The sequence below is a fragment of the Rhododendron vialii genome, chromosome 13a, assembly GCF_030253575.1.
Source record: "Rhododendron vialii isolate Sample 1 chromosome 13a, ASM3025357v1".
In the NCBI taxonomy this organism is placed as follows: Eukaryota; Viridiplantae; Streptophyta; class Magnoliopsida; order Ericales; family Ericaceae; genus Rhododendron; species Rhododendron vialii.
This window is the reverse complement of record NC_080569.1, coordinates 19362458-19433062: the sequence shown is the minus strand read 5'-3', so window position 1 is coordinate 19433062 and position 70605 is coordinate 19362458. Positions and strand designations below refer to the sequence as shown.

Here is a 70605-nt window from a genome sequence, read left to right as displayed (position 1 = left end):
TGATAATCTGCACATTCAAAAATTTGGAAATTTGAAATTTTCCTATTATTTCTCACTTAATTGGAGGATTGTAATGTGAAACGGAATCCCTTTAATTTTTCTTCAATAAGGTTTAATTTAGGAATCAAGAAGGATTGTGGTATTCATCCAAATCCCTTTAATTTAGGAATCAAACAAGCAATAAATATATATACACACACATATTCACACCTTAATAACAATAAGGGGTAACAAGGGTATTTCACACATTGAAAAGATGAAAACATAACTGTTCAAAATGATCGGGATGAATACTTATGTGGGATGAGATATGAGGATGGATATTTAAAAACTCCAAAAAAAAATTATTCTTCAGAATTGATCTGCAAACCAAAATTGAAGCAGACAAGATTCTGGAAATTGGAATATGCTATGATCAATGGAAGTGCCAAACAAGATCAAGCATATTTCCGGAAGGCGTGCTCTGGTATTCTGCCTATGAAGTATTTGCTGGCGTAAAAGAAAACTGAATATTGGTATGTACTGTATCTAGACCAAGAAGAAATAGCGGCTGCAGTAGATTGGTATTGTATTTCACAGGAGTAAATTGGACAATTGGCAGCTATATTAGCCATGGAAGACTGCAACTTTTCGAAAAGAGAGCTGGGACTATTTTTTATGGATGCACTTTGGTGCAATAAGTTTTTAATGGAGAATCTCATCCGGTCTTCAACTCTTTTAAGTGTTTATCTTCTATGGAAAAGATCAAGTTAATTGAATATTGATATGTATCTAAACCAAGGATATTTGTTACAAGAGGGATGAACAGTTTTTTTTTTTTTTTGTTTTTTTTTTAAAAACTGTCAAACTCCAACTGTTCATTTACATCTATCAAATATGGTCCAACAAGATTGTTACTATACTAATGTCTGGTCAATTTAAAAAATTTTGTGGATGATAAGCACATTGGGGTCTACCAATTAAACAATTGGGATTTACAAATGGACATTGATTTGTCCTATTTCTTAAACAAAATTAGGAATCTTCATATGCTAGAATCTTGATTTGTTAGGAAACTCAACCCCCACAAAAAATAAATATGTTATCTTATAATTGCCTATTAACCTATTATTATTAATGTGGTGAAGAGATTACAAACTTACTAGCCCCCCGGCCCCCCTCTCTGTGATTCTTAAATTCCCCTTCAAGGATATGTGTATCTGTTAAAGCTAATGAGAGGGTAGAGAGAGCTGAGGAGAGGGTAGGGAGACTATTCAGTATCACATTTGCATTGAGTTTAATCCGAGATTGAATTGCAAAGTCAATATTTCGGGCAGAGATAGAAGAAGTTGAGCCAATCTTGAGAAGATTTCAGCCAATCTTCAACATTGACAATAAAATGTCAGCAATATTTAGAATGAGCTTTAGAAATTAACAAAAACACACGCACACACAAGATTGCAGATAATGGGCCAAAAGTGTTGCCCATTGAGAACTGAGAAATGACACTTGTTCTGACGCCAAAAGGTAGTTATTCCTTTTCCTTTTATACTCCCTCCATACCAAAATATTTGTTCATTCCGCAAAACGAGAACTAAAAAATAATGCATTTTTAAAAAAAAAATTCTAAAAACTTTTTTCATAAATTAAAAGAACTCATCGATATCTAGTGAATTCTTGAAGCAAAAATTTAAATTTTTCTTGCAAAAATTGTATTATTTTTACATTTTCGTTTTGCGGACCGGACAAACATTATGAGACGGAGGGATTACTACTTTACTATTGGGATACAGTTGGTACAATGGTTCAGTTTATTCTTGTGCATGTTTGTTTGTGTACAAGAGTGAAGGAAGGGGAACACAACGTAATAAACAGTAAATGAGCACGTGGAAGGAGATGCTTAGCTTCTGCACACAATTACAAAATACAACTCCAAACCCAGGAAAGAAAAGGAAAAAAAAAAAAAAAAGGGTAAAAAAAGAACACATATTGTCAGCAAACAAACGAATACCCATGTTTATATATATACTGTCCAATCCAATCCAATCCAATCCTAAATTAAAAACCACTCAGAAACTCCACACTACTATACACAAGAGTATACACATGCATATCAATATCACTCTGCCCCAGACCTAAAAGCAAAGGGTTAAACACGTCTTTTTATTTTAAGGAGACACAAGCGGGGGGGGGGGGGGGGGGGGGGGGGGGGGGGGGGGTGTGGTGGCCCAAAAGGCCCCTTTGTTCTTGAAATCATATCCCTCACAGGCTGTTAAAGAGCAAATAATTGATGGGCATGCAATGCAGTGGGGGATATGGGGTGGTGGTCACAACACAAGCAAGCTTTTGTGACAGCCATAGGCAGCAGCAGAGCCACATGCCATCCCCAACTCTCCACATGCTCTCTGTCCCCCCCACACAACACACGACACAACACACTTCACTTCAAATTCCACACCAACTTTTATTCTCCTTATCAACCTCTAATATTAATTCAAATGCTCCCCACCCTAATGACCTGGTACTAATTGAATTGAAAACCTCACACCCTCACTAAATTAATATTGAAATGGCCCTATGTGTAATTAGAGGATCATCAGCTAATCAATTTTCTTTTTATATTTTCAAACCATCTCATATGATCTTTTGTCATTTGGACTAATACTTTCTCGATGCAACGCAGACGAATATATTCCTGCATCGCATAATGCTTTTTGCTTAGAGAGCGGGGGCTGCGGTTGGAAGCTGAGAAGTGGCAACTGCTAGGCATCGAAGGTGTCTCGGGCAGGTGGTCAAGTGATCGTTGGTGAGGCCGGTCGCCTGCATGAAGGAGTGGATCACGGTTGGGCCGACTAACCGGAAACCTCTCCTCACCATGTCTTTGCTTATGGACTCGGATTTCGAGGTCTTCACGGGCTTCTTGTGGCATGACTTGTATTGGGTGCTAATGGGCTTGTGATTCACAAATCCCCAGAGATACTTGTCAAATGATCTGAATTCCTTTCTGATCTGTTTATTACGTACAGAAAAGAACAATCAAAAACAGAATAGGTCTAAAACTATCAATTCGAATTTAGAACATTACTCCTAGTTAAGATGTGCATAATTTGGGCCACATGAGTAGTTGCAACTGTCTGCCAGTATTAAGGAGCAAAAAATATAGACAGAAAATACAGGAAAGGCAGCGGTGGACATTTTGCCTTGGCGATGGGAAACTGAATATCTCTTAAATTTAATTCAGTACCTCTAGAATTCGGTTCGCGTTGTCAACAACGCCTCGGATTAGGCTTATTTCAATGTCATAATCAGCACTGATGGAAGAAATCTTCTTTTCCGAAAACTTCGAAATAGTTTCTGCATCAAATCCTGAAAAGGCCACCCTGTGAAAAAGGAAAGCATTAACTTTAACATGTGACTCATGTGAGCCTCTTTTAGCTTTCAATTGTGAATTTGATGCTCATCAAGTTTGGTGAATGTAAACAAAATATACATCCCAACCTGAACCCTTGCCGTTTCTTCAAAACTGAAGTCCAATCTGATCCCACTTGGGCACCCGTCAATACTAGCAATTCAAATAGCAGGCTGCATATTTAGCGCAATCACGTCAGCCTCTTTGATAAATCCATGAGAGAGAGAGAGAGAGAGAGAGAGAGAGAGAGAGAGAGAGATGCTTACTTATCATCGTGGACAGGGACTCCCCATTCTTCGTCATGGTAGGCAACATATATTGGATCTGTAAAAGACAACACCACCGCACACCATTTTTTTCAGCACAAGATTCGAAATGAAATGTAAAAACGAAATAAAACAAAAAACAAAAAAAAAAAGGGTCCGTCTTCAGTAGAGAAATGCATTTCAGAGCATGGTAAAAAAATTTTCGAACCAAAAGACATTATTTGAAGAGAGATTCAAAAAAATGACCCCCAATGGTTGGCCAATTGTCAAGCCAAAAAATCCCTTTGACATTTCTCAAGCCAAATTTAACACAAGAAACGAAAAGGCTACTTTATTGTCACATGAGCATTTGTGACAAATCTCTAAGAAGCTATTTATGATTGAAATCTCTTAGAAACAATCCAAATGATCAACGGTCGTGATAGGTTAAAGGTAAAAAATGGTTTTAGCACGTCACAAATTTGCTAAAATTGGTACTGTTAATTAACAAGCTAAAGAATAGATTGGAAAAAATGGCCTATGCTATTGGAGACGCTCTCATGTAGGAGTAAGATGTTTCTGTGCCATACCTGAATTACTAGTGATAAAGCTGCATCTCTTTTCCTCATTTGCAGGAGCCGAAGAAGAATCAAGAGGCACCACCTTGCCTAATTGGTATTTACCAGAGTTTGTTCTTCCATAGTGAGCAATCTTCATCTTCCTCTGTACTTGCATAATCGCAACTTGTTCCCTCCTAGCCGCTGCGATGCTTCCCGGTGCCTCAACCATAAATGAGGAAGCATATTTCAATGAAGAGGAGGCCTCTGCGAGTGGCACAACTCCACCCCCAGTAATCCCACCGCCTCTCTTCGACTTCTTTGCCACCGATTTGGAAGAGCCCCTCGGTGTAAACTCCTTTTCACCACTGGAGTTGAATCCATTTGGGTCGTGATTTCCTCTCTTAACCACGGGCGATTGTAGCTTGGGAGAGACAGGTGGTGTGACTAATACTTTAGCATTAGGAGTAGGAGTATGAGTAGGAGTAGAAATAACCTTGTTCTTGTTGTTCTTAAATAGCGAATTGCGGCGTTGTAAGAGAGGGGGGAATGGGACGTTGCAAGTAGGTTGAAGGACTGAACGGCCATTCATATTGATGATATGATGATCAACGGCAGTGCCAGTGCTGCCTTGGAATTTAGACTTAGAGGAACACATTGTGGTTATTTCTTTGTTTTGGGAAATGGAGGAGACTACTGATCTCTTCTCTGTTTTGTGTTTGTTGGGAGGGAGGGAGGGAGGGAGGGAGAGGGACTAATTTTAATTAAGGAGATAGCTAGAGGAAGGGGAGGATTGAATTTAATAATGTTTAATGGGAGGGCAGTAGGCAGTAAGTAAGTGTTGTGATTGAAGAAGGTGGTGGTGGTGAAGGAGTACTTAAGAAGGATTGGGTGAGGCTGGCCTGAGGCTGAGGGGGGTTATTTATATTTAATTTAATTAATTAATTATTATTATAATGAAATTGAAAAGGAAGAAGTTGAGTAACATGGGGTGGGGTTCAAGTCTGCCATACATACGTACATACATATATACTGCCCTGCCCTGCCCTGCCCTTGTTGTGAAGGCCAGGCAGCAGCTAGCACTAACCTTTTGGTAACGTGACCACGAGGATGATACTGACAACCTCCTTACTTGCTGGGTCTGCTTTCGAATATTATCCTTTTATCTTTTTTTTCCTATCTATCTATTTATCTATCTATCTATCTATCTATGTGCATTATACAGTAATAACTACTGCATGCACAAACGTATGATTAGTTATATATGTGTACAAAATCAATCTCTATCCTCCACATGTTCCTCTCGATCTTCTTCTATATACAGTAATTCACTTTGAATATTCTTGTTAATTATTTTGATATGCCACTCTCCTGATTGACTTCTCTGTATAATTCACTTTTAGGGAGAAAAAAACCAAAAAAAAATACAAAACGTTATCAGTATGTACATTTCAATTGTGTAAACCGATTCGTGGGAGAATTTATGAGGAGAAAGTTCCTGAAGTGAAGTAGTACTTGATTAAATCCCTTTAGGTGTTTCAATTTTCTTTTTAACAAATTCATGGTCCAAGTAAAAGGCTAGAGTAAAAAGTTTAAGTACTGGTACTTAATTGTGAAGAAAAAGGTTAACTGGCCAATCAAACAAACAAACAAAAGAAAAAGAACAGGAAACTGTGGAGATGGTGGTGGTGGTGGTGGTGGTGCCACTGCCAGAACTTTGATGGACCCCACCTTCACCCAATTTTATTGTGTGCCCCTTTACTGCTCAAGGAGTGGAGGAGTCCATGCCAACGCCATCCCTCCTCCACCCTAAACCCCAAAGTTGGAGTGAGGAGGAAGGTTTTGGGGCCAGATAAAAATCTGCACTTCCCCTTTTGGGTTCTCTCTCTCTCTCTCTCTCTCTCTCTCTCTCTCTCTCTATATATATATATATATATATATATAATATATTATCTTTCTCTTTTTCTTTCTCTCACACTGTCACACACACAACTTTTGTAATATGCTCTGATCAAACAAGAGTGATTAGTTAGGATTCAATATTAGTTTTTGTTTAGTTGATGGAACTGAAATAGAAGTGTTCAAAACTCCTGTATCCATCGGAATCAGGGGGCATACTGTCCCTTCGAGTGGCAGCATTGTGCTGCCCTGTTGAGTGGGGCCTGCTCTGGTCTCACTCCGATTGATCGAAAATGTTCATTTTGTACATCTTGTCGAGTAGAATAAAAGTGCAAAAAATCAGCTTGATCGGATATTATTACGTGCCTGATTGAAACACATATAACTTGAAAAATAATGGGTTCCAGTGGATTTAAACTAGAATTTGGGATCCATTCTTGTAAAGATAAAGGTGTTTCAATCAGCCATTTTATGATATCTGATCAATCTGATTTTTTGCATAGCTATTATACTCGACGAGCTCTACAAAGTGAATGTTTTCGATCAATCGGAGTGAGACCGGAGCGGGCCCACCCGGCGGGCCAGCACGGTGATGCCCCTTAAAGGGACAGCACGCCCCCTGATTGCCCAATAAAAGTGAGAAGTTTTTCGGTTTAGCGAGAGTTTGCCCAGACGCAGACTCGGAGGTTATAAGAAAAAAATACTAGAAGTGAGAAGCTTTTGTGTCCCCTTTGTTTAATAGGTCATGTTGGCTTTTAATTAGAACTTGAATGCCCTCCCACAACCAACTGGCCTATTGTACATATACATATTCCCCTTTTCGCTAATAAGACCATCATCATATATCATATGGTATAGAATCAAACAAATGAACAGAACAGGACAGGGTGTAAAATCTGATCTGATTTTAAAAAAGCAGTTCGCCCACCACGGCCATGAGCAGAATCCATTCAATAATTCACTTATACGCGTTTGGGGATCTAATTGATTCTACTACTACACAATAGTAGTATTCCATTTCTGACAAACCACTCCTTCCTTATCTTTTTTTCTTTTCTTTTTTTCGATCTTGCTATTGTATAAGCACACTAAAAGACAAAGAAAACACATGTTTCTGTTTACTTTTTACACCCTTTAATACATATTCACACACTTACTATTGTCAATCCATTTGGCTGATTTTAGAATTTTCCTTCTTTTTTTTATACTCCTATATATGTAACAGAAGACAGAAGAAAGAAAATGAACAAACCACTCCTTCCTTCCTTAAAATTTTCTGCTATATTCTTCATTGGACATGATTGGTTTCTGAACCAAATGGTGGGTGGTGGGGACTGTTATTCCCGAATGAATGAAAGTCTGGGCTGGGAACTTAATTGGAGTCTAACTGTCTAGGGGTAATTGTTAATCCAATTTATTGTTTCATTAGGTCAGAGTTGGGAGCAGCATAAAGATTACCACCTAATCCCAAGTATTCTATCTGTGTTTTTCTTCTTCCTTTTATTTTTTTACTGTATTTTTTTTTTAATAATAACCAGGTATTTGAGCCAGTTAATCCGCACCTCTACTAATATTGTATTTGTCTTGTAGAAAATAACACTACCGTCCCCTCCTTGAGATTATCTAATTCCACATGCGACCTAATTGAAGATTGGGTTGCAAATAAATCAGGGGTAGGCCCACCCCAAGGGTAGCTCAAGTGGCAAAATGGATGAGCTATAAACCCAAACATCGATCCTGAGTGCGAAACTTGGCAACCTCTTGGGGCCAGGCTTCAAGAAAGAAATATTTTGTGAATCCCCTAATCCTGGCGTGGATGGCGCTTGCCCTTAAACGAACCGAAGAGGAAAATAATTAAGGTGCGTGTGAGCTGATCTGGAATCCCTTAGACCATCGAACCGAAAAAAAATCAGGGATAGGCCACACCAATGGCACTAATATAGTGTTGGCTTTACAACCTGGGATCGTCCAATTGATTGCAGTTCCTTTGTATATGTGTGGTCTTTTTTCTTTAATCGAAAGAAAGTGTAATTCATTCATAAGACGCCCAAATCCAAAATACTACAATACAATGATAAGAATCTAGTGAAAACAACCCAATAGCAAGAGATAGGCAAATAGCAACAACATAAGAGAACTTATTTGTTTCATCTAGAGAGAGACACGAGCCTAAAAATTCTCTCATACATACTCCAAAGCGTACACAAAATCAAGTTCGATAATTGTGTGTCAAACATAAAATTGATAAGGCTTAGGCTTTTTTTCTTTTTTTTACTATCCAAACACACGGAATGAGACAACAACTTCTAGTTATCACGTACTCACCATATATACAGCTTAGGGGTGATAAATTGAAACCAAACCCATGGTGAACTATGGATGAATGGCACGGGAAAAAAAGTTATATTAACTGTACTCCACTTTAGGGGTGAACTATGGATGAATTGCTCCAATTACATGATGTTTGAGCCCTCACTACAACCATACATGATACAATTTTATTTGGCATAAGAACGTGTATCGATCTCACATCACATGATTGTATAGTTGTAGAAAGCGTACCACAAGTTCAAGGCCACCGGATAATTACTGTATCTCTAGCCAATCTTTGAAAATGAAGTTTGACAGTGGAGGCCCTTGTAACACCAACATTAAGAGTTAAATGCCTTTCTCGATATAAAATTAGAATCAAACCTAAAATTAATAGCTAGGCATGAGGAGTGCAACTAGGCAACACCAACCGGTAAAACCATAGTGCTAAAATCTTGAATATTTACAAATCTTACTATACAAAATGATCATGAATCGGCAATGAACGTTCTTTTATTTGTGTTATGTGTTGAGTTAATTGCAGCTCCGAAACAGTACTAGTATAAGCGGAAGCAATATGTACTCAATTAATATGGACCGATGATCGAAAGTCCCTTTCTTTTGCCTAGAACATTTTTATATCACAAGAGAAACGAGCCCATGTGTTCCGCCAACATGTTTGCATCAATGAGGTAGGGGATTTCCAAGACAAAACTCAACCAAAGCACATGCTTTGTCTAACGACGATTTTCTTTTCTAACCAACTTGATCAGTACCCTGTGGGCACACGCCCCTAAAATTTTGGTTTTGTCGGGTGCACTCTTTTTGGACAAGCGCGGCGAAAAGCTCAATTCAGAGTCGCCACTTGGGTTTTTTTGTAGTATATGCCACCCAAGGAACTGAACTTGAAACGCTTACTACGTTTGTTTTGATTTTGAAAAGGCGTAGACTGGTTCGTCGTCACCTTTGATATCCGAGGTTCGGGAGCCAGGTTACGAGAGGGGAAGGGTTTTAAGGCACCCCTCTCTCTCAATCCAGAGATTGGTCTTTACTCGGGCATTTATAAAACATTTGCGCTTCTCTCTTATTAATCATTTTTAGCCAGTTAGGGCGGGAGAACAGTTTAAGGGGATTAAAACTGTAACATGTAGGCAGGATGTGATAAAGTGGCATGTTTGCTTATTGAAACAATTAGTATAGGATGAAAACAGACTCCTGTTGGAGCTTTAAACAGACTGGAAGACACTGTTCTGGAATGACCTGCGCAGGAAGAAATCAACATGTATTGATCAAGTCACTACATGCTGACTCCACCTGCGTACGCCACTATAGAACATGTGCATGCCAGTAAGCTCAAACCCACAATTCTTATTTTCAACCCTCTGGGCTCTGGAAATGACCAGTGCACACCCAGGACAAACCAAACAGTTTATATGGTAGTTTATATACAGTTAGTGACAATTTATAGGGCTACAAAGCTACCAAAAGAATAAGACATCCCATAAACAGTGTGGGAACAAAACAGAGGCCAAAGCCTAGTTACCCAATGCAAAGGCCAGCCACTGGTCTGGATATGACCTGCGTGCGCGGGTAAGCCACTGTAGCACGCAGGTTCAAGCCCTTTGACTAGTGTTTGGTTTTATATTTTCTAGGTTCGGAGACATATTTAGAAAGACCCCAGAGGTATTCCAAAGCAGCAAATATGAATATTACCTAAAAACTAGCAGTTTTAACAAAGGAAAACAGTAGACTGGTTATTAGCATCCTTGCAGTGAGGTTGTAGACACCCCAATTTGGACTTGTCGAATTTCCTTAATTTGTGGCCCTGAGGCTCCCCGATGATGAATATGGATCAAAACAAGCCATGTACCAATTGAGACGTTGCTCCTTAAAGGACTTAAAAAGGAAATGGTCAAAATCATTCCCAAGCGCTTGGAAGCAGTCCCAAGCGCTCCAAACTATTTTCCAAAAACCACTGGCCTGGCTCACTCTCGAGCGCTCGAGAGTGAAGTCCCAAGCGCTCGAGACCACTCCCGAGCGCTCGAGACCTCTCCCAGTGCCCAATGGGTGAAAAAGATTCTCACTATCCATGTAAGCCATCATTGCATTCCCCTTGAGCCGGCTGAGGTGAGTCAACACTCAACCTCAGTCAGAGAAGATATCAGCTGAAGATTTCTTTCTTTAAAAAAGGGTTTATTTCAAAATCATTTCATTTTCAAAACCATGGGTTATATGCTCTATATATATACCTGATTTTTCAGCCGAAGAAAGGGCTACGAAAGTTCTCTCTCTCTAAACCCCTCCTCTTTTCTCTCTCTTGTTCAAGGGAAAAAGCTTTCAAACTCAAACTTCTTTCCCAACTTCAAAGGTTTTTTTCAAAATCATCAAGGAAAAGGACAAGAAATCCAGAACACTCTTAGCTTCTGATCTCTTGTCTTTTTCACTCTACATACACCTTTCACAACCATCCAAGGAGCAAAGTGTCAAGCAAAGGTAGAAATATTTCTATCCTTGGTTCAAATCAAGAGGCTGTTCTCCCTTCTGAAGGGGGTCTCTCAGCCTATCCCAGTCCTTAATGCTGGGTGCATGGTTGGGAGACCTTAGTGAAAAAGCAAGAGCAAAGAGTCCACGAATAATGTTTTCCCAAAACCCCTACTGGAAACACTCTCGAGCGTTCAAGAGTGCTCCCGAGCGCTCGGGACTGTTTTCAGTCCCATGCATGGCATTTTGGTAAGCAGTAGGCTAGGGGTGAGGTGCACTTTTAAATAAAATGGTTTTATTCTGGCGTGCAGACACAGAAGATCATTTTTCCTAAAACAGAAATGTTTCTTACAAATCTCAAGTAAGAACAAAGTTTTCCTAAGTTAAAAATAAGATCTTCTCTTGTTAAAAACTTAGATAAGGGTGTTTGCATGATGAAGTGGTGCCATTTTCTATTTGAGAGTAAGCTGGCATGCAGCTCACTCCCAAACGCTCGAAGCCATTCCCGAGCGCTCGGGAGTGCATGCGTGCCATTGCATTCCATTTTCCCAGTTTTCTGTGTTTTCTGAGCTTCTGCATGCATAGATGTGTACATTTGCTCTTTTAAAATTGCAGATCTGTTCGCGCAATGGCAAGGATACATGATTTGAAAACTTGAGATCCTATCTCAGTTTTTCAAGTCCTCTGCTGAGCCAGTGGTCTGCTTAATAGTATTTCATTTTGCAGTCTTTACATTATGTTTCGTCAGTACTAACAGAATGTGCAGGTGGGGTTCAGACACTCCCAAGCGCTCGAGAGTGCTCTCGAGCGCTCGAGAGTGAAGCCAGTGAGCAGTGTTTCATTTCCTGTTATCTTGCTGTCTTTCATCACATAATCACCCCCCTATACACGTGCACCAGCATACACTGTTATTTGGCATCCTATTTGTGACTAACAAACTCTGCAGGATTTGGTCAGTAACACTCCCAAGCGCTCTCGAGTGCTCTCGAGCGCTCGAGAGTTGATCCAGTGGCAGTTTACATTGCTTTGCCATCATGCATGTGTCCATCATCATTTCATCACTCTTTGTACACAAGCACCAGCATACACCTTCTATTTGCTATACCTGTGGATACCTGCTACATGCTTAATGAAACAAAATCCCTTTGAAAAATCCCACAAATGTTTAGTAGAGACCGACATCGCGTCGGGCGAGGGGGGTGCCGTAAAATCCTTCCCCCTCGTAACATGGCTTCCGAACCCTCGAATGATCTCTGGTTTTCAATTCAAATCAATCAATTTTCAAATCAAAAACGGTTTCTCGAGTGGTGAACCATAAATCAGGGTGGCAACTCCTCAAAATTTTCAAATCGATTCGATGGAGCGGTATGTTTTTCGGGCCGCCCCGATCTCACCCAGGGCTGTGGTAGCCCACAGTGGCGACTCCGCTGGGGAAATGGTTTAATTAAACCTGTGAGCCAAGCTTGAAAAATGTTTGTGGGATTTTCAAATTGATTTTGTTTCATCGTCTATTTCTTGTGTATATATCTTGTGCAGCCCCGCTGTTGTGTTTCGGCAATCTTACCCGGCTTGCCGGTGATGGGGCATCCCGGAACGCTCAGCAACCCTCGACCGTGATGAGTCATCTCTACCGTTTGTACCATTATTGGGTGTACGCTTAATAGTGGGAGGTATACTTTGACTCTAGTCCGGGGAACCCATTTCAAGCCAAAACCGGCCTTTGTACATGTTTAGCAAGCCATAGAACATTCCAAATTAGGACAGGAGCCTACAGGGTAGGATTATGTGCTATATCCTATCTATGTGCTGCATTTCATCTCACGTCATCATGCTGTCAGCCACGGTTCTTGAGACTTGCTCGTGCGGTCTTTGGGAGGTTGCCGAGACCCGATGAAGAGTCACACACCCTTGTGCGTGTTATTAACCGTATGAGTCCTCAAGCGAAAACCTAAGGGAAACTAAGATTTTGTTAAGTCCTTGACTAGTGTTCGGTCGGAGAATTAACCAAAGGGAGGAATGACACGGAAACAGAACATCGTGATACCGACACCGCCCAGGCTAAAAGCAAATGTGCTACTTACGCCACTTCGGTTATCGTATCACGTTGTTCACCCCAAGTCATTCCAAACCGATGGTCAATTTCTTGATGAAATACTAGCCGAATACTTAACTTATTTTAGCGTCTTTTGGGGAACGACGCTTCCTAAATGAGGATACACCCTAAAAATCAGAGGATCAAGGCAACCTCTCATAACAGATATTCAATCATTTTTCAAAAATCAGAGTCGATGACGGTGATGGTGACGCACACATTTTCCAAAGAATTATGCACAAATCTCATAAAATGTAAGCAGGGACCACATCTGAGCACGGTTTTTGCTTTGCTATCAGTTCTGAGCAATTGGGCCAAGGAAGAAGAATATCATACCCTCCTGGACCAGACCCTTGGGACAGAGATTGGAACGGCTCCGACTTCAGGCAGACCCCGCCAGTGCATCGGATTTAAGGGTGGAAATGGACCTGCTAATCGGAAACCTCAACCCAAACGGAGACAATCTAATCCCAAACCTCAACCTTAACAGAGGCAATCCAAATCCTAACGAAGGCAATCCAAACCCAAATCCAAATCTGCATCCCAATCCTAATCCAAACCGGAACCGAACCAGGAAATCCCAAATGGAGAAATGGGGCAAGTCACGCAAGCTATTCAACGTCTGGGCGAACGTACCGACAACCAAATCGCCCAACTCATGATGATGATAAACGGGGTTGCCCGACGACTCCCAAATCCAAATCCAAACCCAAATCCAAACCCAAATCCAAATCCAAACCCTAATCCAAATCCGAACCTAATCCCAATTCCAAACCCAAACCCTAATCTAAACCTGAATCCCAACCCGGAGCAACTGATCCTCGAAGTGGAAGCCCCGCAGAACACCGAGATGGCAGCGGTCTTGGCAAAGATCACCCAGTTAGACCAGTCTGTTGCGAGAAACGAGAAGATTGCCTCGACAGGTTTTGACATCAACAAGCTTTGCCTTTTTCCCAATGTGAAGCTTCCGGAGAAGTTTAGACCAATCGACTTTGCTAAATTCGACGGGACTGGGGATCCGAAAGCGCATTTGACTGGGTACATCGAAGCACTGTCTATGTGGGGAGTAGAAAAGGACGCCATGGCCCAAATGTTCTCCCAGACCTTGGTGGGACATGCTCTTTACTGGTTCACTTCGTTGGATGAAAGGAAGAAACGCTCATGGGAAGACATATGTGCGGCTTTCGTGGCGCAATATGATTACAATATCCAACTGGAGATTACCACTCGGGAACTCGAATCTACAAAGATGGAAGCCAAGGAAGCCTTCGCAGACTTTGTGAAAAGGTGGAGATCTAAGGCAGCACAGATGAAGGATAGGCCGACCGATATAGATCAAATCCGGATGATTGTCCGGAATCTTCAGCCCAACCTTGCAAGGCATTTGGTGATGGCTCAGGCCTGCTCTGATTTTAAAACATTCTTCGACACAGGCTTAGTTGTCGAAGAAGCAGTTCAACTAGGAATCCTCGACAAACCTGAACCTCCTCCCAAAGCCAAGAAGGTCTACTCCGGTAACAGCAGCACGCTGTTCGGAAACTCCAACTACACCCAACTCCCAAACACCTCCTCAAACACGGCCCAAGCCGAACCCGTCAACCAGATTGTAACCCAAACCAGTCAACCTCGGTCCCAACCCCGTGTGTTCGCCCAATTTTCAGCACCTCTCTCTGCGGTGTTTGAAAAGTTGGTCGAAAGTGATCTCCTCAAGCTGCTTGCTCCCACCCCACTGCCACAAAAGCTCTCTGCCTCTCACAACCCCAACGCCTTCTGCGCCTATCACCAAAATCCTGGCCACCTAACCGACAACTGCTTCCACCTTTGCCACACCATTCAAGACCTCATAGACAACAAGACCCTTCATATACCTCACCAAAAGCCCAATACCGTCTCCAACCCACTCCCAAAACATTCAAACACCAGCACAAACCACATTTCCCTAAGCCACCCCTTCAACCCAAGCCTTCACATCATCCTTATCACCGAACCGAAGCCAATTGTCGAGATTCCGGTCGAGGATGCTATCTGTGCACTTGAAACAGTGGAGTGGAATTTTCAAAGAAGGTGGGAGGACCTGGCAAGTGATTTCCTTGTAGTCGAACAACGAGCCATTGTCAGCGGAGTGTGGCCCGTGTCAGTTAATGCTCAGCAAGTCGAAGAATTGGAACATGGTGAGTAGAGACAAAACTGGGATGAGATGATGGCTGATCCATTTGATGGATATTCCCTGTTTGCTCTATTCTTGGAGCCTGAAGCAGTCGAGGAATTTGACGAATGGGACCCAGAACCCGGTGGGTGGCTCTGGATAGACGATTCAGACCCTCTTGACGAAACATCTTTGGTGTACTTGTTTTGGGAGCAGGAAGAGGGACAAGGCCCTGATCTGATGAACCCCCGCTTATTCTCCGAACTCTCCACTTCAGCCATAATCAATATCGCCAGGGATTCTGACACCCTCGCCAGTACCTTGGATCATGTCTTCTGTCCGCAAGAGTACATTATTAATGAATTCTTCCCACAACCGGTTGTTGAGATCCCTGACGAACCCCATATCTGTGTGCTAGATCCTGAAGACCTTTGGGGTAGGGCTGAAATGGTGAACGTATGGGTCGATGGTGAAGAGCTAACCGTCAACAAGGCTATGTTGGATGAAGGCTCTCTGCAAGTCAACAACGGCAACAACGTCAACTTCTGGAACTCTTTGGAAGAAGAGAACATATGGGATACCCTGGAGATGGAACTCTTGAATGACACCCTGGAGAAGACAAAGCTCGACAAGGGAAAACGCAAGGCCAATGCCGATCTCTCCGATTTCTAGGAGGGTCTTTGGTGGGAGTCCGCCCCCAAGGCAGTCAGTAATCTTACCAGAAGCGGTAGGGTATACCAGCCCGCCAACCTCCAGCAAGGAAGCTCGTCCCAAGCAACACCACCTCAACAGAGTAACCCTCGCATCCCCGAGAACCCTGCCAACTCCACCCCTGTCTCGCCAGCTCCACAAAATAACTCCTCAAACTCTAATAACCTTCCACATCAACCTAACCCGCCCGCCCACCTTAATCCATTTGTCAGCTCAAACCCAAATGCCTCTCACCACCAAAACCCAAATACCAACACCGACCCCATCATCCAGCAACTTCATGAAACCCCTGCCCGCATGTCCATATGGGAAGTGTTGGCAGCTTCCCGCGTGCATCGCCGAAGGCTTGTCAACTCTCTCTCCAAGCTTGAGGTCCCTTTCGACATAGCCCCAGAAGCCCTCATCGCCCTCATAACCCCAAACCTTGCCCAACACACCTTGTCCTTCACCGAGAAAGACCTCCCGCCTGAAGGAACCGATCATAATAAGCCTCTCCACGTGACCATGAAATGCCTGGGAAAGTGGGTCCCCGCAATACTCATAGACAATGGTTAGGCCATCAACGTGTGCCCTCTCCGCACCGCTTACTGCCTGGGCCTCAAAAGCAAGGACTTTGCGCCATCGACTCTGGGTGTCCGTGCTTATGATAACACGCGGCGTGATGTCCTGGGAACAATCAACCTGGAACTGGCAACTGGGAAGTTCAAGACCACTGTGGAATTCTTTGTACTAGACATACCTGCATCGTTCAACCTCTTACTGGGGAGGCCATGGCTGCACCGTTCTGACGTTATGGGGGTACCCTCTACGCTGCATCAGAAACTCATCCTAGGATTGGATTCTGGGACTCTTATCGTCCACGAGGATTCCGGTATTCGTCCACACTCCGAAGATAATTCCCCGCTGCTGCAAATCATGCACGGAGAAGAAGACGTGGCCATGGGGGGGTTTACTGTCATGACCTCAAAGGTTTGCACCATTCGGGCTAAAGATGGTTTCTTGGTGAGTTCCGCGGCATTGGAAATCATGAAGCGAATGAATTACCTGCCGGGCATGGGCTTGGGGCTCTATGAACAAGGAGTCTCCGAGTTCCCTCATTTCCCCGGGAGCAATGAACGTTTTGGCCTGGGTTTCGAGTTCAAGAAGAGTGATCCAGAGAAAAGGTGGCGCAGCCGCGCCCGAGCTCATGCAGTCGGAAAGAAGCAGAAGGAAAAGGAAGCACCGTATCAAAGAGAACCCGAGCCTTTCATTGATCTCGAGACAAAAGTGAAATACCCTGGGTTTGAAATCTTCGCCAATGACACTTGGGAGGATAATGAAGAGGTAACTAAGATGGAAGAATTGTCTGAAGCACTGGATTGGCTTGAAGCCTTTGGTTTGGGTAGTCTCCAATCTCTGTTCAAAGGTGAAAAACCAGAGGGTATGATAGAAGACGCGGCTATGCTCATGCTGGGAGGAGAAGATGAATTGGAAGACCCTTCTAAGCTCATTGTGGACGCCATGGGCGCTTATGAAAACTGCACTTTCATTCCATTTGTAATGCGCACTCACGACACTAGCACCGAGTCCGAGTCTGAGTCTGATACTGACTCTTCGTCTAGTAGTGAGTCGGAGTTTGTGCCTATCGGCCCTCCTCGTCGTAGCTTTTACTTCGAGTTTGAGTCAACTGCTGTATTCCCTCCCTCCGAGGAGCCTATCAATGAAATGAACGACGCCTTTGCTTACTTGTCGGATTTTGAAATAAATTGTTTGGATCCCGACGATGAAGGAATAGATTTCGATGGGGACATCCCCAAGGAAATCCGTTCCCTCATCGAGTGTGAAAATGAAAGGCATGCTCAGCCTCTAAAAGAAGAAATAATCTCGATAAACTTGGGTGATGAGGAGAACCCTCGATTGGTTCAGGTCGGTTCCGGGCTGTCTCCGGATGAGCTTCAAGAGCTCACCGATTTACTAAAAGAATTTAAAGAAGTCTTTGCTTGGTCCCATGCAGAAATGCCCGGAATCGACCCAGAAATCGTCGAGCACAGGATCCCCCTCTATCCCGATGCAAAACTCGTTAAACAAAAGCTGAGAAGAATGCGGCCCGATTGGGTGTTAAAAATAAAAGAGGAACTAACGAAACAAATCGACGCTGGTTTTCTAATCGTAACTGAATACCCCACTTGGGTTGCAAACATCGTGCCTGTCCCCAAAAAGGATGGAAGAATCAGAGTGTGTGTCGATTTTAGAGATCTGAACAAAGCAAGCCCTAAAGATGACTTTCCATTGCCGCATATAGACATACTCGTTGATAACACTGCAGGGCATGCTTTACTATCCTTCATGGACGGTTTCTCGGGGTACAATCAGATTCTCTTGGCTCCGGAAGACAGGGAAAAGACTACATTCATCACCGAGTGGGGAACCTACTGTTATCGAGTTATGCCGTTTGGGTTGAAAAATGCCGGTCCTACGTATCAGAGGGGTGCTACGACACTGCTGCATGACATGATCCATAAGGAAGTCGAGGTGTACGTCGACGATATGATAGTGAAGGGGAAGGAGCGGAAAGATCACCTCTAAGCGCTGAGAAAGTTCCTCGAGAGAATTCAGAAATACAGGATGCGCCTTAATCCACAGAAGTGCACATTCGGAGTCACTGCTGGGAAAATGCTCGGGTTCATGATCACAACCCGAGGGATTGAGGTAGACCCTTCTAAAATCAAAGCCGTTCTTGAGATGGAGCCACCCCAATCAGAGAAGGAGGTCCGGTGTTTCTTGGGAAAAATTCAATTCATCAGTCGATTCATCGCCAAGTTGACTTTGACTTGTGAACCATTATTTCAACTACTCAAGAAAGATGTGAAGTTCGAGTGGAACGAGAAGTGTCAGAAAGCTTTCGAAGCGGTGCGAACTTATCTCCAGAACCCTCCGATCCTGATGCCGCCTACACCAGGAAAACCTTTGATCCTATACTTGTCCGTCACGCCCTCATCAATGGGGTGCATGCTGGCACAAGAAGGAGAAGATGGGGTTGAAAAGGCGATTTACTACTTGAGCAAGAAAATGGTAGGATGCGAGGAGCGATACACTTCATTGGAAAAGACATGTTGGGCGCTTGTATGGGCCACAAAGAAGTTGAGACACTACGCGCTCGCTTACTCGGTGATACTGATCTCTCGGATGGATCCTCTCAAGTATCTATTCGAGAAGCCAGCACTTACCGGTAAGTTAGCGGAATTCAAAATCAAGTACGTCACTCGCAAGTCAGTGAAAGGGAGAGCGGTGGCAGAGTTTTTGGTAGATCGTCCGATTGAAGGGCCAGAGCACACAAATTTTCAATTTCCGGATGAAGATGTGATGTCGACGGTCAATGAAACGTGGATGTTGTACTTCGATGGAGCCGCAAATCAGAAAGGATTCGGGATTGGCATACTGCTGGTCTCGCCTGAGGGGTCGCATATTCCCCTCGCATTCAAGTTGAACTTCGAAGTTACGAACAACGAAGCTGAGTACGAAGCATGTATTGTGGGAATGGAAGCCGCATTGGAGATTGGTGTTAAGGTGCTAGAAGTCGTCGGAGATTCCAACCTGGTTGTATCGCAAGCAAACGGAGAATGGAAGGTTAGAGACGAGAAAATGAAGCCGTATCATCAGCAGCTCGATGAACTTCTCCCGAATTTTCCAAAGGTAACCTTCACGCATGTACCGAGGATGAAGAACCGCTTCGCAGACGCCCTGGCCACTTTGGCATCCATGCTGGAACTTCCAATTGGGGTGAAGCTGAGGCCTGTCATGATTGAGCAGAGGGGAAAACATGTGTACGACTATGTCATGAACATCGACGAACCGGACGATGGACTCCCTTGGTTCTACGATATTTGAAATTTCGTCGAAAAGGGGGAGTTCCCTGTGGATTCAATTAAGAAAGATCGGATCGCACTGCAACGACTCGCATCTCGATACATCATCTGTGGAGGACAATTGTACCGGCGATCTCCTTGCGGAGTTCACAAGTTGTGTGTTCACGGTGACGACATGAAAGCAGTAACGGAAGAAGTTCACGAAGGAGTTTGTGGACCTCATATGAATGGGATGATGCTGGCTAAGAAGGTGTTAAGGCTAGGCTACTATTGGTCTACCATGGAGACAGATTTGCATCGAGCATGTACGCCGGTGCCACAAGTGCCAGACTCATGCCAACCTTATCCATGTCCCGCCCTCGGAGTTACACTCGATGGCAACGCCATGGCCATTCTCCGCCTGGGGCATTGATGTCATCGAAAAGATCACGCCTGCAGCTTCTAACGGTCACAGGTTCATCTTGGTGGCAGTCGATTACTTCACTAAATGGGTCGAAGCAGCTTCGTACAAAACTTTGACGACGGTTCAAGTGGCTCACTTCATCAGGCAAAACATCGTTTATCGGTATAGGGTCCCTCAAGCATTCGTATCTGATAACGGTGTTCATTTCAAGGAAAAAGTTCTGGAACTCTTTGAGGAATTCAAGATCCAAGTACATCATTCAACCACTTATCCGCCACAAACGAACGGGGCAGTCGAAGCAGCAAACAAGACTATTAAGACGATTCTTGAAAGGACTACTCAGTCAGCAAGAAATTGGCACGAACAGCTACCACTAGCTTTGTGGGGATACCGGACGTCTATCCGTACACCGACAAGGGCAACACCCTACTCTTTGGTGTACGGTATGGAAGCCGTTCTCCCTATCGAGCTAGAAGTGCCATATTTGAGGGTCATGGCGGAATGCGGAGTGGACGAAGCTGAATGGATCAGCGGAAGGTTCGAGGAACTCATGTTGTTTGAAGAAAGAAGGCTGCGCGCGCTATACCACATTCAGGGCTATCAGCGAAGAATCGCCCGGGCATTCAACAAAAAGGTGAAGTCAAGGGACCTACAAGAAGGGGACATGGTAGTCAAGGAAATCCGTGCGCCAATTTTCGACTTACGAGGGAAGTTCCGACCTAAATGGGCAGGGCCCTACATCATCAAGACCATCCTCTCTGGAGGAGCAGTTTCAATCGTCGACCTCGATGGCAACGAATTTGCGAATCTTGTCAATTTGGATCAACTCAAACGTTATTATCCCTGAGAGAGCTCGCTGGGCCGAAAACCGCAAGGGCGGATGGTTCCAGGCAAAAGTTAGAGCAAGCCTGCTAGGTTGAAAACCCGAGAGGGCGGCCTAGGCAAAAGTTAAGGCAAATAATCAAAGAAAAGCTCGCTAGACCGAAAACCCGAAAGGGCGGTACTAGGCAAAATTTAGAGCGCAAAAGGAGAGTGTCAATACCCGAGTGAACCCGTAGCCTGAACTACGTGCGGGCCTGATTCTCTTTTACGAGGGATACGTAGGCAATCTCATCCCGAGATTCGATCCTAATTCCTAAATATCAAAATCCGATCCCAAATCAAGTCCAAATTGACAAATCCAAAACGCTTTTCAGAGCCGCATGTGATCAAATGAAACGAAAGGGGGAAACCCTTAATCAGTCGATTTTATGCAGATTACTTCTTTATTACAAGCTGAGCATGAAAATGAAAAAGCACAAAATCAAAGCACACTTTTTATTTCAAAGTCTGGCAAAGTAAGCAGTCAACCCATCCTTGCTTTCACATCTCTCCTTAGCCATTTGCGGTACCTTCCGGTCGAAGCAATAGAAAACAGTTGGTCACTTGGCTCGGTCCTACGAGTCCCCCACGATCGAGTGTAACTCCGAAGGCCCGGAATGTTGAAGGGAGGGAGACGAAGCACTTCAGAACCTGGCTGCGGCACCTCCTGGCTAAGTCCAAGCTGACGGAGAACACGGAAAGGTGAGTAGAAGGAGAAGCCTGTCAAGCCAGCCACAAACACATGCGTCGAGCCCATGTTGCCAACGGTCATAGCAGGAAGCCTCAGCCAATGGCACCGCCAAGCAATGTCATCTTCCTCCGCAGAAGCAAGGAAATCAGCCCAATCATCTTCACTCCCATACATCACTTGAAAGGGACAGTTCCATCCACTTGCACGATACCACCAATCATTGGCTGGGGGTGTCAACAGACGTAATCTGTCGCAAAGCCACATCTGTCAAAAAGAGAGAAAACAAGTAAGGTGCCAGATAAAGCCTGAACCGAGTGTCGAGGTAAAATGAATGAGAGAAATAGAAAAAGGAGAGCTGAGTGAGGTCCGTAACCTGCAGCAACAACGGACTACCACCAAAAACCCTTGTGCGACCAGCATGAACAGCATCTAACCCCATCAAGGTTTCAGCAAGAACCAATGGCGCAACATCCTTGCGAGCCTCAATCTGAGCAGCAACCCCCACCAGTGAGGAATTGGGCTGACCAACGGACAGAACCAACAAGAAGGCCGCCAGGAGGCAAATGCAACAAGCCATCATCCTACGACCTTAGTTCTCGAAATCCGTCAAGTCTCCAGGTGGTCTGAATCTCTCGTACAACTGCACGATGTTAATGGCATTACCCCGAGTAAGAAACTCAGCGACGTTACCACTAACACCTACCTTTGCCTTCAGAATATTCTTCATGCTCTCCCTGATCATAGGAACAACCGGCTCAGCAGAGTCATGGCTTCCGAGATAAGCATGAAATTCCTTGACGATGGGGCATAGTTCTTGAGAACCAAAGCGAAAGACGTGCACCTCTGGATCCCAGAAGTGCGCCGCCGCATGCAGCAAGACGGGACGAATTGCAACCTCTCGGAGATGTCTTAGGGCGTAAAGCCGATGCCCTCGGAAGTTCAGCCAGTCGATGCCTTCAAGATTGTCCAACCAAGGGCGAAGTAAGGCTTGGTTTAGCATGGTGATGGAAAGAATGGATTTTTGAAGGGAAATGATGAAATGAAGTGTGAATGGCTTACCAAAGGAGAGCCTGGTATTTATAGAAGCTTAAAGTCTCATCAAGTTTATCATTTTCAAAATCTTTTCAAAATTCAAACTTTGGAAACTTGGAAAATATTAGAAAAACCACAAGTCAAGCTTTGGGAAGCCATTCTGTTCTGGGGAAACAGCTAATACGAAGCCATTCAGGCACATTGAAAACGTGCGAGCAGAAGAAAACAACAGAGGACAGCCAACAAGTGGCATTGGAAAACAGCAAGGGACAGTCCATGACAGCAGTCCCGAGCGCTCGGGAGTGAAGTCCCAAGCGCTCGAGACCACTCTCGAGCGCTCGAGAGTACTGCTGTTTTGCAGCAGATTCTAGTTTCCCCATTTTGGCTTCCATGCAACATTGAAACCCTGTTTCATCAAGTTTAACAGTTCCCAGCAATTGTCTAAGGGGTACAGCAGTTCTGTCCATGTGTTTTGTCGAGTATTCAAGTGTGTTACGTGAAAAATCATAAGTTTTCCAAAGTTTTCACTCATTGAGCATGTCGGAATCCGTATCAAAGGCATTTGGTCGAATCAAGCAACATGCTCGAGCCATGACGGGTCTCAATGACTGTTTGACGCACTCCAAAAACGTGTCAGCACTCTTAATTCAAGCTTTCATCATTCAATCATACCAAAATCATCATTTTAAATGCAAGTGTCGATTGTCAAAAACATTTTAGTAATTCTCCCGGTCCCCTCGAGTCACAACACTCATTGTCAACCGCGCAGCGCACTCGGTTATGATCAAAAGCCCTTAAATCTAAATTTCATGGTCGATCGCTCGAAAGTTTGTCGTTTGGTGTCGATGTCGAGTTTTATTCCTCACTTTGAGAGTATCGGTCAAAATTCGCGTACTCTTTACGTTCTTTCAAAGCTAGACGAACATATTTCATAAAATACAATTTTGTAACAGCAGTACGAATGAATAAAAGAATAAAGTGTGAATTCTCATAAATGAACACGGTGTGTACAATGAGTGAAGAAAGAAGTACAAAAACTGGGGCAAACACGCGCCCAAATCCTAACTACTGGGGCACGTAGGCCCGAACAAAACTGAGGCACGCAGGCCCAAAATCTACAACTACGCTGGCATATGGGCCTATGTACAAGGTAAAGCTAGCAAAGTAAAACACGAGGCTCAGACCCGTCGAATTCTCTTCTGTCGTGGTCCCTCAGACTTAGAACTCTCGGGCTCGTCATCACCGTTGTCGTCAGGAGAACCAGAAGCAGTACTCGAGCCCGACGTCCCTAGGACACGTGACTCGGAGGACTCCTCTGTCCCCTTCGGCTCCACGCGAGCTGGTCTCCGCTGAGACGCCTCCCGAGGCAAAACCTCGAATCGTCCCGCACCCGCAGCAGGCCGTGGCGCACGTCCTGCACCCCGACCTCGCGTGCTGGCAGGAACGGGAGGGCTCGTGGTGCCCTGCGGACGCGTCCTAGCTGAACGTCGTGGCTGCACCTGCATATCACAACATTTTCTCATTTTGTGCATATTCGAATGTAACTTTGCTCAAATCGAAATATAGAATATATGTGCATGTTATACCTGAGTGGCAACAGGAGAAGCAGTCACAGGGGCAGGTCTTGTCTGAAGGGCTCTCCCCTTAGCGCAGTCCTTCAAGAGGTGGCGCATCCCCACCATCAGCATCATGGCCTGCTCAGCCCACTCTCGCGGCACCTGCAGAATGATCCAAGATTCAGAATATGCAAACAGGGAATGGTCAATATACAAAGCAAGCAGAAATGTTGTTTATACCTGAGCAGGAAACCGCATCGGCGGCTGTGGGAGACGTGGCATGTCGATCACCTCTCGTGCGCCCGACGAACTCGTCACGCCTATAGTCCACTTCAGCGTCGGCAACGCCGGTGGTGCTGAAGTCTCCGCAGTCTCTGGAACCCTCGTGCTCCCCTCTCCCCTACCTCCAGTACCTGCACCTCGCCCACCAGCAGGAGCTCTAGCACCTCGTCCCCGACCCCGTGCAGAGCGACCACCGCGGCTCCGCGCTCCGCTCTCGTCCCTCCAAGCTCCCACTCCGGCTACCCGTCTCTCGAACTCCTCCTCCACCCCCAGGCTCCTCGCCAAGTACCAATCTGCATAAGCTGCATAGTCCAAGGAGCGTCGAAGGTGCCTCTCCAGATCCGTGTCCGGCACGGTGAACAGCTCAAGCTCAGCGCGAGTGTAGGACTCAGTCCTCTGCACGCGTGGAGGAAGCAGCCCAGGAACCACGAACGCTAGAAGACCAAGTGACTGTCGAGTCACTCGATCCCCCAGGTACCACTGCCAGCCCAGAGGGCACTCCAGTAGGACCCTGCTCCGTGTCATCTCCCGACTCCTCGGAAGGAAGTCAGCGTCCATCCCCGCCCACCTGTCCCAGCGAACCTGCAATTCAAATTTTGGATTCATTCATAAGTCTACTCGCCGAAAAATTTGATAAAAGAAAAGCAAGAAGTGTCGATCGTACCACAACCCTTGTCAGGTTATCCAGCCAGCGCCCGAAAGTCATCACCTCCCCTCGTCGCTCTTTCTCTCTCCGGTACGCCTTACCCCAGGCTAAGCCGCGTGGAAGTAAGTTCGGGTCCGTACAAGTATTCTCGGGTGGGAACATCCCGAGAACCTCGTAAGCCCAAAGCTGCAAGTTTCGTAATTCAAGTCGAATCAATCTCAAATGCATAATTCAAGTCGAAAAGCAGTCGAAAGCAATTCAAAAGCAATAATTCAAAGTTATACCTCAAACACCCGCTAGTACCCTCCAACTGTGTCTCCAACCCCGCGAGAAGCAGCTCCAAGGAGACAGTAGAACGTGCACAGAGCAGCACCTCCCCAGTCGAAGCGTCCCGCCTGTCCCAAGTCAACCAAGCTCGCTAGATAGCACAGGTGCACCCGACTACGCCTGTTCGGGAACAGAGAAGCCCCGAACAAGTATAGCAAGTATGCCCGGGCCATCTGGGCCGCCTCCTCGTCGGTTGCAGGCTCGTGGTCCCAATACTCCACGAACTGCCCGTAAGCTGCCATCCCCCCGCTGTGGCGTGGCACTTGCCCGAGGAACCACTTCAAAGCCGCGTCGTCCAGCACCAGACTCGAGTCGTAAGGGATCGGGTCTCCTCCAACCCTGAGCCCTGTGATCGCCGTGAAGTCGAGTGGCGTCACCGTCATCTCCCCGAACCGGAAGTGGAAGGTATTGGTGGTGTCCCACCACCTCTCCGCTAGCGCTGTAAGCACAGCTCGGTCCACCCTCACCACTGTCAGCAGCTGTACGAAGGGTCCGAACCCTGCTGCCTCCACCAGTGCTCGCACCCTCTCAGGCAAGGCCCTGAAGTGCGCCAGTGAGCTGGCTGAGCCCCCGTGGCCGTACACGTTCGTCGTGTGCTGTTTCAACAAAGCAAGAAATAGCATCAAATCTCCAGCAGGAAATAAAATTTGAAGTAATTTTCGAAATTCAAGAAAAGATAGTGATCGAAAACTCATCGTGGCCCACCCAGAGGAGACGTGTGAAGCTCGGCCTCGGAGAAGCATCTCCTCAGGGTAGTCAGTGTAGCCGGGGACGTAAGCCGTCATCCCCACAGGCTCAAAAAAGTGTAGTCGAGGAGCATACGTAGCCGGAGTGAACTTGGGCCGCTCCCCCGTCAGGTAGGCTCGCCGCTCCTCCAAGTAGGCTTTCGCCTAGTCTACCGCGGTAACCCGTACCTCAACCGCCACCTCGGCATCCACCCTATCCCCTCCCAACTCCTCCACCTCCGGTACAACCACCTCCGGAGTGCCCGAGCTCGCTCCGCTTAGCAAAGCCCCTAAAAGCAACGCTGAAGCCCGGTCCTCAGGCATACTAGCGTCCCTCAGCACCGCTGCAACCCCAGAGTCGAGACCAAACGCGTCCAAGATATCCCGAGGCTCCGCGTCCTCCAGGAAGTCCCCATCCGCGAAGGGAACAGGGCGTGAGGCCCCGATCCCGTTGTCCCCACTCCTCGGCTCTAACACCGTCGCTGTCCTCAGCACCGGCGTCTCGCTGAACTGTCCACCAACTACCTCCTCACCACCGCGGTCGGTTATCCCCCCGTCGCTCGCCCGCTCGGCAGCCGTAAACAACTCCTCCACGGTAGGAGTGAGAGGCCTGCCCGAACCCCTGCCTCCACTGCCCGAACGTCTGTCCCCGCTGCTGGAGCCCCCTACTGCCGCCACCTCTGCACCCTTTCCGGCCGCGACCGCCACTGAACTCCCTCCGGCGACCCCCTGGTCACCAGCAGCTGCCACCACCGTGGCACCAGCCGTGGCGTCCCCGCCGCTGGGCTCCGCCCCTGCGCCACCGCCATTCCCCCCAGCTGCCACCACCGTGGCACCAGCCGTGACCTCCTGACCGCTAGGCTCTGCCCCTTCGCCGCCGCCGACCACCCCGTCTTCATCCCCCCTCGCCATGCCAAGATCGAGAGAGAGAGGATCGTGAGTGAAAGAGAGAGAGAGGATCGCAAGATCGTGAGAGAGAGGATTGAGAGAGTCGAGAGAGTGAGAGCAGACGAGAGAGAGGGAGAGCAGTCGATCTGGTTCTCGAGCGCTTGAGAACCAGGGTTTTCACCCAAATCAAAAAAGAAAGATGAAAGGGCGGTGGACCCCAGCGATGGTCCCGAGCGCTCGACACCACTCCCGAGCGCTCGGGAGTGGGTCCAGAGCGCTTGACTCTTTTCGTCGCTGTGGGCATGCGTGCCCGTTTTCGGAATTTCCAGATTCCGAGACACGAGGCAAGGGGCCCGGGTCGAGGGAGCGCGAGCGGGGAAGCAAGCGCTCGCAAAATACAGAGTCGCCACTCGGGTTTGAAGGTCCGACACCCAAGGAACCGTAATTCGAAGCACTTGCCGCGCTAATTGATTTTGAAAAAGTTAAGGAACCAGTCCGTCATAACCATATCTGGGTTCGGGAGCCAGGTTACGAGAGGGGAAGGGTTTTATGGCACCCCTCTCGCCCAATCCGGAGATCGGTCTATACTTAGGCATTTGCGAAAGATGTTTGTTTGCGATTCTGTTGGATTAATCAATTTTTAGCCAATTAGGGCGGGGGAACAGTTAATCGGGGATTTAAAACTGTAACATGTTTGCAGGATGTGATGGATAACATGCATGAGCAGTTAGTATAGGATGAGAACAGATTGCTGTGAGAGTTTAAACAAACTAGGAGGCCCCTGTTTTGGAGTGACGTGCGCAGAAAGAAACCAGCATGCACTGAACAAGTCACTGCATGCTGTTTATTCCTACGCGCACAACTCCAAGACATGCGCGCGCCGGTGAGCTCAAACCCACAGCTCTTATTCTCAAACCATCTGGGCTCTGGAAGGACCAGTGCACACCCAGGACAAACCACGCAGTTCATATAGCAGCATAATATACAGTTTAAAGGCTGTAAAGCCTTACAAATTAATAAAACACCCCATAAACAGTGTGGGGACAAATTAAAGGCCTAAAACTAAGCTACCCGTGCAAGGCCACTCACTGGTCAGAGGCATACTATCGCGCGACAGAGCCAGTCTGGCGCGCGAGGATGCGCCCTGGCGCACTGTCGCGCGATGGAGTCACTCTGTCGCGCGATGGTGCGCCCTGGCGCACTGTCGTGCGATGGAGCCAGTCCGGCGCGCGATGGCGCGCCCTGGCGCAACCAGACCAGTGCTTGGTTTACACTTTTCTGGGTTCTCCAAAACAGCAGAAACTCATATTGAACTAAGACTAACAGTTTATACTAAGGAAAGCAGTAAACTGATTTTTATCATGCTTAACAGTGATATATAACATAATAAAGCACAAAACAGTAGGAACCAATCCCCACGCGGACCAGCGAGCACAGACTAGAACAGTCGCGCGCGTGAGTGGGTCCGTCGCGCGCTGATTCGTACCACGACAGTTTTTGAAACCTTGCCAGCTTTAGGACCAGAACTGGTATTGATTACCAGCCTTGGCCCTGCCAGCCCCCCTCAGAGATCAGAACAGAAAACAGAACAAAGGTAAGCTATACCTTCGGTTTTGAGTTTGAGAGGTGTTGAGCTTTGAGATTTGAGAATTGATTGAGTGGTTGGATGTTTGATAATGGAGGAGAAAGAGCAAGCTATGCTCTTGAGATTTTTTTTTAACCTTTGAAATTCTTGAACCATTTTAATGGAAGAAGAATGGGGGTATTTATAGGGAAGGATGGAGGTGAATCTGGTTGGTGAAAGGAGAGGAGTTCAGTCAGTCCACGAGGCCTGCTGAGGTTTGCTTGGTGGCTAAGCAACCCAGCTGATAAAGGTGATGGGGACAGCTTTGACCATTGCGCGATGGTTTGAGTCTGTCGCGCGATGAAGTGAGTCGGGCGCGCGATGGTGCGCCCTGGCGCACTGTCGCGCGATGGAGTGAGTGTGTCGCGCGATGGTGCGCCCTGGCGCGAGATGGTTGCGCCCTGGCGCGCATCAGCGGGGTTTTTGGTTTTTGAAGTGGCTTAGGCTAGGTTAGGTTCAAGGGTTTTGCAAACACTCAAAGCTCAAACACGCAATCATTCCCAGGGTGTTCTTGATCCATTTCATCATCGGGGAATCAAAAACCGTAAGTAAACTAATCTGGAAGCCCAGATTGGGGTGTCTACAGTCGCCATGCCATTTTTTTTGCTTTTCGTAAGCTCATGCATTTCACCTTGATTAATGATTATTGTCTATCAAGAATTTTTCCAAAATCAATCTCAGTCCTGTTTAAGTCCGAGTCGAGACAAAGCAATTGACGGTGGATTTTGTTTCGTGATCTATTCTGGATCATCCTCATTTGCCCAAAAAGTTCTGCTTAGAGGTCGATAAAAGTTTCCTAAATTCTACAATCGTCGATGTATTCGCAAGAAGTTTTACCCAACGCGTAATATTTCTTTCATCATTTTGTCCACCAAACAGAGTAGCGGATGGGCCCCATTTCTTGTTTCTATCATTATCAGAGCATTTGTCGATCTCTTTCTAGTGCGTGCATTACACGTGTTTGCATTTGCCCCAAAGAACTACGCTGATCTGATCCCTACAAACGGGGTACGTAGGCAGTTTGAAAAGACACGACCTCATGCATTGAGTGCTTGTATGCTTTTTATTTGCATTTAATTCGTAAATTGAGGATTCGATTTGGCTCGAATTGGGTTGTCTCAATCTTTGGGCGACACTCGCATCCAAACATGATGCCAAGTGCCGTCCAAAGAGGGGCAACTGTAGACACCCCAATTTGGACTTGTCGAATTTCCTTAATTTGTGGCCCTGAGGCTCCCCGATGATGAATATGGATCAAAACAAGCCATGTACCAATTGAGACGTTGCTCCTTAAAGGATTTAAAAAGGAAATGGTCAAAATCATTCCCAAGCGCTTGGAAGCAGTCCCAAGCGCTCCAAACTATTTTCCAAAAACCACTGGCCTGGCTCACTCTCGAGCGCTCGAGAGTGAAGTCCCAAGTGCTCGAGACCACTCCCGAGCGCTCGAGACCTCTCCCAGTGCCCAATGGGTGAGAAAGATTCCCACTATCCATGCAAGCCATCATTGCATTCCCCTTGAGCCGGTTGAGGTGAGTCAACACACGACCTCAGTCAGAGAAGTTATCAGCTGAAGATTTCTTTCTTTAAAAAAGGGTTTATTTCAAAATCATTTCATTTTCAAAACCATGGGTTATATGCTCTATATATATACCTGGTTTTTCAGCTGAAGAGAGGGCTACGAAAGTTCTCTCTCTCTAAACCCCTCCTCTTTTCTCTCTCTTGTTCAAGGGAAAAAGCTTTCAAACTCAAACTTCTTTCCCAACTTCAAAGGTTTTTTTCAAAATCATCAAGGAAAAGGGCAAGAAATCCAGAACACTCTTAGCTTCTGATCTCTTGTTTTTTTCACTCTACATACACCTTTCACAACCATCCAAGGAGCAAAGTGTCAAGCAAAGGTAGAAATATTTCTATCCTTGGTTCAAATCAAGAGGCTGTTCTCCCTTCTGAGGGGGGTCTCTCAGCCTATCCCAGTCCTTAATGCTGGATGCATGGTTGGGAGACCTTAGTGAAAAAGCAAGAGCAAAGAGTCCACGAATAATGTTTTCCCAAAACCCCTACTGGAAACACTCTCGAGCGTTCAAGAGTGCTCCCGAGCGCTCGGGACTGTTTTCAGTCCCATGAATGGCATTTTGGTAAGCAATAGGCTAGGGGTGAGGTGCACTTTTAAATAAAATGGTTTTATTCTGGCGTGCAGACACAGAAGATCATTTTTCCTAAAACAGAAATGTTTCTTACAAATTTCAAGTAAGAACAAAGTTTTCCTAAGTTAAAAATAAGATCTTCTCTTGTTAAAAACTTAGATAAGGGTGTTTGCATGATGAAGTGGTGCCATTTTCTATTTGAGAGTAAGCTGGCATGTAGCTCACTCCCAAACGCTCGAAGCCATTCCCGAGCGCTCGGGAGTGCATGCATGCCATTGCATTCCATTTTCCCAGTTTTCTGTGTTTTCTAAGCTTCTGCATGCATAGATGTGTACATTTGCTCTTTTAAAATTGCAGATCTGTTCGTGCAATGGCAAGGATACATGATTTGAAAACTTGAGGTCCTATCTCAGTCTTTCAAGTCCTCTGCTGAGCTAGTGGTCTGCTTAATAGTATTTCATTTTGCAGTCTTTACATTATGTTTCGTCAGTACTAACAGAATGTGCAGGTGGGGTTCAGACACTCCCAAGCACTCGAGAGTGCTCTCGAGCGCTCGAGAGTGAAGCCAGTGAGCAGTGTTTCATTTCCTGTTATCTTGCTGTCTTTCATCACATAATCACCCCCCTATACACGTGCACCAGCATACACTGTTATTTGGCATCCTATTTGTGACTAACAAACTCTGCAGGATTTGGTCAGTAACACTCCCAAGCGCTCTCGAGTGCTCTCGAGCGCTCGAGAGTTGATCCAGTGGCAGTTTACATTGCTTTGCCATCATGCATGTGTCCATCATCATTTCATCACTCCTTGTACACAAGCACCAGCATACACCTTCTATTTGTTATACCTGTGGATACCTGCTACATGCTTAATGAAACAAAATCCCTTTGAAAAATCCCACAAATGTTTAGTAAAGACCGACATCGCGTCGGGCGAGGGGGGTGCCGTAAAACCCTTCCCCCCTCGTAACATGGCTTCCGAACCCTCGAATGATCTCTGGTTTTCAATTCAAATCAATCAATTTTCAAATCAAAAACGATTTCTCGAGTGGCGAACCATAAATCCGGGTGGCGACTCCTCAAAATTTTCAAATCGATTCGATGGAGCGGTATGTTTTTCGGGCCGCCCCGATCTCACCCGGGGCTGTGGTAGCCCACAGAGGTATATGGAATGTAGACACAAAACAATAAGCCACCCGATCACACGCTGACCTGCGTGTGCAACCACAAAGTGGTGCACGCGTATAAAGGACTAGAGCATGCTGGTCCTTGCCATGACAATTTTTGAAACCTTGCTAGCTTTAGGGCCAGTGCTTGGATAGATTACCAGCATTGACCCTGCTAGCCCTCCCCAGGGATCAAAACAGAATACAGAAACAAAGGTGTATACCTTTGGTTCTTGCGTTTGAAAGAGGTGTTTGAGCTTTGGATGGATAGATGGATGTGATATTGTTGTATGGAGAGGATGTGATGCTTGCTAATGTCTTCCTTTGAGAAGGAAAAGATGAAAAAGAAATTAGGTTTAGAACTTTGTTTGGAGGTTCTTAGAACTTGATAACTTGGTGACCCCTTTGCAAGGGTGTATAGAGGGGGTATATATAGGAGCGAAGAGGGGTGTAACCAGGCAAGAGGTCTATGGTTGGCTTGGAGTGTAAGTCTTTCTCTCATTAAATGAGAGGAAAAAGATGATGGGAGTTGTTTGGTTGGGGGTGGGGAACATTTCCCTGTTCGAAGATTGCTCAAAGACGAATAAACAGAGCCTAGGGATGCCCTAAAAGTCCTGTGATCATGGCTGAATAAAGGTGATGGGACTAGGTTTGACTGGCGTACGCAAGGAGTTGACCTGCGTGCACGGGTCCAAGCTTGGTCAACGGTCAAAGCTAACCAATGACTGACATGTGGCAAGTGGACCAGCGTATGCTAATGTGGACCAACGTATGCAGGGAGGGTTTTGGCTAAGGTTTCTTGGGTTAGGTTGAAAGGGGTTTAACCGCTCAAAACTCAATTACACTGACATTCCCGGGGTGTTCTTGATCCATTCCATCATCGGAGAATCAAATACCGTAAATAAACTAATCTGAAAAGGCTAAAATAGGGTGTCTACATACCCCTTCTTAATAATAACAGGAAATAGGATCCATTGTTTCTAATGTTAGAACTTTCATTGATGTATTATTGATTGTGAGTAAAACATAGGTCTAAACATGCCTTTATAGACGCTACAAGACTTGTAAACAGATAGTAAGAAAAAATAGGCATAACAAGGAAATATAGACTAACTAGGAAAAATAAATTATATCCTAAACTAAATAGGAAATACACTAATAATAAAACCTTGAAAACTTGGTAACATAATATTCCTATATATAATATTATTCTAACAGTTTATATTAATTACATATCAGTGGGGGTCTCATGTCCCTTTGCATATCTGTGGGGTTCTGCCCGCAACATGGTGACGAATAGGTATTTTCTTCCCGATCGGGTAAGCTATGGCTCAAATCCGGACATTTCAGAATGGGTGGGTTCCCCTGTGGTCATGTCCAAGGGAGGTCAACTATGTTGGTCACTCCAGCTCACTTTTCTTTTCCTAGCAAATAAAACAAGGGCCAATCTTTCAAACCAGATATCACTTTCTATTAGTTATCACTGACATATGGCTTTGCATCCATATTGAAAGACGATCAATGTGGTTGCTCAACTAGAAATGAAATACTAGCTATTATGATTTGTAGTTCGAAAATCCGACCAATCACATGGCTTGTACAAGCTAACTAACACTAGCTAGTTTGGTTGAGAGGATCTTCAGGTTGGTGGAATGCCATGTGAATGAGCGCATGATTCGTAAACCAGCCTTTAATTTTGTCAATAAGCATTAATCTAGCTCATTATGCAAAAGTGACAACATAGGTGGTGTTTACTGCGAAAACAACTAAAATTAGCTTTCAAATTACAGTTCAAAAATTGGTCGATCGGTCTATACTCTCTATTAGGAGCTCAAGAGGCCGGCGAAATCTTGCTTTGATAAGAGTCGATTTTAGTTCCCATGTACATGAATATTTCCTTGTTTGTTTATTTCTTTCGTGTACCGTACTATTTTTTTGATTGTTCCGTATTGGGCTAAATTAAAATGTTCAGACTTCACATGATAGTTCCCATCATTATTACTTTTTGAGTGTAATTTTCTTACTGCTTGACATTAACAACAAAAATGGCCCAAAGAGCTCTCCAAACCCCACTTTCCTAAAATCAAAAATTAGAACTTTTTTTAGCTTCCATGAGTTCCTAGAATTCTAAAATCTATTGATATGAATTTTTGTCAACCACGAGATTATTACTTTCTAAAAGTTAAAATTCCAAATTATGCTCTTAACAAGTCCTAAGTTTTTCTGTAAACATGCAAATAATTAAATAAACTCATCTTGCTAAATGCTGATTCATGGAATTTCTAGACTCGAACTCAGGGGCGAAGCTATTGTTCACAATATTTTCATGAACAAGTATTAAGTTTTAGTTCAATTACTAAACTAATGTATTTCAATTTATGATTAACTCAGGTTAATTTCAAATAATTCTACATTAGCCTTTGAATTATTATTCTTTTTTGTACTATCATAAACAAGTAATAAGTACATGTATGCTTTAGTTATTCAACGTTAAAATTTCTTTTGCATATTGTTGTTGCATTGTAATCAAAATGATTGACTTGTATATTATAGAATTAATACGAGAATACAAAAGATATATTAATACTAGGAGTATATTTTTTGAATGATAATTTATCTCTTTGTTCGGGCAGATTAGGTCAAAATTCCAGCTCCATCCCTGAGTCTAGAATGGATGAAAATATGCAAGAACATCCTTTTTTTGGAGCTTCCATTTCCTAAAAATGGTATGAGAAGACTATGGTCATGTACGGTTGACACTTGTTGTAGGGGAGTCTTGTTTGTACTAGTATTTTTTGGGGAGTGCATTATTGTTACGTATTTATAAGAAAACTAAATGCACAGATTGTCTAATTCTGATGAAAACTAGGGGCAAAAAAAAGAAGGGGTACTGATCATTGATCAATCACTAGAACGAAAGTGCAATTCCATCTCCAAAACAATTGCGCCTTATCTTGTATTGTATTGTATCTATGGTGGAATGGAACAACTAGGGCTGGGGTTCATATTTTCAAATCCACTTGACAAGTGAAATGTGGGGAAGAGTGAGTGTACCCATAATAGTGGAGTATAATAATATTGGGAGATACCATTACCATGGAGGAAAGATCAAATAGGATACTCAGATTCCAAATTAATTGTGGATGATTTTATCATGTCACATTCGTTTAGCTGGCCTTGATCGATCAATCTTCGTCTTTTCAATTTGCTAAGTGATCATATGTCTGAACTGAATGATGTTTTAGCTTCAAATCTTATATACCAATTTCAAGTGCATCACAAAAAAAAATGGAGGGACCTCGGTGTCTAGACTATGGTGCTCGATCAAGTACAAAAAAACTAACAATTGAATTCACAATTGGAGCTGAGCTGTCATCTCTTTGTCATAGTTCTGGACGATAAATATTAAATTACAAAATCCACACAGATAAATAATAATAAATAAACAAATGTAGAAATTAATGAAAGGGATGATGTACCTATAGGAGCTAGGTTGTGGTCAGAAAGAGACTGGTTCTGATATGTGTTCAAGTGATTTGAAACACTGTCCAAAGCATTTGCTGGGTACATGGGAGACCTATGAGCACTCATGATTCATCATTATCATCCAATTTTCTGTGGATAGGTTTCCAAGTAGTCATGAAATTAAGGGCATTAAATGATGAGCTAGCAATAATACTATTAAGCAGCCAAGGACGACTTGAGTATTTCTAGTACTCTACGTGGAAGCCCTTCCTTGACACACATGCTCTAGCTAGTGTGAGCCTGCTGCAGTGACTAACAGAAGAATGATGATGTCTTCAATAGTACTATGATGATGTCTTCAATTCAACTCGTTCATAACTCATTATTCCCTGATTAGAGACGTTCAACCAGATAAATGGATCTAATCTACTAGTAATATATGTACTGCAGATTCTTATGTTTCCGACAAACCTGTCCGTGCATGTCTTGAGCAAATCTCCCAATGTCCAAAGGAAAACATTCTGTATTGGCATATATTTAATTTGGGCGACCTTGTTAAGCTTACCTTGTGAGCTTTGAATGGATAATCACTCAGGAAAGTTTTGTCAAGGAACAAAAAAAATTATAATAATCCGATCTTGATATGGTGCTTCAACAAAGTCAAAATCAAACAATCGATCTTGAGGGGAATGCTTCAAAATGATATTCTCTGGTACACTTAAAAACAGAACACCTCTGAACGAACTAAAACTAGTTAGTTCACGTCTTGTTTAAACAATAGATTACTAAAACACAAATGAAACAACTTAAAGTTGGACCTTCATTTCCGCACTAAATCACAATACCAACAAATTTTTGTATGGTAGGCCTGAGTTTGAGAGAACTATTCACTTCCCCAATGGAGAACCCCCGTAAAACACAATTTAAGCAAATTCATGGACAATGTAATCACAGATAAAGCAAACAAAAAAGGAAAAAAATGATGTGACACTCTCTGCGAATTATGAGGCATAAAACTATTGATGTTAATCCAAGGTTGAGTCAGTTCTCTCAGATGGACAAATGAGTAGAAGCCTATGCGGCTATGCCAGAAGTAACATGAGATTGGACAATGCATAGATAAGTGGGAAATAGCTAAAGGCAGTGAGCAGCTACTCGAGAAGGCAAACTGTAAAGGGAAAACCAACAGTTTCGCTAAACACCGTATTGACTTTGGTCACTAACTGCCAATAGAACTATATTTCACCCAAGCTTATGTAGCACAGATATGGACACGCGCACTGCATAGGAACACGCCAATTCTAAAAATTGGGGACACGACATAAATCATCTTTGGAGTGTAATCAATCATGTAAGGTACTACTTGTAACTTGGATTTAAGTAGTTTCCATGTTATTAAGGTCCAGCAAGTTAATCATCGAATGGTAATTGGATAAGTAGAGCCTACCTTACTGATACTGCATGTATTGTAAATATTGCCTAATCAGATGGTATCCTCCAAAAAAGGCAATGATGGTAAGGCAGAGGTTAAAAAAATTACCCTCCATGCAAGAGAACAGAAGCATGTAGCTAAACTGCTACATTGAAAAATCAACAGACTAGAAGTGAGAGACCACAACTCTTTTCGAGCAAACATTGAGACATTCAACCAAACCCTTAAGTTTTGGTCTCAATTTACTTACTGGTAAATGATTATAAATAGCATAGTCACTATTTCTCACTAGCAGAGGAGTCAAACATACTCTAGATTCTCCATCCAAATCACACTGATATTCCCAGAGTGAAGTTAACCCATAGTCCAAGATCTCCCCCACCAACTAAAAACATTCGCAGCACAATATATCAAAAAGTTGCAGTTCTCGAACTTACAAAGAAATCCTATGTTTTGGGATTCTCAATGGGCACCACCATTTTTAGACACGAAAAGACAAAACCCGTAGTTTGTTTTCCAATGACAAAGGCCTTGGAAAAGAGGACTAGCTCACTGCTTCACAAGAGAACTCTAACAACCTTTTATCAATATAAATCTAAGTCCTAACTTTTTAACTTGTTTAGCCTAATGGGTAATAAGGGCCATAAAGCTTGTGCTTGCACCGTCATTGGCAATGCAATCTGCAATCAAACCCAACACATTTGTGATTCTGATTTAGTACAGTACACCAGCAATAATACAGCACATGACGATTGAAACACTTTGACGTGGGGATTTCTCTTCTTCATCATGTAATGAGGCACATGCCAATAGTTAAAAGAAGTGAGAGATCCAAAACTGAATCGGTATCATGTTTATGGCCTCATGTGCTTGTGAATCGGGAGTACATTTTTTCGGCGTGTTTGTTTTAACTTAGCTGGCTATTGGACAATTCCTATGCCTTAATAGAGACGCTATGAGTAACAAGTACTTACGTAATTTCTGGAAGCGTTCAACAAGAAAGAAACGCAGGAGCTCCTATTTCCAGACAACACATTCAAAATTTCTTGGATTAGAAGATTCACAAGGTGTAGGTTTCTATTGTTTTCTCAGTTCCCTCTCTATGATTCCCAGACTAGCCTCATCTTGTGCATGAAAAGTCTTATGGTTTTCATTTGTTGAAAGTCCAAGGGAGTGTGTACTTCACGGCATATAATTCTTGTGAAACTCTCGTTTGTGCCCATATTGAATTTGCATTTTGATACCTTTCTTGTAACTTGGATTTGACTTTACTTTTGTCATCTTTTGCTTTCACCATTATTCCTTGCTATCACTTATACTTTATGTCTTACGGGGGGGAGAGAGAGAGAGAGAGAGAGAGAGAGAGAGAGAGAGAGTCTTTGGTACAAAGGAAATTGGTGGTATCATTGCAACCAAATGAGGATAAATATAATCTTGTCACAAGTAATAAGTACAAGGCTGAAAGGGAGCATTTAGCATATAATGATTCCCCTATGGACAAATCAACAAATACTTATGTCAGTGGAGAAGGATCACTCATTGGTTAATATGGCATTGTATAAAGTAATTAATTGAATGAAACTTAAAATCACCTAACCATGAAAATAGGAACAAAAAAAAAAAAAAGAACAAGAAGAAAAAAATATGTATTTTAACTTGTGTCTCAGTGAATAAGAGTTATATTAGAGACGGTCCTCTGAGCAAGAACTCGTTCACGTTTCCTCTATGAATCATTAGCATATGCTCGAACAACATCCACTATTGGAGCTCGGCATATTGGACATGTTCCACTACTCCATTGCAGCTCATGGGCGCACTTGAAACAGGTGCACATGTGCCCACATCTGGAAGAAAAAAAAAAAAAACAATATGTGAAAGTCTGAGTATTTATGTCCATTGCTACTGCTGAACATGTCAAATGATCTCAGACAAATTCATGAAGTAAAGCTTGGCTTCTAAAACAAGTATGTACCTGTACAGAAGAGAATCGACTTGCATTTCGTAGCAAACACAACATCTTTTTCTTGGACCCTTGTTGAGTGACTCCTTTATAACCCTTCTAGCTGCATCCATTAGCACAAGTGTGAGAAATTCAGAAAGGGCATGTAAAGTTAATAAGAAAGCCACTTTTTCTTGAGACAAAAGATTCTTGTATTCATGAGCACCTGATTTCTCATACATAGCTTGCAAATATGACCAACATAATTGAGTTCCACTATTATATATATACAGATGGAATATGGTAAAGGGATGATGTGTACTCATATGATTTTATTATTGTTTCAGCAAGTGTTACGTTCTCCATTTAGGTTATGAATTTGTTGTGTATCTGGCATTGGCAGTTCTACAATTGATAGCATCTTCTAGCATATGTTGTTCACCAACCAACATTTCTAAATCTAGTTTGAAGACTTTTGGTGGATTTTGAGGATATCAGATGCTAGTGCATTCAACAGCATATTCAAGTCGATATCCTTTCAGTTGAAAAAGAAGATAAATTGTGTTGTCATTGTTTTAGGCAATGTTACATGCACCGTTCTAGATATATAAAATACCGTGTTGAACTTATAAAATAAAAAAGGTACTATGTTGGGCACACGACACTCGGATTAGAGATGATCCATGTCCAAACCTATTAGTTATACATTCACCTAACAAGCATATTTTGCAATTTGGATTTACCACACTGTGCATAGAACTCCTACATTATGCATGAAATTTCCCAAGGCACCACATAAATACAGTTTTTTTAATCTAGAATGGAAACTTTTTGTATGCTATGGTATATGGATATTATGGCGTTTCCCGTGTCCTAAAAATGAAAATTACATAATTACGACACTCGAACACATACACATACCCAAGTACTCTATTCCATGTAACATAGAATTTAGGGATTGAGGTATATTTTCTTCAAGCTTACCTGAGCGACTTACAGCATCTGCAACCTCATGCTTAATGGAGCGTTGCAATTTTGACTGCATACTCACACAACTCTTTATAGATTTTCGAAGCTCAGACATCTCATGTTGGAGTTGCACCATGTGCCCTTTCAAATCATATATGAGTTCCATTTCCTATTGGACATTCAAAATTGTCTATTGACCGTAAAGTAAAGAGCTTATCCAACATAACTTGAGTAGTGAGATATTAAAAAAAAAAGCAAGCAAGAAGAAGACAGGAAAAAGGCACTTACAATTGAAGAAGGATTGGTGAAAGAAGAGCAGAGTCGAGTGCCTGGATAAGAAGCCTGAGAAGATTGAGATTGTCCGGATGACTGAGATGCAACTTGAGCCGAATCATCACTGATTTCATGATCACCATCATGACTCCATGTTCTCACACCGTTTGCAACTTGATCCACATAGTCACCAACTTCACTATATTGGCGCGTAAGTGGGCTCTCTTCATCATCATCATCATCTTCTTCTTCTTCTTTTTCTTCTTTGTCATCGTCTTCATCATCCTGTTCTTCTTCATTTTCTTGGTCTTCATCCATGTCTTGTTCCTCATCTTCTTGATTTTCTTCAATGTCTTGTTCTTCATCTTCTTGATGACTGCTCACTGTATGTGCTTGCCTTTGCGTTTGAGACAACATTAGTTGTTCTAGTCTATTACGGAAACCATCCTCTTCTCCTTGCTCATTTCCAATTGATTGTGGAAGTCTTTCAGCTCGAGAGATCATCAACTGGTCCATTGTATCTTTTAAATTACTTGAAAGAAAAGTTGATACACTTCTCCTACACGCACAAATTCCAAAGTTAATGATGGATTATATTCTTGAAGCCTAAATTATCAATATAATATGGAAGAAACAGATAAAATAGTACAAGAAAGAAATCAGAGAAATAGCTGGTTTACCTTTCAAGGAGTTGGCGTATATCTCCATTGTCTAGGTAAGGATCAAGCATCTCCTGGTACCTTGCTTCCCTGAGACCTTCCCAATCACTCCTTGGGCGAGAAATGTCCATTATCCAATCATTATTGGTTTCTATAATCTGCTGGCTATTGGCCTTTTGTTCGTCCCACTCACTCCATGGGCGTGAAACAACACTTATCCAGTCCTGATCAGTTCCTTCTAGCTGCTGATCATCGGACTCTTGTTCTTGCCAATCACAATTTATCATGTCTTTGTTTGTTGTTTGCTTTGGGTTACTGGTCTCTTGCTCTTCGGCACTCACATCCTCTTCCCAGCCATTTGAAGCTGTCAATGACACTGCAGCATAATCTTTTGAGTCTAAATTACAAACCTCATCTCTTATCCCTTGCCGTAGAGCATATGAACTTGGACTAGCTTCTTTGTGAACATCTTCCATCGAGCATGATTCTAAATTCTCATGAGGTTGAGGCTCCTCCATGACTTGATTGGAGGAAAAAGAATTCTTCATTTCTTTAGTGTTATTTACCACAACTCCAAGCGGCGTTTTTGGATTAGATGCATCTTTCTCAACTTGTATGTCAAATTTCTCCCTGAATTGAATCCAAAGGTCATATCAGTGAAAAATTTAAAAGTCAGCTTGGGTTCCATTAGAACAAAACTCTACAACATCTGTCGAAATATTTTTTTTAAACTAAACCAACCCTCTTATGTTTAGTAAATGGCTGTCAAGCAGGCTTGTTATGGGAAAGTGATTGCTGAAAAAGCTTTACGAACTCATCTCGTGAATAGATTACACAATTGGAACTTTCATTGGTGAGTTATCTTACTTTGTTTTCCATTGTACACACTTTTTTCTATACAAATCTTTACTTCCAAATAGATAAAGAAGCTGGATGGTTGTTATTTCATTAGAGGTACTACAAGCAATACATAACAATGATATAATTTGTATAAATAAGCAATCTGCAATCCAATAAAGACCATAGCAAAGTCATATCATTTATATTTGAATACGTTATATCTAGTGATATATGTTAGAAACTCCCAAACTTGAGAATGCAGAAATTCCATATAGGCGACTCATTGAAAGTTAACTTTTTTCCTAAGCCATATTGTAGAAGGATCTGGAAGCTCTTTCGTCATCATGTTACTAAGAGTTGAAGGTATGATTTCAGAAATCTATTCCTAGAATTCTCTTACAACTCCCAACCATATTCTGAAACAATTCTGTTTTACATATTCTATTATGCACAAGCATTCAAATGTGAGCAAAACACACACACCCCTTTGAAGCTATAGCTTCACAAAAAGGAATTGCAAGGTCTAAACAAGCACCAAAAACTTTTTCAACAGATATCCTTCGAGAAAGCATGAATGCGGTAATCAATATTTTGTCAAGCTACATGCAAACTGGTGCTTATCAAAATAGAAAGATTGTTACCTTAGAAGCACTACTGCTGAAGGTTGTCTAGTTCGGCTTGCTTCCGAACTTGTCAAATGCGATTGTTGTCTATCTGCGACTGCTGCGTCACCCTGTGCAGTTTCTAAGTCCCTGACTTCTTTCGAAAATGAATGCTGCTGATTCCCAACAGTTGCTTCAGAATGGGAATGTTGTTGAGGCCCAACAGTTGCTTCTTCACAACCCCCAAAACGCTGTTGAGCCCCAACTCCTTCATGACATAAATTTGTTTCATCATTAGTATCTCCTCCATGGCATGAAATCTGTTGAGGCCGAAATTCCGTGGCATGTGAATGCCATGGAGCCTCAACGGCAACTTCACAATGTGAATGTTGTTGAGCCCCCTCAACTACACCTGAATGTGAATGCTGTTGTTGAGCACCAATTGGTGCTTCTTGGCGTAAATTCTGCCGATGAAGATCATATCTCACTTCTGCTTCACGTCGTAGGAATCTAAGGCGAAGCAATGACTGCATTTTTTATAGCAAAAGTAAAAAAATAAATAAAACAATGGTGGTCAAGAAATAATTTGTACTCCTAAAACCGCTTTTGAAGATAAGAGACATGAAAAGAAATGATCTTCATAAATGGATTTATTAGTGAATATATCTACACTCAACTTGCCTACAGATCTTTTCAGTGGATAGTGTTAGCCCCAATTTTGACTTTCCTAGGAATCCCAACTGTCCCAATGTTGACTATCTTGGCCTCCTCTATGTAAGGTTCAAGACTGTTCTTGTGTGGTCAAACCATAATTTGGATCCCCTACAGATATTGGAGTAATATTGGAGTAATAAAGAACACATTTCTTCTTCGTTTTATGGTCTTATTGATTATTTTTTGTTGGCATTTCCTAAATTAATATATACACACACACACTATGATTGTCGCATTGTATATGCAGCAATGAAAATATTAAAATAGCGATGACAAACTTTTTACTCTTTTTTTTTAAATAAGCAAATAAGCAATGATTAACCAAACGGGCTGTTAAAAGAGAAAACAACCCAACCTGAATGCGGCCTCTATGAGAGAACTTCGACACTGCTCGACGCTCCACAAGGCGGTCGAGCTCCCTGTGCCTGTCGCGCTCCAGCTGCATTAGCAAATCGTTGAACGCCTGACGCCCTCTAAGTCGCGGTGAGCTCACAACCGGCGACGAGAAACAACCCCTCTGTTCCCCTATCTGATCTGATACCACAGTTCGCAACCGAGGCAACGACGGTTCAAACTGATGAGGAGAAGCAAAGGAAGAAGAAACAGAGCTCCCCTGCTCATTCTTCCAGGACACTAAACAACCCTGCATCTGATTCTCCGAAGTCAACTTCCTGATCACATCGGCCACCCTCACCCTCTCGCTTTCTCCCCCGTCCGTCGAGTCCCGTCCCCCTTGCACCGATGGGGAACCACTTAGAACCGTCCTGTCCGATTCCCAATCCATAAACGAGTCCTCTGTCATCATGGAAGGGGTGTCGAACCTTTCGTCCACCAATTCGTCAAATGCTTCAGACCTATTTGATTGGACCAAAACGCCCAATAAATTGGTATTTCCCTCTTGGTTCGTGTCATTCAGAGGCGGAACATTTTCGGAATTGCTTTTGCTGGTGAAAACAGGGGACAAAGCCGCGGCATTGTGACTGTTGTTACTTTTTCTATTTTGATTCAATGACGTTTCTGTGAAGCCTCTCCATCTCTGAACAAGAGATGAAACCCCACCCAGGTTCGAGATTTCGACAAAGGTATCCGATTGGGTCGGAGAATTCTCTCTCTGTTTGCAATTTGGGCTGTCGATATAAGCAACCATGTCTCGAGCTTTTGCCCACCGTTCGAGGACTCGAGTGTGTTTTTTGCTATTAGGGGACAAAAACTCATTGTTGTTGTTGTCGGGATTTCTGACCCAACTACCTGAATTAAGGGAATTCTCATCTGGGGATGAATTAGAAATGCAGGTTTGTAGGAGGTAATCTTTGAGGCTTTTCTGGAAAGTGTTGGTGAATTGGTCTCGTCGATTGTGATCACGGAGAATGCAGAAAGGGGCAGAGGAGGCAATTTCGACCTGCGAAGATGCCATTTTCGATAGGGAGAATCTAATTGGGAATATTGAATTCAATGGTTTCTCAAGGAAAGGGATGAAAAGATCAAGAAACCCATATGATTGAAATGGGTGTAGATGTTGAAAAGGAACGGAAAATCCGATTGAAACTAAAGAGATAAGACACACAATACATGTCAAGCCAATTTCTAACATTCATAACCTACCCACATCTTTCTCTCTCCCTCTAGAATGTGGGAACTTTCTGAGGAAAAAACTGAACAAGAAGAGGAGAACCAATGGTTTTTAGGGGGTACGGAAACAGAGAAATAAGGACTCTTTTATTGGGCTTTTAAAGGCGCCAACTGCTTTGCTGGGGCAGAGGCCCTTTTGGCATTCTATCGCCTATATTTAGAGCTCTTCTTTTATGACAGAAAAAAGAGCTGGCATAAGTTGTGTATAAGGAACAGTTTGGGTGTATGGTCATAAAAAAAAAAAAGCAGAGGAAAGACAACAGAGTAGTATCTTAGAGAGGACGAAAGCAGAGAGGAGAGGGTGATGAACTTGCACATGTCAGATGAATACAATTGATTGAGTAATTCTCGCAGTTTGGTGAGAGAGAGAGAGAGATGTGTTGGATTTGAAGTTTTGGACCGTTGAGAACGTAAGGCCGATATTCAATAGTATACGTGGCCGCGTCGTTCCGTGTCAAAAATAAATTTATAAAAACTTGGAGTTAACTACTACTCCATAGAATAGTGGTTAAAGGCCGGGTGTCGATCCTCAGGGACAGTATGGCTAATTTACGCTAAATTCGATTAACTTCTAGATTAATTCAGACATAAAAAGTTGGATTGATTTGATTTTGAGAACTGATTAAATAAAGAAAACAATTAAAGTAAGAGTTTGAAAGTTGATGGGAAAAAGATCTAGGATTTCGAATTCACTCTGACCACGTAACAACGATATACATAGGCTAGGTTTAATTATTCGAATCAGAAGGGATTATCGCTAGGACTTGTAAACCCTTTCGATAATCGTCAAGAAAATAATTGCGTTGTTAAAAGGCATAGACTATCCCATAGCACGGACCGTCGTCTCAGTAGCACGGTCAGGCCGCCTAACGGCACGATCCGTCTTACAAGCATAATCTATCTTAGAACTTCAATCACAATCGATGAAAACCATTATATAACTCGTATCTGAAAGTGCGCATACAAATACTCAATAGATTAAAACCATTAAAAATCATTCCGTTTGATCAAAACAAAATGGGTTCTTAGTTATACAATCGATCTGAATAATAAACCAAATCTATACATATACAAAGTTACTTGGCACAAGACTTCATCTTCCCCCTAGAGAATGGAGTTTAGCCGGCCATCAAACCGAAGTCCTTGTCATCCTGTTTCTCGAACACGGCTGAAAGCTGCCACGGCCGAGAGCTCCCACGTCCCAACACTCACGCCTCATGTCAATAGCATCATACTTTATAGCGTAGGGTTTTAAGCCATGAATTACATTAAGGCCCTTTGGACTTTTGGATAATAATAGATTAATCATGCAACTTTTAGACAATTTGCATTATGACCCCAAGCTTCTTTTAATCTTTTTATTACTCAACCCAATTTGCACGTTTTTCGCACGCATCAGTCTTTAAGGCCTGCAAACACCATAAAACACTAAAACGCATCAAGTAACAAGGTAAACGGATAAACAAGGTGTAAATTAGAGGGAATAAATAGGTGCTTTTCAGCACCTATCACACCCCCCAACTTACACTTTGCTAGTCCTCGAGCAAATAAAATAAAATGCAACTAAAGAAAACAAATAAAAATGGATAGTTCTTTTAAACCCCCGGGTGGCCCCGGTAGGACGACTGAAGTCTCGTGAGAGTTTTCAGTAGTGATCACCCACAAAACACCATGAATCCCCTTACACGGAAACCACAACCTGCAAGTAACTCATCAGTCTCATTGCACAAGTATATTAGGCAACACCAGTTCAAAAGTATATTAGGCAACACCAGTTCAAAATGCTATCAAGACATGCATATAAACCATGGCACCTAATTTAGCTCATACTTTATAGTGTAGGGTTTTAAGTCATGAATTACATTAAGGCCCTTTGGACTTTGGGTAATAATAGATTAATCATGCAACTTTTAGACAATTTGCATTATGACCCTAAGCTTCTTTTAATCTTCTTATTACTCAACCCAATTTGCACGTTTTTCGCACACATCAGTCTTTAAGGCCTGCAAACACCATAAAACACTAAAACACGTCAAGTGTCAAGTAACAAGGTAAACGGATAAACAAGGCGTAAATTAGAGGGAATAAATAGGTGCTTTTCAGCACCTATCAATACGCTAAGTTTAGCGGTAAAGCCAACTGATTTGGAGGTTTTTCACTGCCTTTTAGGAAAGGCAAAATTACTTTTTGGTTATTAAGTGCACGGCCATGATGACTTTGCAAATTTACGATCCAGATCAAAGTTGTCAAATCCGTTCCATACCGGCCGGTACGTACCGTACCGGTGTGTAAACGGAACGCAAAAAGTCATGTTCCGTTCCGGTTAAAATACCGGCCTGTTTCGGCCAATACCGGGTGTACCGGACAATACCGGCCTGTTCCGGATGTTTTCCGGCGTTCCGGCCGGTACAAAATTACCCTCTCTCTTTTTTTTTTTTTTTTTTTTACATTTTATTTATGTTTATACTTAAAATATGGTAGATATATATTAAATATATATATAAAATATTAATTGCGGTAAATCCGGAACGGTACCGGAATACAGCTCGGTACCGGTACGTACCATTCCAGTAGTGAAAACGGTACGCTGGCCAGTACGGTATTGACAACTTTGATCCAGATGGGTCCAGTTATAATATATCAGTATATCTTTAAGGTAGCCGCACGTACTGACCAGACAAAAAGAAAGTGGGTTTCCATCGATTATTTCCTTTTTCTTTTTTTGTCAAACGAGAAATGAAATTTCATCATAAATAAAGCTTACGAATAAGAACTACTCCTTGTCTTCCAGTAGCTGAAATTTAATACAATACGCCATAAAAAGATAAACTAGACGATGAAAGAGATGCAATTTGGTGCCACGAGCGAGCAAGTCAGTGCATTTGTTAGTCTCTGGCGTGATTTCCTTGATCAGGGGATGACCCATTTCCGACCTGCAAATGATGATCAAGTTATAAAGATGCTGATCATGTGAATCCGCATTGAGCAGTTGGATAGCATTGGTGGGATCCATTTCAGTTTCCATCGTTAGAATGTTTCATTGCTTAAGCAATTGGAGGTTGTTAGATTAAGTTTTTAGAATAGTTGGTGGTTAACAAACTAATAGAGGTCGTGGCAAAAGGACCAGATTTCAGATTTCTGTTGTTAAGCTAGAGAAAGCCCCAAGTTTGCATGAAAAGCCAGTTAGCCAAATTCCCTTCCAATCTCATATTAGGCCTCCAACACTAGTTTTTTAATTGTGTACATGTTCTTCCACGACACTACCATCAACGTTGAGTTTGAAAGTGCATATTCGGGGAGATTTCTATCCAATTTGAATTTTTCTGGGTTGACGAAAGGGTTGGTTGAATGATATATTCCCATTCAATTCTTTTAGATAATATGATGATGATAGAGATGGCCAGTTTTATTATCAAGGGGTTGTGGGCTATTTTGGTGTATGATGGAGTTTCTATGGAGCCAAATATGCCAACAAGAAAGGAAGAATATAACTTCCAGCATGCCCCTGAGTTTTGCGCGGGGTAAGGAATTTGTCTTTAAGCCAAGTAGCAATATCAGTGGTAAAGGAGGGGTTTAGAGTCGTGGGGATAAGAAGTTGGTTCCAGAAGTTATGGACAAAAGGACAGTCACGGAGCCACGGAGACAGTGAAGAGTGGTTTCCTCGTGCGATTGGCACACAGGGCTCGTATTTTGATGCGTGATACCGCGAATAACAGGGTTATCGAGTGTGTTGAGACGTTATTGAATGGCTTGCTAGATAAAGTGTTGGATTTTTGGAGGAGATGAGGCAAGATTGGTTGGACAATTTTCCAAATAGGGAGGGCTTCCAGACGATAGTGTCTGGAAGGGATTACATGGCGCTTATAATGGTGCAAGGGACGGACGCAGGAAGCTCAAAAGGAGATTTTGCTAAAATTCCAGGAGTTGTGAATCTTACAGGTCATTGACATTGCCTCTTGTTATTCATTTTTTTTTTTTAATTTTTGCTTGACGTTACGCTTTGTGAACTACATTATTGTAATTAGCTTGGTAAACGAACCATGTTTCTCGAGAGCAACTACACTATTGTAATTAGAGCTATAAAAGAAGGATTGGGAGATGCTGCCAAGCAGAGGTGCTTGGCAGCGGTGCCGAGCGCATCTCGGCCGTCCAAAAGTGTTTTGGACGGCCCGGATGTAAAGGTACCGAGTTATTCGTTTAGTAATTGTAAAGGTACCGGGTCCATAAAAGAACCAAGTTATTCGAGAGCAGCTCGAGCTTCAACTGCAATTGGTTCATTCGTTTAGTAAATGAGTCAAACTTGAATTAGTCGTAACTCAGCTCATATATACAAGCTCGGATTGCCTAATACTCGATCCGAACTTGAGTTCTTACATATTAATTGAGCTTGAACTCACTCAATTTTAAACAAGCTAAGTTTAAACAACTGGTTATGTTTGGTTGAGAGTTTAGTTTAGTTTAGTTTTGGTAGTGGGTGGAGAGAGAAATAGAGTAATGATTGAATATAGGGGTAATGATTAGAGAGAGATGAAAAAGTAATAATTGAAAAAATAAAGTAATAATTGGAGAAAGAAATAAAGTAATGATTGAAAACAAAACTAAAATTAAAACTAAACCTTTAACCGAACAAAGCTGACTCTACTCGGTTTCATTCGTAATTGTAACGTTATGTGGAAAATTACAATTTAAGTAGGATTTTCTTTAGCAAAATGGGACTTATATTTCGAAACAAATTTCTGGGTCAACTATCTTTAGAGTTGGTCGAGTACTTGGGTTTGGGTAACAACCCTGCTAACCACACAGACATATGTATGTGCAGATTGTACACAGATTTTATTATAGGATCCACCATGAGTTCCACACAAATGATTCGAGATGTTTATTAAATGTAAATTTTTTTTCCAGGGTCACTGCGAAAATCAACTCAATCTAATATCTATAAGTGCTCGATCCAATCATCTAAATTTTCATTCAGATTCTCGGATAATGAAAAGTTAGATGTTAAGATCGAGCACCTATAGGTATCGGATTGAACTAATCTTTTGCAAAAAACCTTGAAAAATGTTTTATATTTAATGAATGACTTAAATCATTTATGTGAGATCCATGCTGAGCCCCATATTAAAATTTGTGCACAAATTGCATGTGTAGACAGATTTATTGGTGCGTCAAATATCCAAATTGGTTATTGGTGGATCGGCCGGTGCGGACACAACTCCACACTGAATCACCAACCAAATCAAGACGCGCACAGAGAGAGAGAGAAGAGGAAATGCCGGCGAGCGCGACAGTGATCGGAGCCCTACTGGGACTGGGCACCCAGATGTACTCCAATGCCCTCCGCAAACTCCCTTACATGAGGCGTAATCTCCTCAATTCTCGATTTATTGTCCTACGTTTAAATCGATTCTTCTCCGCTTCGTTTTCCGTGTGTAAGTTTTAGTGTTTGTGTGTTCAGATCCGTGGGAGCACGTGTTGGGCATGGGATTGGGGGTGGTGTTTGTGAACCAGTTGGTGAAGTGGGACGCTAAGCTTCAGGAAGACCTAGACAAGATGCTTGAGAAGGCTAAAGCTGCCAACGAGCGCCGTTACTTTGGTCAGTTTTTTAATCAAATTATTATGTGATTCCATTTTTTTGTTTGTATGTTTATTTATCTTGCTTCCGCTACTGCTGCTGCTATTTAGGGATTCTTGTTGTTTGAGGGTTAATATTCGCTCCTGTGATTTTCTCCAACCATCATCGTATATGAACACTCCAGAATTTTTTCTTGTATGGTGGGTGTAGATGAATGTAGAAAAAGTTTATGTGAAGTTTGAAATATTTTTTCGCACTTTAAGAACAAATGTGTTTGAAAGATACAGTACAATTCTGCAAACGTGAGAGCGACAAAGGAGCAGTAAAGAAGGGATAAGAGTGAGGCGAAGGAGTCATTATAGAATGTTGGGAAGAAGAATAGCGGAGAACATGAGAAACATACAATGAGGAGAGAAGAACATAGCGGAATGAACAGGAAGGGAAAACTTAATTCAATGACTCATTTGTTACGCTCAAGTCATGGTCTCCACCCAAATCACTTAATAAGCAGGCATGCCTATTTATCAAAACATTAAACCATGAAGAAAACATTACGGTAATAGAAGTTGACTAGGTGCTAGTTGTGAAAGTACTCCAATTGATGTAGCTCAAGTTGACGAAACACTCTCTCAGGCTCTCAGCCACAATAGCATTCAAATTGAACTAGGGAAGGCAAGGCACACCCCAAGCACCTTGTGCCACCCCAGTCAAGGCAAATTCAACAAGGCGCAGGGTAGGCGCAAGAAGCGACAAAAGGCGAGAAGGCGACATGCGCAAAAAAAGCGCGCTTCTTCTGGTTCCCTGAGTTGATTTCCAGCATATTCTAGCACGAAATCACTGGTTTGAGTGCTGAAATTCCAAAATCGAGCATGAAATCACCGATTGCAGCTTCCAAAAAAGGCAGATCGAGGTTTGAAACTTTGATTCAAGTGCCGAAATGGTTACTCAACCTCAGGTATGACAGATTCGAGTTTGAAACAGGGATGGGTATCATTGAAATCACCAGGTAAAGGCTCGAAACAGTGATTCGAGGCTGTGTTGAGTGCGAAAAGCTGGGTCGAGTGTGAAACAGAGATTCGATGCTCTCTCCCTATTTTATACGTATATGCATTTATATATAGCTCCTAGACCCAGTTTTGCACTTTTTGCCCTATACTTATAAAGTATATTTTGGTTTGACACTCAATTGTTATCCTCTAATTGTTTAGTATTTCAGTTTTACCTCTAAGAAACATAAACATTATGTTATTCTATGTTTTTTCGCATAGGTGCGCCTTGCTTCAAAAAGGCGCGCGCCTTGCCTTGCGCCTCTCGCCTCAGGGCCAACAGGACTTTGTGCCTCGGTGCGCCTTTCGCCCTTAACAACTATGGGAATAACTAATCTGCCAACTAATCAATTAAATTAACTAACTTAATCACTATTAATCCCTTGGCCAACTGCCACTCATCTTTAGTTGAAATGCACATCCTCCAGCTCATCAAAAGCCCACGAATCCACTTGGGGCTTCTACCAATTCCTAGGCCAAAGCAAGGCAACCCATATTCAGTGGCGTAACACCAACACATGTATTTGTAGCACCTCTCGCTATCCCCTCCACTTCTCAAACCCTAGCTCCCCCCTCCCTCTCTCTCTCAGGGGAAGCTCTTCCTATTATATTTGTTCGCTATATGTATATGTATTTTCTACCCTAGATTTTGATGAAGTCAAATGATCGTTTCTTTGCTAGGATTGGAATATGAACTTGAATTTGACCCTAGATGAATATACAATGGGTTCACTTAGAGATAATGATGATGATATGGTTGAGTTTCATTATCGGTAAAATCAAGAATGGAATTCATTTTACTTAGTTGAATCTCATCATTATTATCTCCAAATGAACCAATTGTATATTCAACTGTGGTAAATTTCAAGTTCGTATTCCAACCCTAGCAAAGAAACTATCGTTTGACTTCATCAAAATCTGGTGTAGAAAATAACGCTGTCCAAACCGACACGTGGGGAGAAAGTACATATATGTATATCGAACAAATACACTAGAAAGAGCATTGATAATGATAGAGGGAGAAGTGGAGGGAATAGCGAGAGGTGCAACTAATGCATGTATTGATGTTACGCCACTGAATATGGGTGGTAGTTGGCATTTTAGCTGAAGATATGTGGTAGTTGGCAAAGGGATTAATAGGGATTAAGTTAGTTAATTTAATTGATTAGTTGGGGGATTATTTAGGCTTACTCTCCTATTTATACTCTAAGAAGCACGGATACGGATACGATACGGGTACGCAGATACATGATTTTTTCAAAAAGAAGGATACCATACGTTGAGGGATACGTTGAATATGTAAATAAAAATTATATTATATATAATTTTTAATTCCTAAAATTTCATTAATGATTAAAGTTTTCCATTACACAAGTTCACTATTTCACATGCCGAGAGATATTTACAAATAGTTATATATATATATTATATATTTCCATACACTTGAGAGAGAGAGAGAGATGAGAGATGATAGACGAGAGACAAGAGAGAGACAAGAGACTTACAAGGTTCTCGAGAGAAAGGATATCGTTGGTGTGTTTCTGGTGCCGATTGGTGGAGGGAAAAGAAAATATAGTCCTACTTGCAATTTTAACCCATACATTTACCCTCACGCGTATCCAAAATGTATTCAAGCGTATCTAACATGTATCTGCGCGTATCTAACATATCGGGATACCAAGAAATAATTCTAAAAGCATGATACTTTAAAAAAACCGTATCGGATACGTATCCGAAGAGTATCCGCACGTATCCGAAACGTATCGGGCTACCAAAAAATAATTCTAAAAGCAGCGTATCGGATATGTATCCGGAGAGCATCCGAGAGTATCGGTATCCGATACGGAGACGATACGTGATGCGGAGGCCAAAATAGAGTATCCGTGCTTCATAGTTTATACTAGTAGGTGTCCGAAGGGTATCCACAATGGCATAATAAAAAATGGATAGCCAAACGTTGCCACATCAGCTTTTGATTATCCATTTAAGAGATTGCTAAGGTTAGCAATGTAGAGGTCCACCATAATATAATCAAAATTGGATAACAAAAACTTGCCACATTACCTTTTCAAATTACAAAAAATTAAAAAATGTGAACATAGAAAATAATTTTTCAAAAATTAGTTTTGAAACTAATAAAACTATTTATTAGAAATAGAAAATAATTTTTGAAATTTATTTTTTAAAAAAAAAGTTTTTGTGCATCGATAGTTTTTGAAAAAATAGTTTTATATAGCAAAAGGTTTTGAAAAAACCGATTTTGAAAAAAAGAACAATTATTTTTGGTATAAAAACTGTATTTTTAGTCTCTTTTTTTTTTAAAAATATCTATGATGCATGGATATGTACACGGACACGAGAATTCTAAAAAAATAGAGACACGAACACGGCGGGGGACAAGCCACGTGTATATTTATATATATTTAAGTAATAGAAGTTTGACCCCCAAAAATTTGTAAAAAATTATAGTTGGACCCCTGCAATTTAAAAAAAATTACAGTTTGACCACCACCGTGTCCATCGGTGTCCCCCCGTGTCCCAGCCGCGTCCCCCTCAAAAATTTAAATTAAATTATTGGACACGCGTCATGGCATGTCAGATGTCCCCGTGTCCGGACATTGTGACACTTCGACCTCTAAATGTGTCGGTGCTTCATAGGAAAATATTGTTGAGAGAGAGAGAGAGAGAGAGAGAGAGAGAGGAAAATGAAGGAGAGATAACGTTTTCTTGTAATGATGAGTATATTTGATTGAGAATATGTGGGGTTCACTAAATTTTGGTATTGGCGAATAGTTGCTAGTTTTGATTATCCAAAGCCCAAAATTTGATTATTTCTAAGGAGGTTGCTAAGTTTGATTATACTATTGTGAGCGACCAACATTGTTAACTTTAGAAACCTATTACTTTTGATTATGCCATTATGGATACTCTAACAATGAGAAAATTATTTAGAGTGGAGACCAAGCGAAGGCATACTTGGAAACCTAGACTATAAGAAAATAGAAATCATATCCTACCATAACTAAATTAGGAATGTGCAAAACAAGTAGCACTAAATAAGATCTAATGAAATACTCCATAACTGAATATTTCTTCTTTTTTGAGTTGATATAATCCAATTGCTCCAAGAAATCCTCTGTAACTTGTTGTACATCAGTCCCCTCTACTTGGAGAGAACTCGACTCAAGTTCAAATCTGGATAGAGCAGTCCTTCAGCAAAGTATTCGAACAAATCAGCAACATTAAAAATCTTTGAAATTGTCATATCCTCGAGGAGATTAATCATGCAAGCATTGCCATTAATCTTATTAAGGACCTTATATGGACCATACTTCCTTGGTTCCAGCCCGTAATAGGTACCCACGAGAAACCTCTCTTTCCGGAAAAAGACCATCACAAAATTACCCTCTTTGAAAACTTTGACACGCCTATTCTTGTCAGTAGCTTCTTTGTACATGGCATTTTTCTCTATCAACTTCTTTTTTTACCTCCTATTATACTGCCTGAACCTACTTAGCCATGGCCTCTACTTCAACCAATGTTTTCAAAGGCAATTCCGGGCCTCACCTGCCTCGAGGCAAGGCACAACAAAAATGCCTCTGGGCATTGATTCTTGGGCAGAGAACCATAAAAGCGTTTGCCTATCCATCCGAGGCATTCAGAGGTGTACACTTTTCACACCTTTTTGCCCCATCCATTGGAGGTGAACACCTCAGAAGCGTTGGTCTTTTTCTTTTCGTTACTAGGAGTGGGTTCATTTAAAGTTGTTGGGCAAAGACGCGGGGTATTCATGATTTGTGAGACGACTTAGAGTGCTTTTGAAAGTTGGACCTATTAATGCACTATGAATACCAAAGATAAAGGTGATTTCTGAGTGGCACTATGAACTATGAATTGCGCTATTGTATGCAAAGTCGGCTTGTGGCAGTGCATGATCCCATTGTTTTGGTTTGTCCATGCAAATGCTTCGAATTAAGTTTCCCAAGGACTGATTAGTCACCTCTATTTGACCCTCTGGAGGTGTGTGGTAGAACTCACTTTACTGAAGTGTCAAACTTCTTCCCTAGAGTCTCCCAAAAGTGGCTAAGGAACTTCAAATCATGATCAGAAGTTATGGATTCAGGTACGTCATGCAAGTGCACAATGTCTCGAATGACCAATCTAGACACATGAGATGGGTCTGATGTCTTTCGGCAAGGGATATAGCTGCGGAGGATTTCTTGGAACAACTGAACCGTTTCAAGTCAATGAAGAAATGATCACTTTTGAAGTATTTTATTTTGGAAGCTTTTTTTGGAAATAGTATTATTAGGATCTTACTTAGTGTTACTTGTTGGGAGATTTGGTGATAGGTCCACTATAGAGATTTCATTAGCCCACAAGTCCACCAATTAGTTTTGTAAGCCCACAAGTTCACTAACTTAAACCCTAGGATACCCTATGAAAGTTCTTAAAACCCTGAACTCCATGAAAGTGCCTAAACCACTAAAACCCTATAATAGAAAAGTGCACCCTAAAACCCTATGAAAGTGCCTAAACCCTAGGGTACCCTACCCTATAATAGGAAAGTACACCCTAAAACCTTATGAAAATGTCTAAACCCTAGGGTATCCTACCCTACCATAGGCCCCTACCCTAGGGAGTGGACTGGGCTATTATGAACTTTTTAAATTGGACTTGACACCTTACAAAACTAATAGGTGGACTTGTGGGCTTATGAAATTTACATAATGGACCTGAGATCAATTTTTTATTACTTGTTTTGCACATTCCTAAATTAGTGTTGGTAAGATTTGATTTATATTTCCTTTATCTTATATTCTTTGTTTCCAAGTACGGCTTTGCTTGGTCTCCACTCTAAGTAATTTCCTTATTGTTAGGATGCCTACTAGCATAAATAAGGATGTAAGCCTAAGGGCAAATTCAATCTCTCATTCAATAAAAATTCTAGAGTTTCTCTCTTTTTCCTTGTGGATTTCAAGTAGTACTCGGGGCGTCGAGTGTTTTATCTCTTAGGTAGAACACTATCTAGCCTTCGTGTTTATTCCACTGTGTCCAGTGGTATCAGAGCAAGGATTCTCCTGGCTCAATGGCACAAAACGAAGGAGTAAGGCCCCGTTCCGGTTTCCCTTCTTTTTCTAAAAGTTCTTTTTTTCCAATTTTCAAACTCAAATATAATTAAAATGAAAAATTATTTTTTCATTTTTTTTGCACCGTATAAAAGATTTCAATGAGATCTATCAAACAAGATCCGTATTGGTAGAAAATTATTTGCGTAAACACATGATTTTTGAGCTTGAAATTCCCTTCTTTTACAAAAAGTTCTTTTTTCAAGAATGTGGAACACCCTCTAAACCCTATTGACGGTGATCGTGGGGTAGATTCCTCATGGGAAGTGATCGGGAGACGACAATATACACATTGAAGAGTGCATTGATTGGATCTCTGAGGTGGAGAGCTTCTTTGGAATGATGGAGGCTCCTGAACCACAAATGGTGAAGATGGTCGCTTACAAGTGGGACCAGTCACAGAGGAACTGATAACGGCAAGGAAATGATCCAATCTGAACATGGCGAAGGATGAAACAACTCCTTGTAGATAGGTTCTGCTGCCTGACTATGAGCAATATATGTTCTACTCTTATCAGAACGGCTTGCAAGGCTCTAGGTCTGTATTGGATTATACGGGCGAATTTACTCGCCTTGTAGATGATAATAATTTGAATGATTCAGGGGGACAATAGGTAGCCAGATATCTGAATGGGTTGAAGCCGACAATTAGAGAGAGGATTGGGTTGCAAACTTGCAAGTATTGTGGTCCGTAGATGAAGCCCATAACATGGCTCTCGAAGCCGACATATTCAGGGTACTGCAAGAACCATACTGAAACTCCTTTCCCGACTTTTGAAAAGGCAAAGTGAATTCAATCAGCAGCTCCAACAAACCAACCTAAGGGTGGGACTAATCAAGGAACAAATTCTGCCAACAGAGATGTGACAAGAAATCTAAATCCTCATGCCAACGAACAACTAACAAGTGCTACAGTTGTGGCAAACAAGGCCATCATTATAACAATTGTTCAGAACGTAAGCCGGTGAATCTAATATAAGGACATAGAAATCAAATCTTACCAAAACTAAATTAGGAATATGCAAAACAAGTAGCACTGAATGAGATCTCCAAATAAATAATACTATTCCTAAATAAAAGCTTCCAAATAAAATACTTCATAATTTGATTATTTCTTCTTTGACTTGATATGGTCCAATCGCACCAAGAAATCCTCCTGAACTTGTTGAAATTGTTTAAAGCTGCAGTTCTCGTCTACTTCCCATAACTCGACAAGCAAACAGATCGTTGACCGTAGTGGAGGTGATCTGTTTGTTGTCTCGCTGACAATTATCTTTAGCAATTTTGGACAACTTCCTCTGGTGAAATTTGTGTAACATTTCCCAAATAGGAATTTTTCTAGAGCCGCCTCTATAAGAACCACCTCTGCGATTGTTGTTTATACTTCTAGAGCCACATCTTCGAGAGCCGACGAAGCCCCATCCCATCATTCTAAAACTTTTCTTCCCAACCATATTATCTCAGCGCCCCAGAGATGGTTCTGATAGCACCATTTCTTCATTCCATGATCTGTAGAAACCTATTCTCTAAAGTTGCAAGGACAAAATCGGAGGTTTTACATCCACCCTGAGCTTACTTGCTTCTCACACCTTCTACGTCCTGATAATATATACTTCACGTTTCTTAACTTCTTCTTTTTCTTCCTTATTGCAGAGTTGACACGTGCACTTCTGTTCTCATTTTCACTTAGCCATGGCACAAAAATGCTTGAATATGTTTCTTTGATACTGGCATTTGGTGTAATCTTATTACAGATTACGGTTTGTCAAATATTTGGTTTTGTTCGGATTGTAGCATTCTGAAGTTTGATTTTGTGGTGTTTCGTCTTCTGTACTTCGTACAGGTTGGCTAGTATTTTTATCAGTAGAGATGAATTGGTTCATAAATTTCCATCGTCTATCCTAGTACCATTTGTGTTTTCAAATCCTTTGTTTCTCTTTTGACTTTCTCTTCTGAATGGATTGCGACTTTTTTAACTGCAGAAGATGAGGATTAGGCGATTAGCAATTGGGTGGTGTGAAATGAAGCATCTTGAGACGTGTCATTCACTTTCCTGAGAACGTGGCTTGTAAACCAGATTATACTTGGGTTGTAGACTCTTATTTGATTAAACTATCTTTTGTTCTTTGTTTATGAGGTTGTTTGAACTCCTGCTCACTGTTGGCATTTCGGAGCACATACTTTGAACTGGTTTGTACCTCAATAAATGTTATTGTTGAAAGCAATAGATGCTTCGATGCAACCCCCTTTTCAATTATGCACATTGGTATATGCTGGTTTTCTTTGCCTCATCAGTTATACGCAAGAATGGTGCCTCATCAGTTATACGCAAGAATGGTGCTGTACTGAGCAACTCTGTATTGTCGAGGACTCAGTAACTTGACATAACTAAGCTTGTTTAGTGGTGACTCACGCATGGTAGGCAAGTGATAGCGTACTAGCCTTTTTATCTTTTGGCCTAAAATGAGCTTATTTGACATATATTGTCGGCTAATATGTCTATTGGCCACTAAAGTGATACCACTAATTCAAAGATTACCAAAAATTTGCATGAATCCAAAACTGATGGTATGAAACTGCCCCCGTGACACTGGAAGGTGTGATCAATGCCTTTGATTCTTACAACAGGCCATGTTTCATTTGATTTTCTTACTCCTTCGTTTGTGAAATCAACAAGGAATCTGAGCAATGAGTAGAGTCTTTAGTTCTAAGACATTTAGCAAAACAAGATAGGAAACAGAGAAGTTGGTTGTGTTGACTGTTCTCTTTATTCACACAATATGCTTGAATACAATTTTCCGAAACTAATTTGATTTCATTGACTATGCATATGGATCTAGACCTGTCTTCTCAGAATACAACACTCTATCGTTAAATACATGGAGGAGGAGATCGCATGCTTTCCGGGAGGATGGCCTCTCTGCTGGGGCAGTTTTTGTGCACTGCAGTGCTATTTCCAGAACTTGGTACGCAGCACATTCTTCATAGGGCATCAATGGCTTCAGCGCAGGATCTATTAGCTCCTCACGGTCAGTTCCTTGCATTTCGATGCGTGTCTCAACCCATCGTACCATATCCATGTCCACACCAAAAGTTCCATCGGTAGGCATTCTTCCACTAACAAGCTCCATCAAGACAATACCCATGCTGTAAACATCGCTCTTCTCTGTTCCCTTTAAAGAATAGGCATACTCTGAACCGAACCAAAAAATTTGTTAGAAATACCAAATATCGAAAAATGAATCTGTCAATGACATTCAAAGGTAGAAATCAGTTTCGTTACCTGGAGCGATATAACCATAGGATCCAGCAAACCATGAGTTTGATTCAGTATTTACTGAGTCGCAATTCTCTACGAGCGCTTTTGCTAACCCAAAATCCCCCAAGTGTGCCTCCATGTTAGAGTCCAGCAATATGTTGCTGGATTTAATGTCTCTGTGAATGATCTTAGGCACGCAATCATGGTGGAGGTACTCCACTCCCTGAGCTAATCCCACTGCTATCCTGAGCCTTGGTTCCCAATCAAGGGTCTTCTTCTTCTTCCCGTTCACTGGTTGCTGATGAAGCCAATCCCATACACTTCCATTCTCCATGTACTCGTATATCAAAAGATTTGAGCCTCCCCCTTTGTTGCTGCAGTATCCCAATAGCTTCATAAGGTGCCTGTGCCTTATCCTCCCAAGCGTCTTAACTTCTCTCGCAAAGCTTTTATCCAGCAGAAGATCACCTTTCCTTGGTATCTTTTTAACTGCCACTGTCTCTCCAGTGATCAAATCAGCTTTGTATACAGTTCCAGACCCGCCTGACCCAACAATGAAGTTATCGCTCAGATTGTTTGTAGCTACCATAATATCTTCCCATCTGAAATCCCGCTTGACAGTACCGTTTCGGAAGAGAGGTCGTTTCTGCACTTGGGATGAACTGGAAGAGTAACTGTTCACTTCACTGGCTCTCCTAAAGGATTCTCCTCGCTTGTGCTTGAAGATGAAGGCAACCCCTATTATCAATAGAGCAATCGCAGCTATAGTTGAAATAGCTGAAATCACTACCACTGCTGTTTCTCTTAGACCGGACTGCTGATTCCTGTACTTGGTGTTTTTGCAGTGTTCAAGAGGGGCTCCGCAGAGATGTGAGTTTCCTGCAAATGCCTCCGGTGGCCAGTGTGAGAACTGCTTGTCCAGTTTGCCTTGAAGATCATTGTAGGAGAGGTTAAGCCTGCCCAAACTACTCATTGCACTGACTTGTGGAGGGATTTCCCCCACCAGTTGATTGTGAGATAGGTCGAGAGTTTCGAGTTTCGACAGTGTTCCGATAGAAGGTGGGATTTTGCCAGTGAGGTGGTTATTGCTGAGGTCTAGAATGCTTTGAAGATTGTGGAGCTGTCCAATCTCAATTGGTATTTCCCCACTGAAACTGTTGCCGGAGAGTCGAAGTTCATAAAGCTTGCTTAACTCGCCTATGGTAGGGGGGATGGATCCCGAAAAGTAGTTATGTTCGAGATTAAGGACATTAAGGGATGCAAGTTTCCCAATCCCAGGAGAGAGAGTTCCGTTGAGCGAATTTTCACTAAGAGAAAGCACCAGAAGATTGGTGGCATTGAATAATTCAATGGGAAGAATCCCAGAAAACTGATTGGATGAGAGCTTCAACTCACCCAACTGAGGCAAACTACCCAACCACAACGGAATCGGTCCCGAGAGATGATTGTTGTTTAGGTCAAGGTGGGTTAGTTTCTTGCACAAAGAAAGTGCTGCAGGAATAGATCCAGTGAGAGAATTCCCAGAAATATCCAACAGAGATAATTCCCGGATTTCTCCCAATGTCCAAGGGATTTTCCCAATGAACTTATTGTTTCCTAATCTCAACCTTTCGAGCAAAGGCGAATTTCCGATCTCAGGAGGAATTTCATCAGCAAATGCGTTGTTTGTGACATCAAAAGAAAGAAAAGAAGTAGAGGTACAAAGGGGAGCTATACTACCCTTGAATCTATTGTTTGATAGATTTATTCTTGTCAAGTTTGCAATATTTGTTAATTCAATGGGGAGATTACCTTCTAGAGAATTGTTGTAAAGCATGAGCTGTTGTAAAGCTTGGAGGTACCCAAATGTTGGTGGGATTTCGCCAGAGAGACGATTATCAGCCAAGTCAAGGATATTCAGTTGATGGCAGTTGCCCAAAGTGGTGGGAATTTCGCCTGAGAGATCATTTTCTCTCAGGTGAAGGAAATTCAGTTCCTTCAGCATTCCCATGGTAGTTGGGATGTTCCCTGTGAAATGATTTCCGTAGAAGTCAATCATTTGCAAGCTGGAGCAGTTTCCAATCTCCATAGGGATGTCCCCTGAGAATTGATTTTCATAGAGAAACAGAGTCTGAAGATTTCCAAGCATTCCAATCTCTTTAGGCAGATTTCCTTCCAAATTGTTATGAAACAGCCCCAGTGTCTGGAGATTACTGAGGTTTGCTATCAATGGAGATATCGAACCAGCCAAGGTGTTATTGTGGAGCAGGAGATCAGTTAAATCAACTAACTGATAAATCTCCACTGGAATTGAGCCATTGAGTGTGTTGTTGGACAAATCAAGCTGCAACAATGACTGGCACTCACTCAATTCCACTGGTATTTCTCCAGAAAATTGGTTTTCGGACAACATTACATGCTGCAAATTGGTTGTGTTTGAGCATATAGTTCTTGGTAAACCACCAGAAAGATTGTTGCTTGACAAGACCAAGTAAACAAGCTGACCCATTTCCCCAAACTCCTCTGGGATTTCGCCACTGAGCTTGTTCGAGGATAAATCAAGATTCTGAAGATTGCCCAATTTTCCCAATGACTTTGGGATCAAACCATCCAGCTGATTCCCCATGAAGTTGAGATAAACGAGTTGACTCAGGTCACCAATCTGGTCCGGAATCTCGCCAGAGAGTGAGTTGTTGGCGAGGTTAAGAAGCTGTAGATTCATGAGTTGACCCAACTCTGATGGGATTGACCCGTTGAGTCCATTGACAGCAGCAGTGAAAACAAGCAGGCTAGAACAGTTCCCCAACACACCCGGAATGGGACCCACCAGTTGGTTTTGCTGCAAAATCAAATTCTGAAGCTGGGAAAGGTTCCCAAGCTCCGGAGGTATGGGCCCAGTGAGACTGCAAGAGGCCAACCCAAGAACGGCCAAGTTTACCAGATTGCCAAACGTGGCCGGAAGTGGGCCGGTGAGCCCATTGTCGCCGATGCGGAGGATTTGGAGGTTTGAAAGCGAGCCGAGTTGAGTCGGGATGGGACCGGAGAGTTGGTTGGAAAAGAGGAGCAGGGATTCCAAAGAAGAAAGGTTAGAGAGAGTTGGTGGAATGGGACCAATGAGTTGATTAGAGGAAAGATCAAGGTGGAGTAGGTCGTAAAGACGGCCGAGTGCTGGTGGGATTGACCCGCCGAGTGACGAATCGGAAAGGTTGAGACCCACCACCAGTCCACCAGTAGAGCAGGAAATGCCTGTCCATGAACAGAAACTTGGGTTGTACTTCGCCCAGTCAGAGAGTACCTTTTGTGGGTCTTTGAAAGACTCTTTCACCTCTAAAAGGGTCTTTAGATCAGTCGATGAGTCTGAATCACATGAAACGATGCAAATCAAGAGGACTAGAAGAAGAAGAGAGAAAAACCCTTTCACAGGAGTCATTTTCTAATCTTCTAGGGTTGAAGTGAGAGAAAGAAGATGGAACAAGGTCTCAAGGACACATGAAGAGAGAAGAGAGGGTTAACATGAATAGTATTTGGCCTCTTTTTGTCTGATGTTTTTGCATGGAAAGGAATAGGATGAAGATGAGTTGATTTGTTTTGTGGGCATTTAAAAGGAAATTGATGATTGCAGAGTTGAGAGGATGGTGGTTAGTCTTGGGCGGTGGGGAGAAGACGCGGGGTTTGAGAGTACTGTGCATGTAGCTCTGTGGTTTTGACAGTGCTGCTGCTGCTGCATGCAGTAGTAGTAGTTATTATGGGTGTACATGTTTGGGTCGGAAGTTTTTGGGGAATTGTAGAGGCTTTTAATGGACCCTTGAAATAAGCGACAGCAAAGAGATAAAGTGTGTGATCGAGTATGAGAGTTGTGTGCTAGTAGTATTATTAATCTATTAATGACACCACCGAACTACTGTTCCATTGGGAGGGGAGGGGGTGATGCAGGAATAAGTGAACAGTTGGAGAGAGAGAGGGAGAGTGTGTGTGTGTGTTTAATAAAGGTAGAAGTGACAGAGGTCAACAAGGGGTAGAGAACCTTTTTTTAAAAACCAATGTTTAGTAACCAATTGCATGTACGAGAGAGAATACAAAAAGGCTAATTTTCTTATTCAGTTTCATTGGTACATGCTTAATCATTATGGGACCCGATCTACCCGTCCACTAAATAAGGCAGACTCTATTAAAGTCAGAGTAAAGACGTGTATACATTAGTCTCATGGGAGTTAACAGAGCTCATGAAGACCGAAGTCGCCTGCAGTTTATATATATTGGTTTCTATACTAATACTAATACTCCTAATAAAAGTGGGGTATGATCGATGAATAGAGATATGGGGCACGGTGACATAGTATACAGGAGAAGATATATACACAGTGGTTGAATGACCGACAAGGGGATGATGAGAATGAGGTTTTCGTGGGTTTGCTTGTTTTCATGGTGTGTTTGTTAGCTCAATACGACTTACTTTTACTCCCTCCCTCCCTCCCTACCTACTCAGAAAGAGATCGGTTGGATTCCCAGTTTTGGCTCTACTTCTGGAAATTCATTTACTTGGAAGGAACAAGTTGTTAAGGGCGTGTTTGATAGCCGGATTGGGGCTTGGGATGGGACTCCGAAAGTGAAGTGTAGTTCAAGAAGTGTGTTTGATTGGATTTTTATCCCATGGATTACAAATCCCATGGGAATACCAATCCACCCATTTGATGGGATTAGTCAACCCATGGGGGGGGGGGGGGGGGGGGGGGGGGTGTTATTACGAATCCCATCCCCATGGGATTGAGCAAAATCAGTTTAAAAACTCACCTCAATCCCAATCCCAATCCTAATTTTAGCCAAAACAAACATGTTATTTACAATCCCACCTCATTCTCAATTCCAATCCCAATCCTAATCATGTGCAAAGCAAACATGAATAAATGATTTATCCCCTCATTAATAATCCCACCTCATTCTCAATCCCAATCCTAATCCCACCTCATTACGAATCCCCCTAAAACGAAATCTGCAATCAAACACGCCCTAAGTCTTATATTACCTAGTCAACTCAGTCCCCTATACACCCCACGTATGCAACCCAACTTTCTACTACTATTTTTTTTTTTTTATCTTTTCTTGACCGAAACTTCCTGCCCAATTAATCATTTTCAAATCATTGCCTTTTAAAAATGAAATCAAGGCTTTTTATATATATACTAGTACTGTAGAAGTTAGAAGTTATGTTTATTAGTAGTTGTGACTGGTATTGGATTGAGTTACCAAATACTGGTGTCCTTTTGTGGCCTCTATGTGTGCTTTAATAAAAGTGGCTGCCTGTTGCACTATTGCCTACTCCAAAACTCAAGTGGCCTGCCTGCCTGCCTTTTCAGTCTTGATTGACACTCAACTCAATTATGTGAATTGTGTTCAGTACTGTACTTGTAATTGTAATGTTGGTTACACTCCTCCTCTGCTTTATGCAAATTGGTCCAACCTAATTAAGAGAATTCCATGGTTCAAATGAATGAAACAGTCATTTTCCTCAATTATTGAGTGAACATCGATATTCTTCAACAAACTTTGATCCTATCTGGTGATGGTAAACAGCTCCCTCTCACAGTATTTGGATTCAGATTTAAGTACCAAGTTTTAAGCATTTTACAGATCTAGTTGTATTAAGATTACATCTTCAATACTATCATCGAAGCAAACCGCTTTGTCTTATAAGACTTGAGCTTTCAATTCAGTTTTCTACTCTTGAGTTTATTATCTTGCGGGTACTTTTGGAACTTGGTGAAATTTTTATCTGCTTTTTCATCACAATGGGAACAAGCATTCGTCTCCACAAGAGAAACTAAAACAGAATAAAAGTATGGACCGGATTTCAATAAAAAATTTAAAAAAAGTCCGACAAGAAAATAAATCCGGACTTTATTTGAGCTTAGGACGGGCTATGGATAAGATATATACGACTCAAAGCATGAAGAATGTTGAGTAGGGTATAAAATTAAGGTATCGGAAAATACAATGGTATCGGCCGGTGATCATATGTACGGTCATATATATACCGGACCGCATCGGTCCGTATCGGCCAATAAGGCTCCGTTCAGTTGCTAAGAATATTGTACCGAAAAGTTACTCTTAGGAAAAGTTAAGTAAAGTGAAATAAAGGAAAAAGAAATCTATTTTCCTGTGAGTGTTCATTTAACAATTTTTTTTTGCAGGAAAATTAGAGTTTAGTGGTTCATTTGCCGAGAAAATACACTTATGAGAAACTTCTTTATTTTTATTCTCATGGCTAATTTTAAATAAAAGTAACTTTAAGAGCTAAATAATAGGCTATCATATTTCAAAAATTAACACGTACGGAAAATGTATTTTATCTAATGCAAAGCCTTAACATGAAATAAAAAAATCGACTTGCAATTCCATATTCAATTTGCTATATTCTGAATGGTCATGCAAATCCCCTATTTAAATTGACATTCTCTAATAATCAACCGTACAAATGAAGTTTAAAAAATAAGTAGATGATAACTAAATAAATAAATATTAAACAACCGTGCTTGATTAGTTGCTGATGCAAAAACTCATAGAAAATTAGTTAGTACAAAACAAATTGAAGACCAATGACAAGATAAATAAATACTTCCAAAAAAAATAAACCACCAATCTTTTCCTAAAACAATTATCTCAGAAAGCACCATAGTAGTCGAAATTGTTGTTACTCACGTAAATCTCAAAGTGTCTTTCTAAGAACCTAATTCGTATTTTTTGGTATTGGCGTCATTCACTTTTATTCTTACCCGTCAATTATTTTGGCCCCACAATGGAGATAACTTTTCCGGTGACACAAAATCCTATGTTTTTGGCCGGATCACTTTTGCAAGAAAGTAAATCTTGCAGGAAAACTTAAAAACAAGTTTCTCACTACTTTCCTGCCAACTGAACACTATAATAATTATGGAAAAGTTGATTTTCTCATCATTTGCTGTACTTTCCTGGCAACTGAACATGGCCTAAGTAAGTAAATAACGGTATCGAAAGTTTGAAATCGGATTACGTACGTAGCGGCTGATGGGATACCTAACAACCTTACAATAAACCATAGTAGAATCTGCAGGATGGGTTTGAACTTTGAAACCATGGTAGTGATGCCCCGCTTTCATTATACTATTATGTTGACTTGTTAGTTTTGCATGGACGGCTTGTAAAGTAAACTGGTGATGCATTTCGTTGGATCTATATATTTATTTGGTATAACAACCAACCCTCATTATAATTTTTACTCTTTCCTACTCTGATCGTCACTCCTAAACGTTGTGTTCACGTTTCGTTTGAATCAGCTTGATCGAATTCGTGGAGAGATTTTCAAGACGACAAATAAAAGTTAATTAAAAAGTTAGTTCATTCTCCTCCACAAATTCTATTGTTAGTTCAAGATCCAAACACGCTGTTGTGCTCATGGTGACGACTTGTCATCCAATCAACCAATTTGTTGCTAATTTAGATGAAGCCAGGATTTCGACTTCAGATGGATCGAACAAAGAGATGAATTCTCATTCAAAAAATATACGCTCTTTGTATTAATATATCTTTTGTATTTCGTGTCTTATATATAATAGTATACAAGTCAGTCAAATGCCACAATAATATGCAAATTTATTTTGTTTTTTTTTATTGAGTCATGCTACGGTACACACCTTGTTCCATATGCACCCGTATAACCAAACCATTGAGAGGCGTAACCAAACCACTGAGAGGCATAACAATTGAAGAAAGTGTTTGGTTATGCCTCTCAATGATTTAGTTATGCCTCTCAATAGTTTGGTTATACGCGCGGGTGCATATGGTACGGGGTGTGTACCGTAGCATTTCCCAATAAGTACATCGTATTTATTACTTGTTTATGAGAGTTTTTAAACAAATTTCATAGGCTAATTTGAAATTATTCAAAATTTACATCAGTTAAATCATAAATTGCAATAGAGTAGTTTACTAGAGTGTGTTCCACTAGCTAAAAGGTGATGTATTATGAGAGAATGACATGTAAGCGGAAAATAAGACCCCGTTCTGCCAATGTTCTTATTTTTTCAGTACTTATTTTTCGCTTTACGAGACAGATCATTCTCTCACAACACATCACCTTTAATTCAAAAAATAAGTACTTATTTGTTTTCCTTAGCGAAATGGGGCCTAAGTATTTAAAAAATAAGAAACTTAATGGAACGGGACATAATATAAACCAAAATAATATATATATATATATATATATTAGGTTCGGGTGAGGGATCCCTCATTTTATTAAAATGCGGGACTCCCCTTCCCGATTGAATTTCGATGATCCGAGCCGCTCAAAGTGATCAGAACGTGATTTTAAGAGTCCCTGTGAGAAATCAGCAAAAAAAATGACCAGGAAGGGCTTCATCCGAGCAGTTTTCATTGAACGGTTCAAAAAAACTGCTCGGATGACGCCCTTCCCGGTCATTTTTTTTGCTGATTTCTCGCGAGGACCCTTAAAATTATGTTCTGCACACATTGAACGGTTCGGATTTTCAAAATTTGATCGGGAAATAAAAGTCCCTCATTTTAACAAAATGAGGGATCCCTCACTTGAAAATTCCTCTATATATATATATATATATATAAAAGGATGGAGCCGGAACCCATCTAGCCCCACAATTGCTCCACCCCTGGCTACACACCCACACTTAGCAATGCAATATTTGATTAAATTTCCTAATTAGGAGTTGTCACACCTTTGATTTTAAACGTAAATAATGATAATTTTCTATAATAAAACACTCACATTAACGTTCATAATACCCCCAAAAGATTTTGCTGTGCTCATATCACCGAGTTATAATTCCAAAAGATTACACTTTAGGAAGCCACGACCCAATGTCTCATAAGTACAGAATAAGAAAGGAGAATTAAGTACTCTTTACAACAATCCATCCATGGTCAAGCAAAATGTGATTACGGTTACATTTACATCTTTAAAATGTGATTTACAAAAGATGACAAAATAACTCTTCAAGGTTAACTTTCAAAAGTAAGTTAATCCATACATGTCATGCACTCCATGCTACTGCCCTTGGTTAATTTGTACCTAAAAATATGAAAGATTGCGCTATATTAGCTTAGTAGAAAAATTTCTACGTACTAACTTTATATGCAAATGGAATGACATAAATAAATGAGAAACGAGATTTTAGAATAAATGACAACAATGAAACATACGATAAGGTACAACGCTACTCCATATCAGAAGCCAAAGAACTTATACGAACACTTCGCACTTAGTAATAAACCAATTATTGTTTAATCGAATCCCTTGATGTTCATAGTTACATCTCACCCTATCTGTATCAATTGATTCACGTTCCAGGGATTTAGGATCCCTTATATATATCCTTTGGTCTTAGATAAAAGCTTGAGAAGCTTCTCACTAGCAACACACCGATATTCAAGGCTAACCGATCGAGCTAGCTAAATACAATGAAGGAGCCAGGATTTCGACTTGAGATGACTGAACAAAAAGATGAATTGTCATTCAAAATATATGTTCTTTGTATTAATGTATCATTTTTATTTTCGTATCCTATAATATACAAGTTGATCATTTTGAGTCCAATGCCACAATAATATGCGAATTTATTTTGTTTTTTATTGAATAACTAAAGAACACATGTACTTAATTACTTGTTGATGAACAAATTTCACGGGCTAATATAAAATTATTCGAAATTAACATCAATTAAATCATAAATTGCAATACATCAACAATCCATCTAACGGGCGCACACATGCGCCTTTTAACAGTACAACACATGGCCACGTGTCCCTACTTTTAACCTTTCTACTTTGTACTATTTGAGAAGACATTTTCCCCGATCTAACCATTTTTTAAAATGACTATTTTAGCCTTCTGTCTTTCTTTTTGCTTTGACATCTCTCTCTCCTTGTCCTCAGCTGGAGGCCTGGAGCTGAGTCATCATCAATTGCTCTCTTTCAAAAATGAGTTTTTTTCCTTTTTATCCCCCAAACTATGCACATTTTCTCTACTTAGTCCCTAAACTATCAATTTAACGATTTAATCCCCTCAACTATCAAACCGTTACCTACGGCCACATTGAATTGCACTTGGCCGCATCGAATTTCACTTAGCTGTATCGAATTACTTTTGGTTGCATCAAATTGCAATTGGCCGCATTGAACTACACTTGGCCGCATCGAATTGCACTTAGTCGCTACGAATTACTCTTGGCCGCATCGAATTGCTTTTGGCCACATCACATCGAATTGTTGTTGGCCGCATCGCATCGAATTGCAATTTGATGCGGCCAAAAGCAATTCGATGCGGTCAAGCTATTTATCTTATAAACCACGTTGAAAAGGTTAATTAGACCCCATTCCAGAGCACCTTCTTAAAAAATACTCATTCCGTTCCAAAATGAGTGACCTTTTTGGAAAGCGTGTCATTTTCAATTACTTATATCTTTTAATATGAGTGTTAAAAAATATGCAATATGGATCTTGTTTGATAGATTTTAATTAGTTTTATTAAACAAAGTTTTCAAAATTACATAAAACTTCATAAATCGAAAGATATAAGCATTTTAAAATGGCACAAAATCCCAAAAAGACCACTCATTTTGAAACGGAGGGATTAAATATTTATTTCGTATTTTCAAACTAAAAAATAATGTAAATAAAAAATGATTTTTTGATTTTTTGTTTGCACCGTATAAAAGATCTCATCGAGATGAGATCTTTCAAACAGATTCATATTGCATATTTCAATAAGCCCATTATTGGTGTGAAGAATTACTATTGGACACAAATAATTACTCCTGGCCGCAAAGAATTACTCATGGTCGCAAAAATTTTACTCTTGACCGCAAAAAATTACTTCTGGCGCGAAGAATTACCCGTGATCGTGAAAAATTACTCCTGGCCTTGAAGAATTACTATTGGCCGCAAATATTTACTCCTGACCGCAAAATTTTACTCCTAGCCACGAAGAGTTACTCTTGGCCGTAAAGGATTACTATTTGCCGCAAAGAATTACTCCTAACCAACAAAAGTTAGAAATTTGGGTGGAAAATGCCAT

The 70605-nt window shown here is 41.8% G+C and overlaps 6 protein-coding genes across 10 annotated transcripts; 1 reads left to right on the top strand and 5 right to left on the bottom strand.

Annotated features, from left to right (window-relative positions):
• Window positions 1-2423: 2423 nt before the first annotated feature.
• Window positions 2424-5087, bottom strand: LOC131313690 (uncharacterized). The gene is made up of 5 exons (XM_058342137.1): window positions 4224-5087; window positions 3655-3712; window positions 3478-3561; window positions 3224-3359; window positions 2424-2988 (listed from the first exon to the last, which is right to left on the bottom strand). The coding sequence occupies exons 1-5, from the start codon at window positions 4846-4848 to the stop codon at window positions 2698-2700; spliced, it is 1194 nt and encodes a 397-aa protein (XP_058198120.1). The 5' UTR covers window positions 4849-5087; the 3' UTR covers window positions 2424-2697.
• Window positions 5088-23839: 18752 nt separating this feature from the next.
• On the bottom strand, window positions 23840-25855 carry LOC131313956 (uncharacterized). The gene is made up of 5 exons (XM_058342453.1): window positions 25449-25855; window positions 25317-25362; window positions 24458-25081; window positions 24248-24379; window positions 23840-24160 (listed from the first exon to the last, which is right to left on the bottom strand). Exons 1-5 carry the CDS (start codon window positions 25853-25855, stop codon window positions 23840-23842), a joined length of 1530 nt encoding a protein of 509 aa, XP_058198436.1.
• A 507-nt stretch (window positions 25856-26362) lies between these two features.
• On the bottom strand, window positions 26363-27109 carry LOC131313955 (uncharacterized). The gene has a single exon (XM_058342452.1). The coding sequence runs from the start codon at window positions 27107-27109 to the stop codon at window positions 26363-26365; it is 747 nt and encodes a 248-aa protein (XP_058198435.1).
• Window positions 27110-38249: 11140 nt separating this feature from the next.
• On the top strand, window positions 38250-58544 carry LOC131315204 (uncharacterized). 4 transcript variants are annotated; one of them, XM_058344327.1, is made up of 4 exons: window positions 38250-38269; window positions 49803-49900; window positions 49996-50133; window positions 57941-58104. In XM_058344327.1, the coding sequence occupies exons 2-4, from the start codon at window positions 49810-49812 to the stop codon at window positions 58087-58089; spliced, it is 378 nt and encodes a 125-aa protein (XP_058200310.1). In that variant the 5' UTR covers window positions 38250-38269; window positions 49803-49809; the 3' UTR covers window positions 58090-58104. The 4 variants fall into 4 exon arrangements, with proteins under 4 accessions (XP_058200310.1, XP_058200311.1, XP_058200312.1 ...); XM_058344328.1 differs by having other exon boundaries at window positions 38251-38273; XM_058344329.1 differs by lacking the exons at window positions 38250-38269; window positions 57941-58104 and adding an exon at window positions 58270-58544 and having other exon boundaries at window positions 49666-49900.
• LOC131315203 (uncharacterized) lies at window positions 38308-44918 on the bottom strand. 2 transcript variants are annotated; one of them, XM_058344324.1, is made up of 7 exons: window positions 43264-44918; window positions 42234-42721; window positions 40774-41382; window positions 40109-40652; window positions 39836-39989; window positions 38885-38975; window positions 38308-38756 (listed from the first exon to the last, which is right to left on the bottom strand). In XM_058344324.1, exons 1-7 carry the CDS (start codon window positions 44497-44499, stop codon window positions 38636-38638), a joined length of 3243 nt encoding a protein of 1080 aa, XP_058200307.1. In that variant the 5' UTR covers window positions 44500-44918; the 3' UTR covers window positions 38308-38635. The 2 variants fall into 2 exon arrangements, with proteins under 2 accessions (XP_058200307.1, XP_058200308.1); XM_058344325.1 differs by lacking the exons at window positions 38308-38756; window positions 38885-38975 and having other exon boundaries at window positions 39887-40010; window positions 43264-44917.
• Window positions 58545-59021: 477 nt separating the features above from the next.
• Window positions 59022-63766, bottom strand: LOC131315202 (LRR receptor-like serine/threonine-protein kinase GSO1). The gene is made up of 2 exons (XM_058344323.1): window positions 59571-63766; window positions 59022-59480 (listed from the first exon to the last, which is right to left on the bottom strand). The coding sequence occupies exons 1-2, from the start codon at window positions 62953-62955 to the stop codon at window positions 59110-59112; spliced, it is 3756 nt and encodes a 1251-aa protein (XP_058200306.1). The 5' UTR covers window positions 62956-63766; the 3' UTR covers window positions 59022-59109.
• Window positions 63767-70605: the final 6839 nt, after the last annotated feature.

Bases quoted from the DNA above. Each gene is read 5' to 3' on its own strand.
- LOC131315202 (XM_058344323.1), bottom strand. From the start codon at position 62,955: ATGACTCCTGTGAAAGGGTTTTTCTCTCTTCTTCTTCTAGTCCTCTTG. The intron at 59,481-59,570 runs GTAACGAAACTG...GGTTCGGTTCAG, and splicing joins CTATGGTTATATCGCTCCAG to AGTATGCCTATTCTTTAAAG.
- LOC131315203 (XM_058344324.1), bottom strand. From the start codon at position 44,499: ATGTTAGAAATTGGCTTGACATGTATTGTGTGTCTTATCTCTTTAGTT. The intron at 39,990-40,108 runs GTAAGTGCCTTT...AATGTCCAATAG, and splicing joins TCACCAATCCTTCTTCAATT to GAAATGGAACTCATATATGA. The intron at 38,757-38,884 runs GTACATACTTGT...TTTTTCTTCCAG, and splicing joins GTCGATTCTCTTCTGTACAG to ATGTGGGCACATGTGCACCT.
- LOC131313955 (XM_058342452.1), bottom strand. From the start codon at position 27,109: ATGGCGAGGGGGGATGAAGACGGGGTGGTCGGCGGCGGCGAAGGGGCA.
- LOC131313956 (XM_058342453.1), bottom strand. From the start codon at position 25,855: ATGACGGTGACGCCACTCGACTTCACGGCGATCACAGGGCTCAGGGTT. The intron at 25,363-25,448 runs GTACTAGCGGGT...TATGCATTTGAG, and splicing joins GTTGGAGACACAGTTGGAGG to ATTGATTCGACTTGAATTAC. The intron at 25,082-25,316 runs GTTCTCGGGATG...TTTGAATTGCAG, and splicing joins TGCAGCTTTGGGCTTACGAG to GTTCGCTGGGACAGGTGGGC.
- LOC131315204 (XM_058344327.1), top strand. From the start codon at position 49,810: ATGCCGGCGAGCGCGACAGTGATCGGAGCCCTACTGGGACTGGGCACC. The intron at 49,901-49,995 runs GTAATCTCCTCA...TTGTGTGTTCAG, and splicing joins CAAACTCCCTTACATGAGGC to ATCCGTGGGAGCACGTGTTG. The intron at 50,134-57,940 runs GTCAGTTTTTTA...TCCTTATTGCAG, and splicing joins CAACGAGCGCCGTTACTTTG to AGTTGACACGTGCACTTCTG.
- LOC131313690 (XM_058342137.1), bottom strand. From the start codon at position 4,848: ATGTGTTCCTCTAAGTCTAAATTCCAAGGCAGCACTGGCACTGCCGTT. The intron at 3,360-3,477 runs GTTGGGATGTAT...CCTTTTTCACAG, and splicing joins AAGAAACGGCAAGGGTTCAG to GGTGGCCTTTTCAGGATTTG. The intron at 2,989-3,223 runs GTACTGAATTAA...CGTAATAAACAG, and splicing joins ACGCGAACCGAATTCTAGAG to ATCAGAAAGGAATTCAGATC.